At 36.6% G+C, this 72,089-nt stretch overlaps 1 pseudogene; it reads left to right on the top strand.

Annotated features, from left to right (window-relative positions):
- The first annotated feature begins 42,667 nt into the window (after positions 1-42,667).
- LOC145002964 (nuclear transcription factor Y subunit C-3 pseudogene) lies at positions 42,668-43,033 on the top strand (annotated as a pseudogene).
- Positions 43,034-72,089: the final 29,056 nt, after the last annotated feature.

The raw sequence follows: 72,089 nt of genomic DNA, 5'->3' as shown, positions 1-72,089 counted from the left end.
AATAGGGATGAACCTATCATACCTATTGAGGAACCTGAATTGATTCCCGAGCAATCGGAGGAAGGGAACAATAGTCGCATTATGAGTCAAGTTGGGACTCAAGAAGAATGAAGGAACAATCCGGAAAGGAGAAACAACAAGGATGGGCGAATGTACAAGAATTTCTTGGGCGCCAAACCGCCAAGTCTTTCTGTGAGCCCAAAGCCTGTTGAAATAATGGATTGGATCTCTGAAATGGAGATGGTATTTGAAAGTTGCGACTGTAGCAACAAACAGAAGACTGTCTTTGCAGTCATACAACTGAAGACTGGAGTATTAAGTTGGTGGAAGTTGTTGGCAGATACTATGCCACGAGGAGAAGCTTTGAAAATGTCATGGGAGGAGTTCTTGGAACAGTTAAGGGTGCAATATTGTTCAGAGATAGATCTGATTGATCTGAACAATGAGTTCCAAAACTTGAAGAAGGGGAGGATGAGCGTAGACGACTATGCTACGGCATTCACTGAGAAAATGAAATTATTTCCATACCTAGTGCCAACGGAACTCTCCAAGATTGAGAGGTTTGCTAATGGACTGCCTGTCAACTTTGGTCCGATAGTCAAGATGGAAACTACTCTGAAAACGGATGTTCGTGCAGCTAAGAATGTGGAGGCCCAACAGAAGGAAAAGGTTCTGGAAAGGATAGAAGTTGGTGAAAAGAGGAAGTTCGATGGAACTTCAGGGTCCAATAAGAAAAACAAGTTCTCAAAGTCTGGTTCGAGGGGAAGTGGAGGCGAAGCGAAATGGTGTGAAAAATGTAAGAAGAAGCATCACGGAAAATGTGAGGTAGTGGCCACATGCTACAAGTGTGGAAAGCCAGGTCACTATGCTAATGAATGTACCCTCAGTAAGAAAGTTTGTTATGGTTGTGGTGAGGAGGGACACATGTTGAGGGACTGCCCAAAGAAGAAGGAGGCAGCTAGACCCAACATTCGCCAAAGCCAAAGGCGAGAGCATTCCAGATGACACTGGAAGCCGCTAAAGATGAAGCTGATGTCGCTTCAGGTACCTTTCTCATTAATAATTTGCCTGCCCAAATTTTATTTGATTCTGGAGCCAACTACTCCTTTATATCGCATGAATTTGGTAGAAAACTAGCATTGCCTGTTGATAGACTAGATAATGCTTTATTAGTCGAAGTTGGTAGTGGCAAGTTTGTACCTGTTAGTCATCTTATGAAAAACATCTTAATCGACCTTAATGGGAATAAGTTTCACGAAGAATTATTACATATCGAACTTAATGGTTTCGACATCGTGTTAGGAATGGATTGGCTTAGTGCCAATGATGCTGAGATATTGTGCAAGAAGAAGATAGTTAAAGTGAACCCGACTGGGAAGGAATCGTTTATGGTGTATGGGGAAAAACGCCGAGTGAATTCTGGAATCATTTCCCTAATGAAAGCCAGAAAGTGTTTGACCAAGGGATGTACATCATATTTAGCATTCGTGAGTGATGCTAAGAAGGAAAAGAAGGTGATGCAGAGTATTCCTGTGGTGTGTGATTATCCGGGAGTATTTCCCAAAGATCTTCCTGGATTACCACCTGATAGACAAGTAGAGTTTAGAATAGACTTGTTACCAGGAACAACGCCAATTGCAAAAGCACCTTATCGATTAGCACCGACGGAGATGAAGGAGTTGATGATGCAACTTCAGGAGTTATTAGACAAAGGTTTCATTAGACCTAGTTCATCACCCTGGGGAGCTCCGGTGTTATTCGTGAAGAAGAAAGATGGAAGTATGAGAATGTGCATTGATTACCGAGAGCTGAATAAGGCAACAATAAAGAATAGATATCCGTTGCCGAGGATTGATGATCTATTTGATCAATTGCAAGGTTCGAGCTATTTCTTGAAGATCGATCTTAGGTCAGTATATCATCAGCTGAAAGTAAGAGAGCAGGATATAGAGAAGACTGCATTCAGAACCCGATATGGACACTACGAGTTTTTGGTTATGTCGTTTGGACTAACCAATGCTCCAACAACATTCATGGATTTAATGAACAGAGTTTGTAATCCGTTCCTTGATAAATCTATGATAGTGTTCATAGATGACATTTTGATTTATTCGAAAAGCCAAGAGGAGCATGGCAGACACTTGCGAGAAGTGTTAGAAGTCTTGAAGAAGGAGACGCTGTATGCTAAGTTCTCCAAATGTGATTTTTGGATTCGTGAAGTCCAATTCTTGGGTCACGTCGTCAACCAAGAAGGGATAATGGTTGATCCAGCGAAGATTGAAGTTGTAATGAAGTGGGAACAACCGAAAAGTCCCACAGAGATCCGAAGCTTTTTAGGATTAACCGGATATTACCGAAGGTTTATCCAAAGCTTTTCTTCAATTGCTACTCCATTGACAACTTTGACCCACAAAGGAGCTACTTATGCTTGGAATGATAAGCATAAAGAAGCATTCGAGAAGCTAAAGAAGAAACTATGTGAGGCACCGATACTTTCTCTACCCGATGGAGTTGAAGACTTCGTTGTTTATAGCGATGCGTATGGGGTTGGGTTGGGTTGTGTTTTGACCCAAAGAGAAAAGGTGATAGCATATGCGTCTCAACAGCTGAAAGAGCATGAAAAGAACTACCCGACTCATGATTTGGAGTTGGCAGCGGTAGTTTTCGCTCTGAAGATATGGAGGCATTACCTCTATGGCACGAAGTGCAAACTTTTCACTGATCATAAGAGTCTCCAATATCTCTTCAATCAGAAAGAGTTAAATATGAGGCACCAACGCTGGCTAGAATTACTCAAGGACTACGATTGTGAGATACTGTACCATCTTGCTAAAGCTAATGTTGTTGCTGATGCTCTCAGTCAGAAAGTCAATGTTGAGAGAAAAAGGCAAAGAGCGTTGAGAATTGAATATGTCTCGACTATTTTGGAAAGTATAAAGAAAGCTCAAAGTGAAGCTTCTGAGAAGAATGACCGAAAGGAGGAACGTTTGGGCAAAACTTTTGTGTTCAGTGTAAACAGTCATGGACTGAAGGTGTTCCAGGATCGGATTTGGATACCTAAGACAGGAGGAGTCAGAGATCTTCTTATGGAAGAAGCTCACAAAACCATGTACTCGATTCATCCCGGTAGCACTAAAATGTATAGGGACCTGAAACCGTACTACTGGTGGCCGACAATGAAGCTTGATGTTGCAAAGTATGTGGCCGAGTGTGTGACTTGTGCCAGAGTCAAGACACAACACCAGAAACCGTATGAGAGTTTAGAACCTTTACCTGTGCCTATGGGTAAGTGGGAAGACATTGCTATGGATTTTGTCACTAAACTGCCCAGAACAAAGAATGGTCACGACATGATTTGGGTGGTCATCGATCGATTCACTAAGAGTGCGCATTTCATAGAAGCCAGGGAGAAATGGTCTATGGAAAAGCTTGCGAATTCTTATGTGAAGGAAATTGTGAGACTTCACGGTGTTCCGCTAACAATTGTGTCAGATCGTGATAGTCGTTTCACCTCAAGGTTTTGGAAAAGTCTACAAGAGGAAATGGGTACCAAGTTATGTTTAAGTATAGCTTACCGTCCGCAGACTGATGGTCAGAGTGAAAGAACGATACAAACACTTGAAGATATGATGAGAGCATGTACCTTGGAATTCCTAGGTAATTGGGATGAACATTTACCATTGGTAGAATTTTCCTATAACAATAGTTTTCACTCGAGCATTAAGATGGCACCTTACCAAGCTTTGTATGGACAAAAGTGTCATACGCCGTCTTTTTGGCTTGAGGCTGGGGAAAAGCAGTTTATGGGACCGGAGATGGTTCATCAAACTGCTGAAAAGTTGAAAATAATTAGGGAAAGAATGTTAGCAGCTCAGGATCGTCAAAAGAGCTATGCTGACAACAAGCGAAGACCGATGAATTTCGAAGTTGGAGATTCGGTTTTGCTTAAAGTCTCGCCGTGGAAGGGACTTATAAGATTTGGAAAAATGGGAAAATTAAGTCCAAGGTTTATTGGAACGTTTAAAGTTCTTCAGAGAATTGGGAACCAAGCTTACAAGCTCGAACTACCAGAAGAACTGAATGGAATTCATAACACTTTCCATGTGTGTTATTTGAGGAAGTTCACGGGAGAAGTTCCCGACATGATTCCACTTTCGGAGTTGAGAATCGATAAGAACAAAATATTGATTGAAGAACCAGGCAATTGTTGACCGAAAGACTAAGAAGTTGCGATGCAAGATGGTCGAGTTAGTGCTTGTCCGATGGAAACACACGAATGGGCCGAGTCTCACCTGGGAGACGGAGAGTGACATGATGAGTTGCTATCCGCATTTGTTTGTTGATGTGTGATTCTGGGGACGGAATCATTCTAAGGTGGAGAGAATTATAACACCTGTGTTTCTGGGCTTGTCATTAATGTTGATATAATAGTCTAGGTTAACCTTTGTAACCCGTTTTGAAATAATAGAACTGTATTATTTGAGTATTATGTGTTATGTGCTTAATTGTGTGTCTTAATTTAATTAAGAATAAAAATAAGCGTCAAAATGAAATGTTAGACAAAGCCTATATTTATGGATAATGCTTTAGTAGTTGAAACGAGGTTTCCGAATATATAAAGAATGACGAAATCCGAGTTATAACGAAGAAGTTATGACCTGTCAAAGTTTCGCGATAGAACCGGCACGACCCAGCACGATGTAAATAGTGAATTTAAGGACTTAAGGTAGATAGATATCGATTCTTAGTGATCTAAATGAGAATTGAATATCTCATCGATAGTAGTGCAACGACGGAAAGACGAACAGAATCGGAGTTCAGATGAAGGAGTTATGAATTTCGAACAAAGTTTTCCTGTCCCGGCCTACTAAAAATAATATATAAGTAATATAATTATAATATATTAAAAATAAAGTCAAAATTTGCCAATGGAGTCTAAACGATAGTTCTAGAGCATAATCTCACATTCTCGGCGCTATAAAGAACGTCGAAAAGGGAGTTCGTATGCGAAAGTTATGAATTTCTGAAGTTCAGGGTGCGAAACCCCAAAACTGTCAGAGACCACGACGTGGCAAGCAGTGCCACGACGTGGCAAGTGTCCTGACACCTCCGGGAGGCCCCCAGATGCAACTTGGGATGACGCATGCAGTGACGACCAAGCCCAGGACGTAGAAAAAGGTTGCCACGACGTGGCAAGGGCCAAATTTGCCCTATAAATAGATTTGAATGGACAACCATTTAGGGTTGCTATTTTCTCTCTTCTCTCTCCCATTTTACCTCGATTTGCGTGCCAGAAGTACCCCGAAGCCCCGGTAATATCCTCGAGTCCCGAAGCAAGTCCCAAGATCCCGAAGATCCCGAGAAGTGCGGTTTCCGAGCCGAAGCTCTGCCCGCGAGAAGTTCGACTTTTGTAGAGATCTTCCAGATCTACTGAGGATTACTACTTTTGCAAGTCGTAGTGCTGTCCAATCATCTTCTGATCAAGTGAGTGTATACTACCTTTCATAAACACGATAATAATACAAGTATGATTTGAGTGTATTAAGTATATTGTTGTTTATATGTGTGAGTGTGTAGTTACTTTCTTCTAACGCATAATTATGAAGTATTTTATACGAAATACGTGTTATGTGTATAATTTTGTTGTTATGTGCGTGAATGTATATTCACTCTCTTCAATCTCATAGATCTGATTTGTTTTCTATGAAATACGTGTTATGTGGGTATGCCTCATCTGTTATGTGAAGTATGTATTGGATGAAAATGCTATACAGGTTTTAAACTATGTATATAAATATATATTTTTATCTACTAATATGTTGGGTAGAACATGGGTAGATAGTTGGTGTGTAATAAACAGATGAGAGGCCTCGATGTTGTTGTTGTTGACCTAGTTATTCAGCGGAGTATGGATAACGACCATAGACTCCTTCTAGACAGTCTCGTGGAACGCTAGCAGGTTCATAACCTGTAGGTGTTGTAAACGATGTGTTCACCGGTGTACTCTATCCCCCTCATGGTTGCCTTTAGGATATCTATTGTTGAGGAAACCCCTTAGCAGTAATGTCCGTCCCGATGAAAATCCTAGATAAGGTCCCTTGAGATAGATGTTGTTTTAGGGACGTAAAGTGAGGATAACGGGAATGGGTAATCGGGATAGTGATTGGTTGGTGAAATTAAATATAATTTATTTATTGTGGGTTGAAAACCCTATATGCTCACCAGGCTCCCAAGCCTGACCCACTCAGTTTTATTTGTATTACAGGAAGTGGCGCAAGGGCGTAAGATGGATGAACCATCAAGTTGTTTTGTTTACAAGTCTGCATATGTATATATTTGTTGAATGACTTGTAATGTTATTGTTTATGCTTATTGGTCTGTATCGGAACATGACACCCCGAGTTTTGATTATATAATGAAAATACATTTCTTTTATGAAATGCTTTGGTAAACATTGTTTTATCATGTTTTGTTTTTGGGAACAAATTCCGCAACTCTTTCAAATCAAAAGGATTTACTCTGAAATTATTTTAAAAAGCATAAATGAAAATCGGTCTTTTCTGGCCGTGATTTTGGGGATGTCACACAGCTCCTGACATGTTGTATGCTATTATGTATTGTAGGAAGACCCGTGGGTTAGCCCTAGGCATTATGTACGAAAAACCAGGAGGTGGCTCATGGCACACTGTATGTTAATTAGCTAAGTAGAGTAGTATGTATGTTAGTTGTCTTTGTGATACTTTCATGGAAGACTAGGAGGTGACTCTTGGCACTTGTATGTAAGACCGAGGGGTGGCCCCCGACTTTGGCAAGAAAGTCCATGTGGCGGCCCGTGGCATAATGGCAAGACTATGTATTGACACATAGCACATTTATTGATTTTGATATATGTATGGCTCATGGTTATGTATAACGTTATTTGATTTATGTGCTTTTATGCTAGACAATATTTGGTTGAAAGAGACCGAATGGGTAGGCCAACACCCAGATATGCTAGGCAGTATGTTGATATGTATGGTATGTGGTATTTGGGTAACTACTAAGCTTCATGCTTACAGTTTTCAGTTTTGGTTTTAGGTACCTCAAGTTTTCAAGTAAAGGAGCTAGGGACTAAGCTTCCTGCAATGTGTGATTTCTGGGAATAAACTCAGATTAATGTTTTATTTGAAATGCTTTTCTATGTTTAAACAGATTTGCAATAGTGTTTTAGTTATATTAAAAATGAAATTTTTGGTATTGAATTTTGGGATGTTACATATTCAGAAGTTGGAAAGGTTATGATTAGTTGGATTACGAAATGGAGTTGTATTATTAGTGATTCGAAGTGGACTGTCTGCCAGGGAGTCAGGCAGGGTCTTAGGATCTCAGATTTTGGGTTTTGGGTAGGATAATAGCGATTATTCTTCAGGGGTTTGGGAAGAAGTTTTCTAGTCGTCTGGAGTATCGAGGAAATAGTAAGGAATGATTTTCAGGAGAAAATCGGATTTACGTGGGGGAGAGTTGTAACACCCGGTTTCAAATCGTTTCATTATTCGGGGCCATGACCTAATGACCAGTTATCATAAGGCTTCGGGCCTTCAGGGAAGAGGGATTTAGACCGTTCGGGATATAGGTATCATACATTAGGCGATCTGGAAGTTTAGTTCACGCTTTGGAGCCTAAGGGTAAATCTGTAAAGTGACAGTTTAGGCCTTTTATGAAATTTGGATTTTAGTTCGGGAAGTTTTATGGAAAGGATGAGGTAATAGAAGTGTAGAGCTTCTCATTACCTTTCCGCCATTACCCTTCTGTGGATATAAGTATCTTCAGAATCAGACTTAGGACGAAGATGTTATGGCCATTCGAAGTTATCAAGGATTTGGGGCAAAGCCGAGTACGCTAGGTGTACAGGGTGTACGTTGAGCATACAAGGCACAAATGATCGTGGACCACCAGCCTTGTATGCTAAGCATACCATATGTATGTTAGGCGTATGTAAGTCTGATGTAAACCTTAAATTTTAGGGTTTGGACCCTATTTAAGCCTCATAAACTCTTGGAACCCTCCCCATTTGCAGCCTCCATCCCTCTCAACAAATTATATCGAAGCCCTATAGCATTTGGTGTGTTTTGAGCCTAAAAGTGTGTTTTTTGGTTTCTTGAGAAGAAGAGAAGAAGAGGAGGAACACTTGGAGGAGTAGCTTGGGCTTGTAGATCCATGATCACCTTCTCATTTGCAATCTTTTGAGGTAAAAGCTCACACCTTGATGATAATTGATGTTAGATCTACCTTCTGGTGTTTCTTGGGCATTTTTGAGTCCTTTGAAGTAAAGATGAGCTTTTGATATATTCTATAAGCAATGGATGCTAGATCTAAGCTCCATTCAGGCCCTAGGTTCACAAAAATGCAAACTTTATGAATGTTCCTGGTTCATCCAAGTATTAAGACCTTTATTCAGCTCTTTTTGAGCTTTGATTCCCATTAAGCCACACATGAGTGTAAAGTTTCCAAATTTACGTGATAAGTTCCTCTTTAGGACTAAATCTAAGAGTTTGGCTTGAGTTCTCAACCGATTAAGTGCTTAATGGAGTAGGATGGCAAACTGTCGAGTACGCTGGGCGTACCCAGCTGATACATTGTGCGTACTAGCCCAGATGGCGTATATGAAATGCCCATAAATATGGTCACAAAAATTTCCGATTTAATATTAGATAAAATTGTAACTTTTCCATATCATCCAAACATTTGAAATAAAGCAGTCTATCAATTGTCATAATCAGAGTAAAACATCATAACAAAATCCTAATGGTGCGTGCGATGCAGTCATCCCGAGCTCTTCCCTCTGGGACCAGAAGTACCCGAAACATAAACTGAAAACTGTAAGCATGAAACTTAGTGAGTTCACCTAAATTACCACATACACTTCATTTAATAAAAAATAGTGGGCCCTACCCGTCATCGGGCCTCGCTCGGCTTCGGTTCACGTCTTACATCAGGCCCCGCTCGGCATCGAGCTGAGCTCGGTAAAACAGGGCCCGCCAAAGATACAATAATATATATCAAATAAACACATACACATGAAATAATCACAAAGATACATATCATATAGATATCCATTAGGCCCCGCCCAGGATTAGGCCTTGACCGAGAAAAATATATAAACACAACACATGCAAGCGACACGGAGACAACTAGCATACTAACAACATAATGTAAACATGGGCCGACCTTGGTGCCTTTGACCCACTAAACCCGTTAAGGAAACTCACCTCACAAGTTGAATGACACGGATGATCCTCAACTGCTGGTCCTACGATTCCCAAGCTATTAATTAACAAATAAAAACTAATTAAGTTCGAGATCTAAATCACTTAACCACAAGCTCTCTCTCTTAGGCGTAAAAGACCCTTTTACGCCTAATATACCCTTGCCCAAAAAGAAGCTCTAGATTATAACCAATGGCCCAAAAGAGATAATTAATCTCACAAGGCCCAAAATACGGCCCATTTTCTAATTGGACCCAATCCCTTCATTTTGCCCGTAACCTAAGGTCCAAATGCATTTTCCTAACCCAAGAGTCGAATCTCGATTGCCCACTGAGGGCTAATACACAATTCTAAGAAAATATCCCAAACCGAGGCCCAAAAGATAACAACCCAAATCCACTAAGTATGCGGGGCATACTCAGTTGTACACTTAGCGTACAGGCTACATGGCTTGTACGCTGTGCGTACGAGCTTGTATGCCCAACGTACTCCCCTGTTAGGCCAAAACCCCAAAAAGAGCTTAATCCTGTAGCACCTGGTTCTTGGTACGTATTCTCTTATTTATATTTTTGCATTTTGACCTTGGACTCGACGAGTTGAAGGACCAACTCGTCGAGTAGAAGCGTGATGAGGTAAGGGGTTAAGCTGTGGACTCGATGAGTCAGGTCCCAGACTCGGCGAGTAGGCCCTGTCTGGACAAAAACCCTAACTCGAGGGTTTTCACCCTATTTAAACACCTTAACTTGGCCTCCTTCGTCCCATTTTCTCCCAGAAGATCCCCAAAGCAAACCCTAGCCATTATTGAAGCAATCTAAGGCATTTGGAGTGATTTTGATGCTTTTGTGACCCAAGGAAGGAAGGAGAAGCTTGAAGGATCAAGAGGAGGCTAGAAGGATCCAAGTTTGAGCATCATTTGCAGCCTACAGAAGGTATAAAGTCTATACCTTGTTTGTTCTTTTGTTAGATACCATTTTGTGGAGTTTTAGAGCTTTTGTAAGCCATTTAGGTCACCAACCATGATTTCAAGCATGGTTTGGAGTTGGTGTTTTGGATCTAGGTCCTTAGAGAGGTTACAAGGTGGAAAGGAGTGGCTTTTGCACTCAAAGAAGGCCCCATGCATTGTTAGAGCTTGTTTAAGGACCTTTTGAGCTCAAAGTCCCATGAAAGCACGTAAAGGTTGTAACTTTACGTGCTAGATTGATTCTAGAAGAACAGATCTATCTTTGATCAAAGGTTGTACATCAGAAATCGAAGATTTAGTGAGTGGTTATGACCAACTCGACGAGTCCATTCTTGGACTCGGCGAGTCCAAGGTTTTGTCCCATATCAGTTGAGGGTCATAAGGACCCAGTTGAGTATGGAAAGGTTTTAAGGGGGTCCCGAGGAGTGAACCAACGTTTTGGACTAAGCCATTGTTTTGGAAGTTCATGGGACTCGGCGAGTGCATGAGCAGACTCGGCGAGTCCAAGGCAAACATCTTAAGGATGAAGATGAAGTCGACGAATTGTTCATACAACTCGGCGAGTCAAGGACAGGACCTGTATATCTGTTGAGATGAACTCGACGAGTTGTTCATACAACTCGGCGAGTCGGATGAGGATTCAGTTGATGTTCATTTACAAGGAAATCTCGTCGGGTCATCGCCTAACTCGACGAGTAGAGCCGAGTATAAGGACAGATGGAAGGATAGGGACTCGGCGAGTTAGCAAGCCAACTCGGCGAGTCAGGTCACTAGAAGTTGACTTTGACTTTGTTTTGGTCAGGGGTAAAATGGTTATTTTACCCTAAGAACAAGTTAGCAGTGTATGACTAAGTGTTTTGTGGGAATTATAGTCGGAGGATTTTCGGAGCAGCAGTGGCAGCAGTCAGAGGATTCTCGCACAGATCAGCAACTACTACGAGGTGAGTTACCTTCAAGTAGCGGTGTGTCTACAGCCACAATGCCGACCCACTAGTAGGAGTTGTATGATTAGATGATTGTCTTTGTGATAACATCTAGGTTTGCTACAACCTGATATGTTATATTGTTGCATGATATGTTATATGTGATAGTAGTAGAGTTCGGGTGTTAGAACCGAAGGGTAGGTTAGACACCCCAGATACGTCTGATAATATGTGCTGATATGTTATATTCTGGCATGATATGTTATATGTGATAGTAGTAGAGTTTGGTTGTTAGGACCGAAGGGTAGGTCAGACACCCCAGATATGTCTGATAGTATGCTTATGTTATGATATATGTGATAGTAGCAATAAGGGGTGGAATAGTCCCTGAGGGTTGGTTGTTAGGACCGACGGGTAGTTCAGCACCCCAGAATGGCTTGACATGGGTAGGACGGCACCCTAGAATGGCCGCATGGGTAGTACGACACCCCATATTCGCCGCATGGGTAGGTCGGCACCCCAGAATGGTCGTACCGGGTAGGTCGGGCACCCCAGAATTGCCCGACAGTATGTATGCTATGTGTTTGCATGTTAAGTGGTACGATGGGGGAACTCACTAAGCTTTATGCTTACAGTTTACAGTTTTGGTTTCAGGTACCTCTTCAGCAAAGGGGAAGGAGCTGGCACAGTAGCGGCACATCATACACAAACTCTTTGTTTTCTGCATTATGAGATATTCTGGGATTTGTACTCTAACATTATTATGTTTTTACAATTCGATTTTCAGATACGAGACATGTTTTTATTAAATGATATGATCGGATGATATTTTGTTACAAATGTTTTGTAAATCGCTTAATCAAAAATGAATTTTTTTTGGACGTGAAAATTGGGTCGTTACAAATCCCTTAAGATCTAAAGCTCAATACACAAATCTAAGTCCACTGAAGGGTCTTAACCCATAAAATCGATTACTTGGCAACTTGCATGCCCCCAAATTTGAAATATAACAACCTACTCCCTTAAAAATGAACAAAACTCATACATAAATGCTACAAGACTTCCAAGATGGAGACTTTCTGACTTAGGGACCCTCATAACACCAAGGGTGGCAACCCTAAGCTTAGGAAATGATTTTAAACCATAAATCTTCATTATTTGGACCAAAGAGGTCCAAAACTCAACTCAAGAGATCTAAGTATTCATAAGGAAAGTTCAAAACTTTATACCTTGAAAAGGTCTTAAATGACGCAATAATCCCAGATCTACACCTTCTCCCTTGAACTACAACCTTGCTTCACCCTTAAATTCTTTGGAGAATGAATCAAAACACCAAGAATGCTCTCAAGAGGCCTTCCAAACACAAGAACACACAATATATGAATTAGGGTTTTGTGGGAGCTGCTTAAGAGTGAGAGGGAGGCTGGTCTTTAAGACATAATGTTCTTTATATATGGCTCAACCCAAAAATTTAGAGTTTTGGGGATTGCATGCATACATTGAGCGTACTCTTTAGTATGATGCGCGTACATGCATGGCATGCGCGACCATCTGATATCAGTATGCTATGCATACACAGTGGGGTACGCCGCACGTACGGCATCCTTAAGTCCAATTAATAAGGATCCAATGGATCCAAGCCCAAATCAATACAAATAACTAACTCAAAAGAATAAATAATACATTGGTAAAATATCGAGCGTTACAATATACTAAGCGTACGAGCTGAGTACACCCCGCGTACTCAACATATGGGCTTTTGGGTTGTACGTTCTCGGAAGTCAGCCATAGTTGGGTTTGTAAGCTTCGACCTTGTTGGGCCATCAAAATTCTGATTTGGACTTGGGTCTAGCTTGTTCGGCTTCTTATGGATTTAGGCCCATGATGGGTTTTGGGCCCAATTTGGAAGAGTAGGCCATATTTGGGCCCTGGTTTTCCAAGTAGGTTTTGGGCCTCGTTAGTAGATGAGTTGGGACTTGGCCTCGAGCCAAGTTAGATAAAGGGCAAAATGGTCTTTTAACCTAGTTACAGGCTAAGTAGCTTAGAATCTTGGTTATAGGTCGAGATCCAATTAATAATTGGATGTTATTTTGATGATAGTGTGGGGATTTCCAGACCAGCTATCAGATATTCATTTGGGTGGTTCGATAGCTAGAGGTGAGTCTCATCACTATACTATGGGTTGAAGGCACCAATGCTGACCCATTGGCTAATGTTAAAGGAACATCAGAGGGTGACCCTTGGAATTTATATTTAAGACCCAGTGGTGGCTCCTAGAAAATTATATGCAAGAACAGGGATCGGACCCTGGCAGATAAGTAGATAGTTATATGTATGTATGTGTATATATATATATATATATATATATACATATATATATATATATATATATGTATATATATATATGTGTGTGTGTGTGTGTTTGTGTATGTAGATAGTATGCTAGTTGTTTTAATGATAATTGTATGGAAGACCAGAAGGTGGCTCTTGGCACTTATCTGTAAGACTTAGGGTTTTAGCCACGGGCTGGCAAGGAAAGACCATGATATGGCTCGTGGCACAATGACAAGACTATGGTTGGCACATAGCATTCTCTATTGTATGTATGGTATGTGGTATTTTGGGGAACTTACTAAGCTTTGTGCTTATAGTTTTTGGTTTTGTTTCAGGTACTTCCGATTCGAAAGGGAAGGGCCCGACTTGATCGCAATGCATCCAACCATGTTTTCACAACTTTGTGATTGTGGGATTTTACTCTGATAACTGTTTTTACCTTGTTACATTATTTAAATGTTTTGGATATGTTAAAAGGTGTTTATGGTTGAATTCAAAAATGAAATTTTTACCTTGGATTTTTGGGGCATTACAAGTTGATTCGGTGATTGTAGTTTTGAGAGTCCCCAGCTTTGTGGCTCTCGCTAGGAGTTAGGTCTTATAGCTAGGAAGTTGTGGAATAAGCTGATGTTGTTCATATTCGTCTATAATGGTTATCTAGCTGAGGCTTGTAATGGGAGCCGCCTTGTTTTCGGATGAAGGGTTCAGCAACAGTAAATGCTCAGAAGTCATGTTTCCCAGCAGTATTAACAAGGTAAGCCAAGGTCAAAATGGTTCCATTTGGTTCAGATTGTAAAGTGAACTCGAAATAACTGCGTTCTGAGATAGTTTAGATAACTTAAGAGTTAGTTGAGGTATTGGATTTCCAAATTTTAGGAGAATTGCGATGGTTTGCTTCAGTGCTAAAAGTTAGTGGGCCAAGGATTCATTACTAGCTGGGGTGTGTGAGTTTCGTTAAGATTAGGTTAAGGATAGCATGGGAAAGCAATCTCCTGAATGATCTGACTTTTAGTTTGGATTGGGTTCCGGGGAAGACCGTTTGAGTGGCCCGAGGTGGAGATTTAGGAACACTACCCTAGGTTAGTGGCAGCAGCGGACTTCGAGGAAGAAGTCTGATTTAAGTGGAGGAGAATTGTAACATCTTGTTTTGAGATTCTTCCTTTTTTTACCCTTATATTGAGATTTATTGCATTTTGGTCCTTAAATTAAAAGACTTATGGATTGGAGGGGATATTATGGCCACTTTTAGAATCATGGGGCGAAGTCACGTACGCTGGGCGTATATTTGTGTACAATGAGCGTACATGGTGAAGTCCCATACCCTAATATTTAGGGTTTGGACCGTATTTATTCATCATTAACTCTCAAACATGGTTCCCTTCATCAGCCTCCATCCTCTCAAAACGTTTTTGCAAACCCTAATCTTCTTTGTGAGCATTTTTGAGCTGGAGTTTGTGTTTTGTGCCTTTGAAGAAGAAGGAAGAAAGTGGAGACCATCTTGGAGGAGTGAAGCACTTTAGATCCAAAATCACATCATCATTTGGCATCTCTTGGAGGTATAAAGTTCTGAACTTGGTGAAGTTATACTTAAATCTTGTTTTGTGCTTGATTTTATGTTCTTTTGGTCCCCTAAGCTTGTTATTATGAGTAGGAGTTACTATAATCAATTTGAGTTGTCCTTTCAGAGGTTTTGGAGCCTCTTGAGTCATAAAAATGTAATCTTGGACACTAGTTTCTTCCTATGCATGGTCTTAATGGATTAAGAGGTTGGGATATTTGGTGTTGGGCACTTAATGGACATGAAAAGTCATAAAGTTGGAAACTTTATGACTCTTGAGGATAATTTAGCCTTGGATCTGTAATTGGCAGCATTAAGTCGAAGTAATAAGGGATGGATGAGTTAAGAAGAGGGCAGCTGCATACACTGGGCGTACCGCAGGGTACGTTACATGTATGTAAATATGTACCTAATACCTTCGACGCTAGTACTCCTAATGTACCTCCAGAGTACGCACCGCGTACGAGGCCTGAGTCAACTCAGCTGTATTGAATTGTTGACTTTGACTTTGACTTTGACCCATGTTGACTAAGCTGGAGTTAAGGGTATTATGGTTATTTTGGATTGTGTTTGAGAATTGGCCATTTGTATGAACAGGTGATGGTTAGAGCTGAGATTCGGAGTTGGGACCTCATCAACTATTGTTCAGACTGTGAGGTGAGTCTTCCTCGTTGTACTTGTGGGTCGAAGGCACCAAGGTCGACCCAATGGATTGGATATCCTATTATATAATAGTATACGATTATGCTATAGAGAACTGTTAGATTGTTATCCTGGTATATAGGATGTTAGCACGCAGTAGTGATTTGTAGATCTTCTTGTTGTATGTTGACAGATTATATGTTTATCTGTTATGTGTATGTCGACATGGTATGGTTGGTTAGGTTGAGGCAGTCCTACTTTGTGTTGTAGGCCAAGATACCTGGGGTGGTTAGGATATGTTGTAGGCCCTGAGAGTCAGTCTAGTTAGGTCGAAGGCCAGACGAGCGGTCTGAATAGGTTGTAGGCCCTGAGAGGCAGTCCGGTCATTCCGAAGGCTCAGGAGCGGTCTAGATAGGCTCTAGGCCCTACGAGGCAGTCCGGTCAGGCTAAAGGCTCATTTATGCATGTTAGTGTTTGTTGTGTTTATATTGTGGTACTTTGGGGGAACTTGCTAAGCTTTGGCTTACGATTTCGTTTATTGTTTCAGGTACTTATGATGACCTCATGAAGGCGAAGGCGTGGCTATATACACCATCATGGTTTATGGTCTTATGATTTTGGGGATACTCTGATATTGATAAACACTTTGGAAACAATGATTTTGTAAACATTTTATGAATTGGGTTATTTTGAAAAGTTTAAAATTGTTGTGATTTTTGAGGCATTACAATGCCCTCATGAATTCTATTTCTAGAAATTCTTGTCTCAAATCATTCCTTATACGAAAATATGAATATAGACGAAAATTGTGTGTAAATCCGAGTCTATATGCAAAAGTTATGAGAAATACTAAAGTTTAGATTTTGGTCTAGTTTGGCATTCTGCCCCTTAACCCGAGCAACGCCCTTGACCATGTGGGTCCTGTCCTAAGGCAACCCAAACACACCAAAAAACTCACTATTTGAGGTTTACACTTGCTTGGATGGTTTTAGTCTTTTAGGTAACTAACTGTAACAGCTTTAAATGTTTCCAAGCAGTACTAGATGACGTTTTATCATGTCAAAACATTTAACTTAATTCATTAAGTCCTCATTTACAAGATAAGCTCATAATTCTTAAAATTACACAATTTGAAGGATTAAGGGCTTAAGTTGTTCATGTATGCATTTCAACCTTTATGACTCATTACAAATTCATTCAAAACTCCATTGGATGTTGTTAAGTACATAAAACCACAACCAATCTCATTGTAAGTACATAATGTAACTATGAAATCCTCAATTCCATTTTCCATGTTCTCAAATCTCCCTTGGGCCAAAACAATCACTAGAGTTAGAACTTCATGTTCCATTATCATCTCTAGATTGTCAATTCATGTTCATGAATGTCATTTATTTCTTAGATATCAATCATCACATAGTTATCCATAAATTTCCCCAAATCCATCTCAATCCAAGCTTATATATGATTCTACCATTGATGAGTTTGAGCATTCCAATTGGATTTACTGTTTTCAAAAATCATCCAGGTCACTGAATCCATCATAATTTCATGTATAAATACAAGATCTCCAAATTTGAGATTCTAGGGTTCATGATTGTCTGTTTACCCAAGTCATCAAATCCATCAAGGGTTTACAAGTCATCAAATCCATCAAGGGTTTTCCTTGTAATTATTGTGTCTTGCACCTTAGAATCTTGAATAGGATTCTAAATACAATAGCACAATCCTTACTAAATTGGTTGATTCTTGTTTTGCATATTTTTACAGAAACAATTACATTTTTCATGTTGAATACAATATGAAATTCATCTAATATACTACGTCATTTAAATCAAATTATAGGTCCAGTATTTCAATATGTTATTGAACCCGGCTTAAAAAAAATGAAATTTCACACTTTAGATAGCTTATAAAAATATCATACTTTAGTTTGCAATTTCATCAAACAAACTGGACCATCTAAATAAAAATAAATCTAAGTATTTAAATAATATACTTTATTTAATGTGATTTCACACGTTATATAAATTAGAAAAAAATTCATAAAATACATATTAACAACGTAATCCGACTTATTTAAATGGTGTAGGTTATTTAGTGAATTTCATACTTTTTATATAAGTTTAAAAAACTAAAAATACGAAAAAGTAAAGTATATCATTTTTCAGAAACGTAACTTCACTTATTTTCACCCACATAGAAATGTTTCACTATGTTTCACAATTCACATAACTTAGAAAACAATATATGTTTCATTATAATGTATTTCAACCCAAAACTATTCATTACATCGAACATGTGCCAACATAATTACCAAAAAAAATGGATGTCAGCATCAACTGATTATATATGGTGGTGACTTCCTCCCTATGGGCCATAGCCTGGTGGTGCACTCCAACACGCACCATGAATCAAATTAGACACATGGTGGTGTGGACCATTGGCTTAGGGTTCCATGAGTCTTCACAAAACATATATGTGGCTTTCACTGTTTACCACTGTCCACATGATATACCTTCCAATATCTTAACGTGCCTTTGGTAGGGACGTTTGCGATTTACATCTCATATCAAAGACCTCCAGTTATTAAATCATTGTGTTGGCTGAATCATTGAAATTCATTAATGATAATTCGTACAATGAATTGGTTTAGATTTAAATCTCATATGTATCGGTTAAAACGGATAAAATTTAAAATTTTGATTAAAAAGTTTGTGTGTGAAAAAAACATAGCTCTTGCGCTTGCTGACATCATCACATGTTGACTCCATTGACGGCACCAGCATTGGTTTGTGGTGTAGGTGTGGGTACGTTTTCACCTGAATTTTTTTCTTTGCGCTTGACTCCATGGGAAGAATTTTGATATTGGGAATGGCATTAACATAAAAAGAGATGAAGGTATTGTTTGTTTTTTTGAATTAAAAGTTCATAAAGTTTACGGACCACTTCTGCAACCCTCTGCAGTAGAAAAGATGGGTCAAACGGTTGCAGACTGTAATAAGAAACGTGTTTGTTTTTTTTAACATCTGTATACTGCTGCAGATATTAAAAAATTAAAATAAACTGATTTTATAATCCGAAAATAATTTTTTAATACCGAAAATTTAATAATATATAAAATTTCAGCAAAAATTTATGTATTTCGGCAAAAATTTATGTATTTCAGCAAAAATAATGATATTTTAACAAAAAAAATAATGATATTTTAGCATAAAATAATGATATTAATTAACAAATTATTATTATTCAATATTAAAAAAAAAAAAAGAATTTTTTTTAACAAGAACAAACAAAAAAAATGAAATAAGATTTCATAAATATATAATCAATATTTTAGCAAAAAAAAAAGAAGAAGAAGAAGAAGAAGTAGGAAAAGACCAAACAAGTGCTGCACCAAAAAGAACACACGCAAAAGTTTTTTAATCCGAAAGCTTCTGAAAATCAAACAACTGCGAGATGAAAAGTGTTTCGTGTGTGCTGTGCCGCGCAACAATAAAATGTTTGAAAAGATTTTTTCCAAAAAACAAATAACATCTAAGATATGGGAGGTGGTGGCCGATTCTTCATTTTTAGAAAACTCGGTACCAGTTCTAACACATGTTTGGTTCTACAAAACCCGGTTAAAAAACTGGGACCGGACCGGATTTAGTAAAAAATACATGCAAATCTTTTTTAGAAATATTTTTTCATTATCTTAATCTATTCCTAGTTTAAGCCTGCCACCCTAAACAAAAAAGAAAGAAAATCGGCTGCTCAAGGCAATAAAAAGGAGATCAAACGCTGTAGAATTAGAAATCACGATCGAAAAAAGAAACTCTTTGTGTTCGTAGTTGTTAAAATTGGTTAGTTTGAAGTTCATTTTTTCATGACAAGTACACTGATTAACCTACCATTTAAATTGGTTTATTTAATATTATTGTATTAAAAAGTTGTGGTGTAGTGAGGAATCATATATAAATTTGGTGGGGATCAAAACAAATACACTCTACAGTCTCTACTTACTATTACATTATAGCCACTGAAATATATATGTTAATAATGAAAATTGTTATTGATGTTTTAGTTGAATGGAATATTGGTTTGTATAAAAGCGGACGTATCATTTACTTGTAATTTATTACTTTTGACGTAGGTGAAAGTCTATTGATTTTATTGTTGCAAATCACAAAAACCAGTTCTAGTATGAAAATAACAAAAAAAAAAAAAAAAAAAAAAACTAGGAACTATGAAAAAAAAAAAAAAAACCCAGGACTTCACCGGAACCGGCACTGGCACCGGCAATTCGGTTATATCGGTTATTAAAATATAGCAAATTCGGTTCTGATTCTGAACCAGTCTGATTCCAGTCTGGTTTTAAAGCTCATCCTTAATAACCCTAAGGGTAAATTGTTGTAAAAAAAATTCTACTACATATTATATTACAAACTTTCCAAAATATATGGATTCTAGGGCACTTTTGGATGTTATGTGTCAAGCAAGGATCGGATGTTTATTTTGTGATTTGCGAGGAAAAAATCCATCTTGGGTAAGCATTTTATAGCTGTTTGGTTTTTGAAGGTTGAGAATAAGAGTGCATTGGCAAAAGGTTCTGTTCATTGTGGGTTGAAAACTTTCATATCTTTGTGTTTATTGCTAGATTTCATCGTGACCAAGTTAAACAACCATCGAGAGGAGAGCAGGTTCCTAATAACGGTGTTGCAAATAATTCTCGATCAAACTGTTATGTTAACGTCACTACTAGAAAAACAATGATCTAATACTATTAAAAGTTCAAATATAATACATATAATGAACCGTACTAATAGAGGTGAGTATTAGATTAAAATACCATACAGAGTACGACTATTTAACCGTATTCTATATCCCATTATATTTCAATAAAAGTACAATCTATGAAATCTAATACAGTCATATAACCGTACTTGTAACTAATACAAACGTATTATATGTACAGTCATAAAGCAATACAATACATGCATATAACCATACTTGTATCATTAAAACAAACGTACTATACACACACACGCACACACACACATACATATATATATATATATATATATATATATATATATATATATATATATAAAATCCTATTACAATTCCAGCCCATTCCAACCCTAATCAGCAGCCAACCTCCAAGTCATTACACCCTAACCAGTAGCTAACCCGTTATAACCCTAATAAGCAGCCACCCATTCCAGCTTATATGATTACATTCCATCCCTACTATATGCACATAAATATGATTCAATTCCAACCATAAGAAAAATAATATGGGACATATAAAAGAACTATGATCATGTTTTCATCTTTAGAAACATAAAAAAATTACAATGAACCATTCAATACATTAAACATTAAACATTCTTAAATTTGTTGAATATTCTTTTGGCTTTAACCATAATCTTTCTTTTCCTTTTGTGGTTGATTCATTGTATGCCTACAAAAACAAGAAAACTTAGGATTAATACTCTCAAAAATCCCAAATAACTTTTTAGGAAAGTCATTAAAATCTTGTTAACATCATAAAGATAAATAACAAACTATAAGCCTCTTGAAGATCATACCTAAGACTGTGACTGAGACTGAGACATATCTTCCCAATGTTATACTTTATGCTCAATCAGTTCCTAATACTTTAAGAATCATTGATTCATTTTTAATAGGAACAATATGGAAAAAACTCAGATTATAGGACCTTCCTGCCATTAACAACTTCATAAGTATAGAAAAGATATGCTTGTGTGAGACATATAATATCTAAATTCCATGAATATGAACCCAATTATAAGACAATTTAATGATATGAATAAAGCAAGTGAAAAAGAAAAAGTCAAAAAAACTCATTTTCAATTTACCACCATGCAAGAAATGACAAGAACTCATTTTTAATTCACCACCATTCTTAAAGAAACATTCATGTATAGCAATGCAAGGGTACAAACTTCTCCGTAACATAAAAGCAATACCATGAAAACATATAAGCAAATACAACTAACTCAAAATACCACAACATGAAATATAGGGGGATATGTGTGTATCTTCTTAAAAAATCATTCACAAAACTTTTATGCAAAGCCTCCATAACAGTAACCTCCACCAGGACCCTGAAATCTGCAAACTTGCATCATAAAACACAAAATATAGCATCCTACTTCTATATATCTCATTTTCCATAAACAAAACTTTCAAATATCTTTCTTTTATGTTTGTATTATTTGTTGTTTTCTAGTAGTGAATGTTGTAAAAATAAGATATGAAAGTACAATTCTTTAATAAACAAAAAAATTATCCCACAATCACATGAAGTTCATCATGTACTCTGTTGATCTGTTTTTGTCAATCTAACAACAGTCTTGAAGGAAGAAATCACAATAGTTTGAATTGTGCCTCTTAGATGATACTAGCATTTAACTAGAGTAATTAATCAATTTATAATACATGTTAATCCTAAGAAAGATAGTGACAAAACTTGTTAAATTTCCATCATTATTTTACATTGTCTAAAATTTCTATTAAGACCATGGGACATTTTAAAATATTACTAATACTATCATGGTAGTTTCCGAAAGTTCAAATTTTCTAAGTAGCATGATGGTCTATACCACATATCTTAGAATTTAAATCATTCTTTACATGTAGTAAACCCTACATATAATATCATTAAACAAAATATACCAAGAGGAGGGATGTTAATGCAACATCAAATGCATAATTAACTGATCAAGATCGACTTGAAAGAGGATCTTGATTAGCAAAAAGCTCTTGCATAAAAGGAATACTCATCTATCTGCTAGCAATGTTTAGTTTCCAAAAGATGAAAGAATTCAATGAAGATACAGATCTGCAAACACAACCACAAATATAAGTTAATGATGCGCATACGCACACAAACATACAAGAAATGTGCATAAAATAGCAAGCTTTCAAATAACAGACGTGAGGATTTAATATTGAAGTGTCAAATCCATAGATCAGTCGGCATAGAAGATAAAAAGAGTCCTCATTCTCTAGAACTCTATTGATTGAAATTTATCGTCCCTAAGTAGCAACCACCAACTAAGGAATATAAAGGATCATCAGTTACAATCAGTTTGTGCATATGTTGAAACATTAGGTTAATAAATGCATATATTCAATTTTAACCAATATGTGTTCAATCTTACAAAAAATTCAAAGATTTCTCTGTATCCAACACTAATAAAAATCTGTTATGAATATAAGTAAAGTGTTGCTGAACAAGTGAAAGTTACCGTTTCAAGCACGAAAGGCTTTTGTGACGTTTTAAATCATCAAAGTAGTAATAAATTAGAGAAGCGATAAAACAGAGAAACTCGAGTCGTTTGAAGGGATGAAGTTAGTGTTGTCGTTAGGATCTAAGCAAATTATGGCTTTGGGAAACCGAAGTGTCAACGATAGAGTAATTGATTTTCGTGTGTTGCTCGCATGAATGTTTTGGGAAGACAATATGGAAATAACAGTGGATGACCTAGAATATGGGAAGATGAAAAATAGCGGGTTAATTACTTCATTCCCGCCTAATTGAAGCAAGAACAAAATTGCTATCGAAACCAATAAACAAATACACAATGCCTGATAATAAAGTGATATTAATAGAGTAAACGATAATAAAGTGCTTTTAATGAGTAAATGAGTTGTATTTACTGTTTATATAATACGATTTTCTATACAACCGTATTATATTTTAGTGTATTCTATTTGTTGTTTTCTAGTAGTGTTATCTGGACTTCAGGGTATTGAAACAATCCATGTGGATACAGAAGATGGGAGATTAACTGTTACTGGGGATGTTGATCCTAAGGTTGTTCCTATATGTATGAGGAAGATTGAGATGGCAGATCTCATAAGTGTTGCACGTGCAACATAATATATAAACTGAGAGATTCCATGTTGTCATTCTGATCGATTATATCTTGCTGCCGCTCTTTTCAACAATTACGATACATACATATATAAAGTTCCTCTATAATTTTCATTGTATCTGGTTTGCATCAGAAGAGATATATGTTCATGACTGTGAGTCAATTTCTTGTGTATCCGTACAAGTCCATTACCGTTTATTCATTATATTTCTTTTTTGGACTAATGGATGTTAACTTTAGGGACCAAAACCATTTCAAATGGCTTTCTTTGGATGGGATGGGACTTAGGGGTGAGCCTAAGTGGGTATCCACCCTATTTTTCTAGAATTGAAAATTCTTGGAATGTAGGATACGGAACCAGAACGGTTTATAATGGTGTTGTATATGCATGGAATATGCAGAATCAAACGTAGGATAAGGTATTATTCTGAATGATGTTTAATGAACTAACTGATTTGATTCTAATCATCAGGTGTGATGATAAGATTTCTCATTAATTAGCATTTTCTTTTGCCTATTTTAGATAGGGGAAGTAACTGATGGGCCTGATGTTGGCAATGACATGAAGCGCCCAGTTCTTTATGGGGTACAATATAATTATGGTGAGCCTTTTGACTTTTGACTTTATTTCCTATGCTTCTTTTTTTATTATTCTTTTCTACTGATACCACAAAAACTTGTAAATCAGTGTTTGATGTGGATATTGGAGATGATGAACCTATTCTTAAATTGCCATATAACAGATCAGGTACTTTTTTTATTTCCTATGCTTGTTTTTTTATTCTTTTGACTTTATTTCCTATGGTTATAACTTATATGTTATGTATTATCTCATTTTCAACCAGTGGTTATGTGCCAGGGCAACCTTCCAGGTCTGGGCGTATGTTTTGTGTTGATTTGTATAATATGTGAATTCAATGTATAGTTTTAACTCTACTTCTAATTAGTATTTTTGTATAATTTTAGAAAGTGGAAGTAGCCCTATCAAGGGCGATGTTCTAGTGGTTGCAGGGGCTACCCTTTATGCTGTCAACAATGTTAATTACTGAGGTAATCTTCTTGTCTTTTAACATTTTTGGTCAAAGGGCAATTTTGTTATTTTGCTTAATGGATGAATAAAGTATGATGCAAAAATATGAATAAAAAATAATTGATCAAAATGCCAATAGAGTTGCTGGTTCACTCTGCTTAGCCACTAGAGTTGGTGAGGATATGATTGTTAACAGGTTAGACAAGTAATAATAATGATTAATGAGTTTTGTTTTGACTACTTTTTTAAACCTCAAAGGATGGAAGTGAAATATTCTGATTTAACTTTTTTCTTTTTGGAAATTGTGAAGTATGAAAGAGTATGAAAAGAGGGCAATGTATCTTGCTTTAAACCGTTTGACACTTGAAGAGTTGAAGGAACTCAATTCCATTCATTTTTTCTTTGTTATTATTAAAAGACCATAATACACTCATAGATTATGAAAATTAAAAACAATTTAATTAAATGGATGGAATTCTTCAAATTTGATGTTTGAAGGATTTTACCATATTCCTAGTGAAGGGTGGAAGGAATTGAATTCCATTCATTTTTTTTTATCAAAGACCAAAATACCCTTATTTCTATATAATAAAAGAAAAACAACCCTTCATCATATATGATAAAAAAACAAAATACTTTAGTGAATATATACTTTGATATAAAATTTTAAATATTTGAATTTCATTTCATTATGATTTGATTCCTTAGAATAATAACAACCAAACAGTGAACCTTAGAATAATAGCAACCAAACTGTACATTACAGGGAAGAATTATTAGGGGATCAAACAAGACAACACTTGCTTTGAATGTATCAAGGAAGCTCAAAAGCTTGGAGGTGCGCTCCAATGTTCTTTAATTCCACATATAAACAATGTTGGTGTTTGAAATTTTATGATGATTAGAAGTTATTTTTGGTAGGTTTTAGGTAGTCTTTATTGATTTTTAACTAAAATATATTACAAATAATTTCGAGTAGTTCAGGTGGTAATCTAGAGTGACTTCTCATTATCTTGCATATGCTCTCATACCTTCTCATCCATCAGGTGGATTTTTTTCAGCTATGTATTTTGATTTAAGGGTTTATGTCACATTTGATATTCACCAATTAAGTTTTTATTGAGGGAGTAGAAAAAGGGGAACTTTTCTCCTTCAAAATTACCCATGGTAAGTTTTTAAGTGTGACATCCCCAAAATCACGGCCAGAAAAGACCGATTTTTATTTATGCTTTATAAAAATCAGAGTACTTCATTTTATAAAAAGGTTGCGGAATTTGTTCCCAGAAAAACATGGTAAATACGTTATTAAAACATTTTCGAAGAAACGTATTTATTTCATTTTAAAATGTTTGGGATGTCATCGTTAATACCGACACATAAGCATAAACAGAACTTACAATGATTTACACTAGTGATCTACATCTCTTTTAAATCTCTCAGTGTAATGTCACTTCACTTCGTCACCTGTGATATACATAAACTGAGTGGGTCAGGTTGGGAAACCTGGTGAGTACATAGGGTTTTCAACCCACAATAATATAATTACTATGTTCAATCAAACAATCAACCCAATTACCCATCCCCATTATCTTCTTTACTCTTTAAGGATTTAACCTAAGAGTCATCTATCCTACATTCGTTTATTCCGAAGTCCCTTACCTCCAGGGTTATAGGACTGACACTAAATCCATAGCTGCCAATGTTCGTTCATAAAGCACTAATTCCATAGCTGCTATGGTCTATTCATCAGGTACTAAATCCATAGCTACCAGTCTTTATCTAATAGGTACTAAGTCCATAGCTACCAATGTTCAACAGGTACTAAGTCCATAGCTACCAATTCCCAACAGGTACTAAATCCATAGCTACCAACGTTTAACAGGTACTAAGTCCATAGCTACCGGTGTTTGTCCCATAGGCACTAAGTCTATAGCTGCCAACGTATACTCACGTCATCTTCTATCTCTCATCATTCATCTACCCATCATCATACCCAACATATTCGTATATATAAAATACGTATACAGTTTAAATCCTTTAAAACATGTATAAAACGTTCATCCAGCATAGACAGCAAGTATTCAGATAATATGCACACATAGCACGTAGTTTATATAAAATACTTCATATCTATGTGTAAGATGAAAGGGACTATGCACTCACCTGAGAAGGTGGTGACTCGGTACTCGGACAGCGCTTCGTTTACTTTAAAATAATTTCCTTTGACGAAACTTTCAAGGGGATTTTAGCTAGGAATTGGGCTCTGCAGGGGCAGAACTTCGTTGCTGAATCTTTCTAAGAAAGATTCGTGCAGCGCTTCAGCGCTCACCTTACTATACTAAAACTACAGAAAGAGAAGTCGAATCACGAGGGACCGAAATGCTCGGGGGATAAGGAGAGAAAGACTCTTGAATCAAGAGAATGGTGCAAGAAATATGAGAGCCCAAGGCTCTTATTTATACTAATTGAATTTTCAAAAACTACCCTCCATAATTACTTAATGACCTTTTAGTTATATAAACAACTAAACACCCCTCTATAATACTATTTTAAATGGATTTAATGATATTTGTACTAAACTAATGTCGAAAGAACTCAACATTAGTCTTATAATGACCGCATCGTCGATACCTTTCTAATGATATATACATATGTATATATATGTGTACGTATACATGATTTATACTTTATTTTAATACGTAAATATGCTATTATAATTTGTAACTCGTTCATACGAACTCCGTTTTTGACGTTATTTATATCCACGCGTAGGTGGAGACGTACTCTACAACTTTCGTTTAGACTCCGTCGGCTAATTTTGACTTTATTTATAAAGTTATATTTTTAACAGGCCGGGACAGGATTGGTCCGTTAAAATCTCATAACTTCTTTATCCGATGTCCATTTTCGTCTGTCTTTTTATCGTTACGCTACTAACAACGAGATCTTCGATTCTTGTTTAGGTTGTGTCGGCTAAAAATCAATCGATCTAAAATTCGAATTTCGGGCTGTACACCGCTAATCCGAAACTTCAAAAAATCATAACTTCTTCATACGAAGTCAGATTTGGGCGTTCTTTTTATCGATGTTCTTAGTTTAACATATTCTACGACTTTCGTTTAGAGCGCTAAGGCTAAATCTCTCTCTATCATAAATTTACTATTTTACGCTTCCCGACGCCGTGCCGGTTCCGACGAAACCTTGTGACATATTCTACAACTTGGTTAAGATTATTTATTCTAAATAATCTTTTTGTAGAAAAGTCGTTTTCGACCCCTATTGCCTCTAAATTGACTAGCACGGATCTGCGGGCGTTACAATTATCTCCCCCATAGGATGATTACGTCCCGGAATCATCAACGAAACAGGGCTCGTATAATGACTCCATACGCCATCTCTTCATCCTAGGTAATAATTATAACTTCTATATTCCTTCAAGTCTATCTCTTAGACTCATTGACTGTAAGCAGTACTCGATCGTGCACCTGCTCTCTACCTCACGCTAGACTTCAAATTATGACCTATCATCATGTGACGCACGTTTATACTTAGGTCTCTTAGAGTTAAATTCTAAAATAGACTATGCCTTCCTTCATGTTCTAATGTGATATAATCACACTTTAACATGTAGCGTTTCTGGCTACCAACTTCTTTAACAACGAACGAGATACTTCTATTGATCGCTTTGGTTTCAATTGTTTGGTTAAAGTCGGACGCTACATTGAACTTGGTTCCCTGAACCACGCAACATACTCATCGTAGTCGGACTCAATTTGGTATGACCACTAGGATCGGAAATCAACAATCTTTTTAGTCATTATCGAAATGATGGTAATGACATACTTGAAAAAAATGAAATCAATTACTAGCTTCTTGGTAACCTTGTGACTTTCCCCGATCCAAGTGTGAGTCCTGTGCTTCCGGTAGTATAGGCCTCTACTACCATTCACACCTACTCATACTCGTCCCAAGTATTGTCTCGCAGTTTCCCAAGTCACCATGCAGCAATTCATACAATCATTCAACACATCAGATAACAAAACGAAGGTTTTATATCATTTATTGAAACGATTACATAGGTGTTCAAGTTCACCCTAGACTACGCCTCTACTAGGCTACATCATACGAAACTATGACTACTGCATAATCCGATCCTCGGGTAAGAAGTCCTCATTCTTGATTCCTCGCATGGTTCTCTGCTTCGTCGAGGATCATGTGAAATTCCCTTGGCCTTGGTGGCGTTTCTGGTCTTGCTGCTTTATTTTTCCTTAGGCAGTCTCTGGACATGTGCCCCTTGCCTCCACATCTATAGCATACTTTGTCATTATGCGTGCAGTCTTTGGAATAGTGACCAGTCCTCCCACACTTGTAAAAAGTCACTTCTTCGTTGCACTTTCCACCATGCTTCTTCTTGCATCTATCACACCATCTTGCTTCACCTCCATTTGCTCCTCCAAGCTTTGAGAATTTGCTTTCCTTGTTCGGCCTCGAAGATCCTTCAAACTTCCGCTTCTCTCCTACCTTATCTTTTTCTAGACCCTTTTCTCTTATCTGGGCCTCTACGTTCTTAGCTGCCCTAACAACTGCTTTCAAAGTAGTTGCCATTTTGACCATTGGGCCAAAGTCAGTGGGCAATCCATTAGCAAACCTATCAATCTTGTAGAGTTCGGTAGGCACCAAGTAGGGAAATAGCTTCATCCTCTCAGTGAATGCGGTGGCATACTCATCAACACTCATTTTCCCTTTCCTCAGGTTCTGAAACTCGTTGTTTAAGTCTATCAGATCTATCTCCGAGCAGTATTGCATTTTCAACTATTCCAAAAACTCTTCCCACGACATCCTTAAGGCTTCTCCTTGTGGCATCGTATCTGCCAATAGCTTCCACCATCTCAAGACTCCAGTTTTCAGCTGTCTTACTGCGAAGACAGTCTTCTGTTTCTCGTTACAGCTGCAGCTCTCAAACACCATCTCCATCTCAGGGATCCAATCCATAATCTCAACCGGCTTCGGGCTTCCTGAGAGGCTTGGTGGTTTCACACCCAAGAAATTCTTGTACATCCGCCCATCCTTGTTGTTTATCCTTTCTGGGCCATCCCTTTGCTCACCTTGAGTCCCTACTTGACTCAATTGGCGGCTGTAGTTCCCTTCCTCAGATTGCTCGGGAACTGGCTCCGTCGGTTCAACATGTACGGTAGGTTCGTCCCTATTCAACATCTATCTCATTTCTTCCCTTTGTTCAGCTAACATAGCCCGAATCATGGCTTGAACTCCAGCCATGGTGACTGGCTCAGGCGCAACTTCTTCAACAACATGTATTTGCTGAACCACTGGGGGTTGGTTTCGGTTCCCATTCGCATTTACGTTTCCGCTACGGGTTCTTGCCATCTTGATCTCTACACCGATTATGGTGAATCTAGATCTTTACTTAGGATTGACGTTTAAATCATCCTTATCACTCCGAAACGTTTATATGCTAGTTCTAATATCGTAGTTAAACGCTTAGAATCCTAAACACACTTTAGGTTTCCAGATCCGGTCGGCAACAGACCATAGATCCGAACAAATAACAGCATATCAGGCACAAGTATTTAGCACATAAAAGCATTTTAGGCACAATTCCTAAAATAATCTAGTGCTCACACCTCACAATCATCGCTTAGCATTCTAAGTTTAAGTCTAGAAATAAATCCATATTCCTAGTTCGCTTAAACTAATGCTCTGATACCAACTGTGACATCCCCAAAATCACGGCCAGAAAAGACCGATTTTTATTTATGCTTTATAAAAATCAGAGTACTTCATTTTATAAAAAGGTTGCGGAATTTGTTCCCAGAAAAACATGGTAAATACGTTATTAAAACATTTTCGAAGAAACGTATTTATTTCATTTTAAAATGTTTGGGATGTCATCGTTAATACCGACACATAAGCATAAACAGAACTTACAATGATTTACACTAGTGATCTACATCTCTTTTAAATCTCTCAGTGTAATGTCACTTCACTTCGTCACCTGTGATATACATAAACTGAGTGGGTCAGGTTGGGAAACCTGGTGAGTACATAGGGTTTTCAACCCACAATAATATAATTACTATGTTCAATCAAACAATCAACCCAATTACCCATCCCCATTATCTTCTTTACTCTTTAAGGATTTAACCTAAGAGTCATCTATCCTACATTCGTTTATTCCGAAGTCCCTTACCTCCAGGGTTATAGGACTGACACTAAATCCATAGCTGCCAATGTTCGTTCATAAAGCACTAATTCCATAGCTGCTATGGTCTATTCATCAGGTACTAAATCCATAGCTACCAATCTTTATCTAATAGGTACTAAGTCCATAGCTACCAATGTTCAACAGGTACTAAGTCCATAGCTACCAATTCCCAACAGGTACTAAATCCATAGCTACCAACGTTTAACAGGTACTAAGTCCATAGCTACCGGTGTTTGTCCCATAGGCACTAAGTCTATAGCTGCCAACGTATACTCACGTCATCTTCTATCTCTCATCATTCATCTACCCATCATCATACCCAACATATTCGTATATATAAAATACGTATACAGTTTAAATCCTTTAAAACATGTATAAAACGTTCATCCAGCATAGACAGCAAGTATTCAGATAATATGCACACATAGCACGTAGTTTATATAAAATACTTCATATCTATGTGTAAGATGAAAGGGACTATGCACTCACCTGAGAAGGTGGTGACTCGGTACTCGGACAGCGCTTCGTTTACTTTAAAATAATTTCCTTTGACGAAACTTTCAAGGGGATTTTAGCTAGGAATTGGGCTCTGCAGGGGCAGAACTTCGTTGCTGAATCTTTCTAAGAAAGATTCGTGCAGCGCTTCAGCGCTCACCTTACTATACTAAAACTACAGAAAGAGAAGTCGAATCACGAGGGACCGAAATGCTCGGGGGATAAGGAGAGAAAGACTCTTGAATCAAGAGAATGGTGCAAGAAATATGAGAGCCCAAGGCTCTTATTTATACTAATTGAATTTTCAAAAACTACCCTCCATAATTACTTAATGACCTTTTAGTTATATAAACAACTAAACACCCCTCTATAATACTATTTTAAATGGATTTAATGATATTTGTACTAAACTAATGTCGAAAGAACTCAACATTAGTCTTATAATGACCGCATCGTCGATACCTTTCTAATGATATATACATATGTATATATATGTGTACGTATACATGATTTATACTTTATTTTAATACGTAAATATGCTATTATAATTTGTAACTCGTTCATACGAACTCCGTTTTTGACGTTATTTATATCCACGCGTAGGTGGAGACGTACTCTACAACTTTCGTTTAGACTCCGTCGGCTAATTTTGACTTTATTTATAAAGTTATATTTTTAACAGGCCGGGACAGGATTGGTCCGTTAAAATCTCATAACTTCTTTATCCGATGTCCATTTTCGTCTGTCTTTTTATCGTTACGCTACTAACAACGAGATCTTCGATTCTTGTTTAGGTTGTGTCGGCTAAAAATCAATCGATCTAAAATTCGAATTTCGGGCTGTACACCGCTAATCCGAAACTTCAAAAAATCATAACTTCTTCATACGAAGTCAGATTTGGGCGTTCTTTTTATCGATGTTCTTAGTTTAACATATTCTACGACTTTCGTTTAGAGCGCTAAGGCTAAATCTCTCTCTATCATAAATTTACTATTTTACGCTTCCCGACGCCGTGCCGGTTCCGACGCGAAACTTCGACGGGTCATAACTTCTTCGTTATAACTCGGATTTCGGCGTTCTTTATATGTACGGAAACCTTGTGACATATTCTACAACTTGGTTAACATTATTTATTCTAAATAATCTTTTTGTAGAAAAGTCGTTTTCGACCCCTATTGCCTATAAATTGACTAGCACGGATCTGCGGGCGTTACATTAAGTACTTTTAATCAATATTTTATGTCCATAAAGTCAACATATTGACAACACTTGTTGTATCTAAATCAGGTTATAGTTGAAGAAGCATCTGAAGGACTTTCTATTTTTGATAAATTGAAATTAGCTCATTACTAAATAATCTTCAATTTCCTCTTATTTAATCAGTGCATATTATAACTTTATAAGTTGCTTGTATATGAGGATCTCATCTTTTGGTAATATTTACAACTGTGTATTATTAATTAGTTGATATTAATATTATACAATTGACATTTTGGTAATATTTATAACTATGTATTATTAATTAGTTGATATTGATATTATACAATTGACATGATTATTTCTGTGTTGTTCTTGATCAAGAGTTGGGATTGATATTGAAGCTAAGAGACATGATGATTGGTTGGATACATGAAGGGTTTTAGAGCTTCTTCAGACAACTTAATGACGAGTTACTGAAACAAGAAGGCACCCCTTTATAGCAATGTAGTATTAGGTTATATAGTTAGGGAAAACCTTTTAATAACAATGTACAATCAAATCCCTTTAATATCAATGTATTACATTTTTTGACATGATGTTATTGGATGAAATTGATTATTTTGGTATATCTTTGTTTACATATTTTTGTATTATGCGTAAATGAGTATCATAAAGACGTGTCGTAAATGCATATCAAAAATGGTTACTGAAGTTTATGACACGCAAATGCGTGTCATCTTCATTTATGACAGGGGCTTCCTTGATACGCATTGCGTGTCATAAACACACGCGTTGTAAGGTTAGGACACGCAAATGCGTGTCATCTTCCTTTATGACAGAGCCTTCCTTGATACGCATTGTGTATCATAACAGCGTGTTGTAAATAGACAACGCACAAAAGCGTGTCTTCTCTCGTTATAACAAGGCCTTCCTTGACACGCATTTGCGCGTTGTCTGAGCGTTTTACAACACACATTGCGCGTCCTAAAAGACTGTTTTTCTAGTAGTGATATCTCCAATAGAAAGTTTCGTTTCACCACTAAATCCTATTAGTATTGAGGATATTTTGATTATCTCGGATTCTGGAATGTTCATCCTGGTCAGAGCATCTAAGATTATGATGTTCATTGAGGATCCTCCGTCCACCAGGATCCTTTTGACAAAGTGATGTAGAGAGTTATCACCAATCCTTCATGACGAGGATCCTGAATATTTTCTTTATCTTGTTCATCGAAGGTGATTTCTTTCATTCCTGTGTTCTTCCGGGGTCATTCTTTTTTCTCCGCCTAGCATTTGTTTTTGCTGCAGAGTAAGAAGTTCTATAATTGTCAAAACTCCTATAAATAACGTTAATCATATTGGCGTATGAAGGAGGGGGTCCTGTTTTTTCAAGGATCTTTTCATGATCTGGCTCCTTTTCTTTGGATCTTTCTTTTTGTCTTCATAGGATCTCTTTAAGATATCCTTTGCTTAGGATATAGCTAATCTCATTTTGAGGGCTATGCAATCCTTAGTGATGTGGCCAAAATCATTGTGTTATGTACACCATTTAGAATTGTATTTCAAGCCACTCAATTTGTCTCATTTACTTCGATACCCTGCCTTTTCTCCAAGATCCTACATAGCAAAGATTAATCCTGAAACATCCATAGAAAAACAATAGTCAATGATCCTAGGGAATCCATATTCTTCTCCTTCATCTTCCAGGACATTAACTCTATGATGATCAGGTTTGGAACATGGTTTTGATTTATATGATCTTAAAAGCCTCCACGACAGTGGTCATGTCGATATTAGGAATGTTTAGCGCTTCCTTGCCAAACTGGTTTACAGAATCTCTAAGGGATTCCTTAGGATCCTGGAGTAATCGATAAAAATCACTAATGATCCTTTCGAATGTCACGCTACAAGAAAATTGGTTATTAAAAAGATTAAATAAATGAGAAAGATAAGTAATGAAATAAGGAGGAAAATTACAAAGCCATATTAACGTTGGTCCTGTGAGAGTCGATCTGAATCCTTTACATAAATAGGCTTCTTTTAAGTGTAGTGGAATGGGAATGATCTCCATTCTCTCTATATATTTTGTGATATGTTCTTTAGGATCTGTGGTTTCATCGTATAGCTGGATGGGGGGATATTCCTGGTACACTCGAAATCATCTGTCTCAGTTGTTGAAGTTCCCTAAACATGATAGGACTTATGCATGCATCAAGATCCTTAGAGTTAGTATTAAATGCATTATTATTTAGTAAGTTACTAGTGTCTTGGTTTCATGCGGTTTGTGGATCTCTGTTCTTATTCTTTCCATTTCTTTGAGTAATGTTCTGTTATTCTCCTGTTATTGATTCTTTTTTTTTTTCTTACCACCTTCACCATAGAGAAGGGTTCGTTGTTAAAGATCAGAACAGGAGGATCATGGAATCCCAGGGATCCTGGATTCCCATGGCTAATGATCAGAGATGTATTCTTTTTAGAGGTATCCGAAGTTTTCCTCTAACAGGGAGGCCTGCTTGGATGTGGTGGAAGATTCTTTGAGGAAATGGGGGGAGTAGAGGAAAAGGTCAAAGTTGATTATGTAGACATGATTTTTGAGAATTATGAACACAACAGCCCCACGGTGGGCGCCAAATTTTTTTGGTGAAAAATCGACTAAGTGGATATCAACCATGATGTATGAGAGGCTGTGGTGTTGTGAATAATGCGAGTACTAAATTGAGATAAAAATAACACGAGTGGTTTACAAGGAAAGTCATTGATATTTGCTAAGATCTCCAACATAAAACCTTAGGAGATGATAATGATTATCCTTGTATGATCTTATTGATTTGAATGTAAATTACAGAGATGATGATAAAAATACGATTACAAGTGTTTGCCTAGCTCTAGGTCTGTAAGGTGTCAAAAGATTGTGCCCATTGTGTGTCTTTTACAAGTGTATTTATAGTCTAGGCTAAGTAACTATAAGTCTGATATTTTCAGGATCCTGCTGAGTTGGTATTTACACGTGCTTTGACTTGATATTTCCAGTTCTTAAGCTTGGTTGGAACCTTTCTTCGCTGAGAATTGAACAATTTTGTAAATGTGAGAAATAAACAAAAAATATAGTCGTTAAACTTGTTAGAAAATAATAATAGCGATGTTCAGGATCCTGATGTATGTTCGGGATCCTGAGACTCCTTTAAGATCCGGGATCCTGGATAGGTTTAAGGATCCTTAGATATCTTTGACATCCAAGATCCTAGATGGGATTGAGAATCATGACCCTAACAACCCCTTACATTACCTTTTTGCCTCTTGATCTAAAATCAATTTTAAAGAGAAAATAGTAAATTGCACCAAATGTTGCATGAATTGTTCCAACCTCTTAATGATTAAGAGAATGTTAGAATACTTAGGTTCTGTTTATTTTTTAAAAAACCCTCTTCTAACCACTTAGTGTTGCGCCGCGCAACACACGAGCAACACTTGGCTCTTCGCAGTTGTTTGTTTTTCAAAAGACTTTTGATTTAAAATTGTTGCTCGTGTACTGTGTGGCGTAGCACTTGACCTTCTGCTTCAAAATCAAACATCTTCACACGTTACTTTAACTTATTGCAGTACTCTGCAGAAGTTTAAAAAAAAAAAAAAAAAAAAAAAAAAAACTTTTTATTACATGTTGCAGCCGTTTAGTCCATCTCTTCTGCTAGAGAAGGTTATAAAGGTGATCCGCAAACTTTAAACATTTTCATTTCAAAAAAACAAACGACATTTGTTCAAAGGTCGTTTAGAGGCCGAAATGAGCTTATGGAATGCTAGCATAGTCACCTGCACAAAGGTCGTTCCAACCTCTTAATGATCAAACATCCACATAGATTAAATTTTGTCTTTTAGATCTAAAATTAAAATTAAAAGAGAAAATGGCCATTTTTATCTATTTTAACTTTATTTTATTTTATTAGACTTGACGTAAATGACAATGCTTACAAAGTTGGATCATATTTTCATTTATATTAATTTACCGATATAAATAAAGTTTTTAAAAATAATTAGATAGTATCTAACTCTACATAGACATTTTTCTTTTTAATAAACTATGAAAACTTTTATTAATTTTGTGGATACTAAAATTGGGATGTAATTGCCCTTTGAAGGGGTGGATGCGACATATGCGGTGATATGCCTTCCAAAAATGGAATATCCCCCCAGGTACGCTGTATCATTTTAATATTTCCACTTTTTAACAAAAAAGATTATAATTTTGTCATTAAGAACTTTGACTACTAGATTTTGTTGATTATATTTAATTAAACTCCCCATAGAAAAATACAAACTTTAAACATATCATAAAAAAATATCATTATATTTTTAAATTATATAAACTAATTGGCCTACCGATTAAAATACAAAATATATAGTATTAAACTATCATATATAAACCAAAAAGTGAACATCAAATTTAATATTTAGAGTTGGTCAAATTCAATGTTTAATCGGCAGGTGACTTCGGTTGTGGGAGATGATTTTGATGTTTGTTTACTTTTGTTTTCTTCTTTAACTTTTTTTTTTTTATATTAAATTTATATTTATCTTCAAATAGAATTTAAATTTTGTTAGCTTGTAATGATTTTGATAAGACAATGATTATGCTTTATGATTTCATATTTGAATATTATTGTTGTAAGTCGGACTTGTGTTGATAGACGAGAATGAATAAAAAATAGATCTAATTTTCGAAGGGGAGAAGATACACCAACTTACCCATTTGAAAGAAACAAGTGAACAAACAATTATAATTTGACAGCTTGAATCAAGTTTTGTTACCATGAAACCCAATTGACTTTAATATTTATATTTTTATGAATAAACCATTTAAACAAGAAAGCAACAATCTTCTCAAAATTAGAATATCTACGAAACTTGTTGCACCTGAAAACCAGAGCATTGCGATAGGTCAAAGTATCCAAATGGTCACCATGAAAACTGCATCAAAATCCAGATTTTTTATAGTATGCACGATTCAAGAATCTACCCACATAAACATGTTTTTTGGGAGTCAAGTCCGGAAATATAAGATATAACACCATCGACAAACACGAACCCAAATTTGACCAGCCACCTCACAACTGATGTAGAGACGATGAACCTCTTTATTGTGGTAACTACAACAAAGACATCGAGTCGAATCCAAGTCAATAAAATAAACATGTTTAATAATGGATATGATTAGGTCATTAAATAACTACTTTTGCATTATTTGGAAAATAGTTTTTGTTATTTTATTTGTATTAAATCTCAAGAAAGAATCTTCCTTCGTCATTGGCTTTGGGCATAAGCAATGTTTGGAAAATGATAAATTTCAAATATCAATTAAATTATTATATCTATTATTAAATAATTAAGTTTTAAAATATATGAACATCAAGACGTTGAAAACATTACTCAGTAATAGTAGAGAAAAAGATACAATATAAAATAATTTAATGATATTTTTTTACGCAATACATTATCAAACTTGTTGTCTGTATTTATCATAACCCTTTTGATCGAGTATGACAGGTAATAGCCGGTCAAAACGGTTATGATAAATACAAACAACAATTATGATGGTATATTTCGTAAAAATAAAAGAGATCAACATGAACAAAATGAATAGTTGCTCTCTTTTAATAAACAAATACTTTATGCATATATATTTTTTAAAAGATGGCCCTTGTATCTATTAGGTTTATACCAATATACATAATAAATTTTTATTACAATAACTCATATCTTGTTAATAATATATTTTTTTTTATCAAATTGTCAGTATTATATATTTTCATTAGATGTATTGAGCTTTAACTTATTATAAAAATAATAATTTTAATTCGGTACTAGTTTGAAACAAAAAAATGAATTTAATATATAATAGATTAATATTAATATAATTTAAATTATAATATTATTAAAAGTAACCGATACTACATATAAATATCATTAAGCATAACAAATTAAAAATGTATCAAATTGAAAGTTGAAGAACCAAATTATATTTAATACCATATAAATAAATAAATAAACTAATGTTTGGTAACTACAATTGTCATATGAAATTCTATTAGTTGTGGAATACATGTTAACTTCTTTAAGATAATTTCTTTTAAAAGTTACCCTTTACACACAACTACTAAAAAAATTGTTTTTTCTAATGTTCTTTTAACTATTTAAAAAGGTTTTGAAAAAGTTATTATTTTGTATAACGAAATCTAATTTACTTTTAAATCTATTTATTTTTTAAACAAGACTTGAAACATTGACATTTAAAAAAACAATAGCTGATACAATTGAGCAATAAAAGTTTTTGTTTTAAGATATTCTAATTCTATCTACTTATTAATTTCTAAAATTTTGAATTTTTAATCATGTTTTGTTTATTTTAGTCGTTACGTTTATAATCTTTTTATTTTTCATATATATTTAGATAATAATTTTTTGTTATTTTTATTATTTAATCTATTTAACTAAATATGAAAAGTAGATTTAATTATATTTTATAAAAACTTATGTCATAAATAATTAATTGTTAAAATGATACAAATACTAAATATTACAAAATATTTTTGTAACATATTATTTTATTGTTTTTATTTATTAAAAGACTAATATCAACTAATATATATTTTTTTAAATATGGTATATACTTAAAATCTAAAATTTTATATAAAAACAATTTATATAATATATGAGAAAGATAGTTAATTTCTAGATAAAACTTTTGAGAATGTTAATAGTTACATATGGTTTATAACAATAGTCTTTTCTTATATAAATAAACGTTGGTAGCAATTTGGTATGTTCGAAATAATAAATCTTTAAAATGTTAACTATTGAAGATGTCGTAAACATTATAAATACTAAAAACTATAAAACAACATTTATCTTATTATCCTTTTAATATTTATCCGAAGTTACTTATTGTGATTTTTCTTTATAACTTTTATTACATAATATTCGGTATAAATTAAAATATATTATTGATCTCGTCTCAATTTCATCTATACAATGATATAACTTTATTTCACTACAACATATATTAGAAATGATATATTTTCGGTCTGAAAGATTTTTTTTTTTTTTATATCGTCATAAACAATATTTTTTCCTTTATATCGTTATAACGTATATTTTTTATACATCATATTGTTGAAATATAAAGTTTTACGGAAGTTTGAATCACTTATGAATTTAATAATGGTATGGTATGCTATTTCCATTGAATGTAGTTCATAAATCATCGAATTTAATAATAAATTTTTTTGTAATTTACTTCAATACAAAATGTTACAAAATACATAATTCAATCAATTTCTTATTCATCTAGATAGAATATTAAACGATTTTACATGGACTAATAAACTTATTGTAGAGAAAGTTTCTGACTCTAACTAATATTTTAATCAAGCTTTCATATTATCAGTAATTATCAATATTTTCTAAATTTTCCGTTATCACAAACAGCCAAAAATTATAGTTCTGTGTTCTAATTAGGTTTGATGTTGAAAAGAAATGTTTCATTTATACTTTTCATCTACAAATCTCAACATTGGATTAATTTAACCTTAATACACGGTGTATTTTGGTCAAGAATATAAATTTTCCATTTTTGGGCTACTTATCAATGGATAGACAGATAAAACTACAAAAATAGTTCATATGGTCCTTATCTAAAATATTTTGAACTAAAAACTACAAAAATAGTTCATGTGGTCCTTATCTAAAATATTTTGAACTAAAAACAGAGGTTAACTTTTTATTTAGTTGTAATTTTGATCCAATTTGATTTGAACTATTTTATAATGACAATTTTGACTATATATTTTTATTTTTTAAGTTTTTTTTATTAATTTTGTTAATTTTTTGATTGAATAAATAAAAAAACTAAAGAAAAAGCCACCTAACCCCACACCATCTCTCTCTCTCTCTCTCTACACCTAACCCCACCCGAGCTAAACCTTTTATCTTTAAAACACAAAAACTTCTCTTTCCTATCTCATCGGACACCGCCAAAAACCACCGAACCGACAAAAATCACCACTATTCTCGTTAGGAACCAATGCCAACATCTAAAACCACTGTCATAAAGTGATCAAGGGATAACGTCGTCGGATGTGGAATATCAACAAATCGTCGTCAGCTTCTTAGTTCATCATCTCCACAACAACCATTTTCGAAAGAGACCATCACCAACTTCGCCACCACAGTTCAACGTTTCCTCCACCACCTTTATCACTTTCCTTATTCGATGAGCCGTTAGAGATTAGGGTTTTTAGCAGATTCTCGGTGACGCTAGGTTTGTTGTGACGAACATGATGATGTTAGGTTTTGTGAGGAAGATGATCAAAGAGAAAGAGAGAATGAGACATCGAAAGATAGCAACCATCTAAGTTGAGAAGACTGAGAAAGAGCTTCGTAAGGAGATTGAAGAGCTCCATCATCAACATTGAGCACACCGTATGCTTGATAAATTGCTTTGTTTAAAGATTATAGAGCGGTTTCATTACCCTAGAGGTATCCGCCATGGATTTTGTTTGACCAACTCATTAGTAGTGTGATTTTGTTTGACATGTAATTATCTCATCCATTCTACACTTTATCTAATTGTTCTTTTTACAAATTTGATTGTTCTTAGGGGTTTAAAAATATGGTTGTTCTTGATTTTGAGGTTGTAGATCAAGGAAATTTTAATATTCTATTTTTCTAGATCTAGAAAAAATATGTTTGAATTCATCAGATGAGGGTGGTAGTGGTGGTTCTTGAGTTTCAATTTGGAACTGTAGATATGAAATCATGAGTGTTTTGTTATTAAGATATGGAAATTTTATGTTACGTTGGTGTCGGTGGTGATTGACAGTGGCGGTGACGGTTGTTGGTGACCAACGACAGGGATGGTTTTAAGGGTTTTCCGATGTTGCACCGGCAACCCCTAACTTTTCTGGTCGCAGTGTTAAAATTTTCGATTTTTCGATTTTTTTAATTATATTTCATGTATCGGCAACACCTATTCATCCCAGCAACAACTACTATATATTTCTGCGTCCGTCCCTGACCAACGGTGGTGGTATTGGTGGCGGTAGTGACTGACGTTCGTGTTGGTGATTGAGGGTGGTGGTGGTGGTGACAATGAGAGAGAGAGAGAGAGAGAGGGGGGGGGGGGAGGAGTGGGGTAGGGTAGGGATACCATTTTATTTTATTTTTTAATATTGTTGTAATAAAAACAAAATTAAATGGCAAATTCATCATTTTAAAAAATCAATTCAAATTGGATCAAACTCGCAACAAATCAAAGTTTTAGATCGATGGTGCAAGGCTCAAAACTTATTGGATCACAATGATAATTTTGGACTATTTTTAGAGTTTTGTCTATTAGATATTTCATTTTTTTTTTCATATGAATTGGAAAGAAATATGAGACAAGATCAGGCAAAAATATACTTAAATGATTCTAAAGATATGCTTAAATTTTAGATTTACATAAACAAAAAGTCCAGAATTGGCTAGATCCATGTAACTTTTGGGTATTTTCTTTCTAACTATCACAAAAAACTAATTTTAACTAGTTTTGGTTTATTCCAAAAGTTTAATACGTCAAAAGATTTCCCTTTTTCAATTTGAATATGTTCGAAAGTAATTAATCATTAATCCACATACGTTCTTTCTCGATATTTCTATCTCTCACAATTGGAGTTCAACAAAATAAGAAAAATAAAATAATATTCCCACAAAATAATAATAATATGGAAAAAAACGTGTAGTGATTAAATTGATTCGGTTTAGTGACACAGCCGGCCAAGACTATAACTCTATAAGCATGCAAGTTGGCGAACCCGGCCGGCAACTCTCAAACCCTACTTTTTAATAATAATTTTTCCATATATTAATTGTATGTATAAATAACAAAACTTTGGTGTATAATCTCATAATATAATCTTTCATCATATCATCTTTTTCTTTCGTCAAAATTTCTATTATATTATTTTAATTTCCACTTTGACCATATGTGTTTGGTTTGTTCATAAACTAATCTCGACACTCATAACCTTAGACACAAAAGCAAGAAACCCTTATACAAAGAATCATTCCACATCTCTATTGATTCATCTAAACAAGATCTTATTTCGTATTTACCATTGAGCCATTTTGTTTGAGATGAGGCAAGCTGGTGCATATTCTGGGATTTTATCAGGAGGAGGGATATCAGGGCGAACTGGGCCCCATTTGTTACCATTAGCAAGAATCAAGAAGATCATGAAGAAATCAAGTGTAGACGTGAAGATGATTTCAGGAGAGGCGCCACTTGTGTTTTCAAAAGCTTGTGAGCTTTTCATCGAAGAATTGACTAAAAGATCTTGGAATATGACCATTCAAGGAAAGAGAAGAACCCTACACAAAGAAGATGTTGTATCTGCGGTGATGACCACTGATGTGTTTGATTTTCTTATCGATCTTGTTCATCCTAATGCTTCTGATGATGTCGATTTGGATGAAGAACATGACCTTGAAAAGAAGCAATAGAAGGTGATCATGCATGACGACTCAGTTTGACTTGTGATCAGGTGATTAATTAAGTCTTAATTAATTACTTAAGATAAAGCTCGTAAGTTTATACTTATATATGATCAGTGAATAACTATATATATATATATATATATATATATATATATATATATATATATATATATATATATATATATATATATATATCGTAAATGGATGGGTGGTATACGTTGCATCCCCTTGTTTTGGTTTCTTGTAAATGAAAAATGTCGATATGTCATACTATAAAAGAAAGAGGGTTATTTTCCTTTTCTTCTTTTTTCTTAGTCATGACATTGTAATATTGTTTTACTAATGATATTATAGATATATCATATATAGATACAAAATAGTAAGGATGTAATAATTATTAATTTGTTATAATTAGATTTTATTTGCAAAGAGAGAAATCAAATATAATGTCGCGTATGGTTTTAAATTTAATAAATTAATTTACAATGGTACAATTACTGATTTTTATCCAGCTTATAGAACGGATAATTTATTTAAATTTTGAAAAAAAGAAAAAAAAGACTAACACTAAATCAATGAATTACTCAGGAAGATTTAATATGATCGATTATATTATAACAAAAACAAGCGATTATATAACTTTTTTTTTCATAATTTCGATACACGATACTACATTCTCATATACTATACTAAACTTACAAAATCTCGTTACTACATTCTCATATACCATAATATCTACTCACAAAAAAGTTTGTTCGATTTGATCATCAAGGCGAAAAACAAAAATGAAAAACTGGATTTTCACCAAATCCATACTCGTTTTGATGAACCTTAAGCGCATGTGATGGGGAGTGGCTTTTTCTTGTCATCTTTTCGCCATTGTTGTTGTTATTGCTGGCATTCATTGATCCACCCTTGCCAGAAGCAGCAGCCTTCTTCTCCATTCGTCGTTTCACCATGTATTCTTCTGGGATAAACACGTCCATTTTTTGCTCTTAAAAGCTTGACAAAATTGGAAATGTTGGTGAGGTTTAATTATGAAAAAATAACTTGTAGTGCATGTGTAAGTGTTTAAAAAGGGTAAAGTGTCGTGGGATTCTATGGGTGCGGTATAAGGTATAAAGTATAAACCCCATAGTTTGTTAACCAAAACAAGCAGCTGGTTGGATGGTGCCTGCATTTCGTATACATTGGGTTCCTGAATCTTGTTTTTGAAACTTTTGAGTAACTCCATGTTCAACGCAATTGTAAATTCTCTTTTTTCTTTTGGAATCTCCGGTGTTTAGTTTGATAAATAATTTAGAAAGACTGATATTGGATGTTTTCTATTCAAGATTGAAGGCAGAAAAATAGACTGTTTTTCGATTTAGTGGTTTGCCTCAAAATCAATTATATTGATATGGCCCGGGGCAATTGATCATAAACTTTTTTTTTGGATTTTTCTTTTTAATTTTTTAATTTGATTTCCAAATATAATTACAAAAACTATATCATTGCGGTTATAATTTAATTTTTGAACAAAATGATTTAGGATGTTGGATAAGTAAATATGTTTTGATGATTTACGATCAGTTAAAAATAAATTATAATTCAAATTAAGTTAGACCGACGATTGTCATTTTGACACAAGTCAAAAATAAAAATAGTTAACCTACATGCAAACTTAACTATTTGGATTAATAAGTGAAGAACATATAACAGTTAGGGTTTCTTATTATTATCAACGAAAAGTATAAATAAAATGAAAGGGAAAGACATAATATATAGAAAAACTAATTAGAGTTTCCTAGCAAAAAGAACCAAACATAAAACCCAATATAAAATAAAGCCCAAAATCTTATTAAGCTAACATCCCCCTCTCAAACTCACAATGCAACAACAATAAGCATTGAGAGTTTGTCAGAAAGAAAATGGAATCGAGGAGCAGTCAACGGCTTCGTAAGAATATCAACAATCTGCAAAGAGGAAGGAATATAAGGAAGGGAGATGACGCCCTTTTGGAGATGATGACGTGTGAAATGACAGTCAATCTCAATGTGCTTTGTGCGCTCATGAAACACCTAATTCTTGGCAATCATTATCGCACTCTCGTTATCACAATACAAAGGGGTAGGCTAAGAGATGTGAACGCTCATATCTGCAAGAAGCTATCTCAACCAAACAATCTCACAAGTGCGCAATAGTCATGGCTCGATACTCAGATTTTGTAGAAGATCGAGAAACAACATCTTGTTTCTTGCTTTTCCACGATATCAATGAATCTCCAAGAAAACACAATACCGAGTAGTAGACTTACGATCATAAATATCACTATCCCAATTTGCATCACTATAGGCACGCAACTAAAGAGATGATGAAGATGGTAACATAAGAGTGTGGAACTGAGTACCATGTAAATATCTCAAAATACAAAGAACAGCTCTCCAATGAATAGTAGTAGGAGCAGTGACAAACTGGCTAACCACATGAGCTGCATGAGCAATATCCGGTCTAGTAACAGTCAGGTAAACCAAACTCCCAACAATGGTACGGTAAAGGCTTGGATCTGATAATGGGTCACCATAAGTTGGAGAGTACTTTGCATTACTCTCTATAAGCGTGTCAACTGTTCGATTATCCATGAGTCATGCACGTTCAAACAAATCTGAAATATACTTCGTTTGAGATAAAAGATAACCCTTTGGAGATTGAGCAGCTTTAATCCCCAAGAAATAACGAAGCAATCCCAAGTCTTTCATAGCAAAATAGTGAGCCAAATCATGATTTAAAGACTCTATACCATCATGATGATCACCAGCAATAACTATGTTATCTACATATCAGGAAAGAATAATCCGACCTGCATTCGTACATCGAATAAAAAGAGTCGAGTCATGGTTACTTGGTTGAAAACCAAGATAAGTAATCATCGTAGAAAATTTCTCAAACTATGCACGAGGGGCTTGTTTGAGGCCATATAGAGCCTTCCGAAGTCGACAAACTTCAACTGGTTGGTGAGCAATACCAGGGGGAGGAAATATGTATAATTCCTCATGAAGATCACCATTCAAGAAAGGATTCTTGACATCCATCTGATAAATGCTTTTATTATTTTAGGGAATCCAAAGGGTCAAAATTGTCATAAAGGACAAATCTTGCTTGTGCACATTAGACACATGATCCGTGTGTCACGTATAGATAGCAGATCAGTATTCAAGTCGATTTTTGGCTTCATTCGAACATTCCTTCTATCTTTATCTCCTTGTCGCTATCGGGGTCCACACGCATGACGCACAATTTGCACGTCTGCTTCTTTTCATCGATTTCTTCACTTCATTTGATCACTCTAGTACTATGTAATCTCTATGCTAAACCCTAACCCAAATTGTGGCCTAAATTTCCAATTTTTAAAGGTTTTTAGAGGATTTTATCAATTTGCGAATTTCGGTTTTATTTTGTGAAAATGATGAGTAATATAGCATCCTATACTACCGATTTTACTTAATATATACTCAATTTAGGGTTTAATTCATCTATTGATTCTCATTTTAAAGTTTTAAATTTTGAATATTTTGAACTAAACAATTAGAATTTGGTGTTGTTCCGGACGAAATGAGAAGCCTATACGTGTTCTAGAGGAATAACCAAACATCCCTAATTGATTTTTAGGTTGAAAATTGGATGATAAAGCACGTTGCCATGTCTGCTGTTCTTCATGTTCTTGGGGAGCGTCGCACAAATGCGTTGCGCAGCATGCACTCGCATGCAACGTGCATCTGGCGCGTCTTCCTTATCTTAATCCCATTTTCATTTTAAGTTATCCTAATTCTAACTGTTTTCTTGCCTTATTTTGCTATAGATATGTCGAGACGAGGTTGAAAGGTTGCAGGTCAGTTACCTCCTAACTAGCCAACGCTTCCTTTCTTACAGTTCCTCGATGACCTTCCTGATCGGGGTACTTTCATTTCTCACTTCATTGCCCTTGTGTCCAAGAAGGTTAGCATTCCATGGGCTCTTTCTGGGAGTGTGGTGGATAGCACTGTCATGTATGCTTAGCCACCATCATTCCTCACCCGATCACTTCGGGATGATAGCGGTCTCGAGATTTTCGTTTGCCATAGATGGTGGTGGTTATTGGGATTTGGAAGATGATCTACTAGGAGTTCTTGGGAGTTTTTTTCGACATTCAACTTTGACAAAAAGTCGAGGCTCTAGGCTGATCGATCAATGTTTTCTTTTTTCCTAGGAGGCATATCCTGCTCTAGCAGCCTCATTGAGCTGGGGAGGCATCTAGGGATTTACACTGCTAAGGAAACTATGAGTCTCTTTTTTATGCATTTTTGGATAGCTGTATCACTGCTAATCCGTAGGAGTATAGCTTTATGTAGGTTTGGGCCCATGCTCAGGGGACCTATGTCCCCCGGGTGTCCAAGGAGAGCGCCTTCCACTCTCCTATCTATTGTTTGCTTCACCGACTGTTCGCATCCACCAATTGTCATAGACAGGAGTGTAACAAGATTCCTTCTAGCAACTTTTACTACATGTGGTGCCTCACTCAAATAGAGGTTCATCTTCACCTTCCTTTCACCCTTGCTCTTTACTTGTCTGGTATCGCTCTAGGTACCACATTCTCGAACAGGATTTGTTGGGTTCATTGGGCCTCTCCTATGGGGTTGAATCTAGTAGGATGGTTTCTTTACCTATCCAGGAGCAGAATACTACCGCTCTCGGAAAGATGCGGGTTTTGACTAGGGAGGCGAGGTAGCCTTGGAGGATACCGGACAATGACATCATTTAGTTGATTCGATGGGTGGAGCCTACCTTTGTGAGATATAAGAGACCCAGGCATGCAGATCCTGATCATCCAGAGCCTACTCTATTAGGATGGTTCCTATACCACGCGCTTTGTAGATGCTACCGGCTCCGTAAGTCCCCATGTCCGACTCTGATTCCGACCGACTTATGCTTTTGAATTTCTCCTTTTTTTGTTTTTTTAATCTGTACTGGAAACGCCAAATTTATGATGCATAAAATGACTAATCAAATGTTGAATAATGCGTTGGATCTTGAGAGAAAATAGCGGGCAACTATTTTTCTAATATAAGGGATAGAGATGCTACATTTCCACATTATAATTCCATATTAAAACGACTAATCAACTGTCAAATGGATTGAAAATTTGAAACACATAGAATCTTGATGATATGTTGCTTTGAATCTAATATTCTTCTGTTTTGATCTTCCATGATACAGTTAATAGCTAAAAATCCCTCTGGGAGTTCAGTCCAAACTACCAAAACATTGTAAATTGAACCTACCATAACTCAAGTAATTCCTTCAAAACCTCCCAAGAAAACAGGGTGTTTAGAATATTTTTGTTGGATTCATGAGGATCTAAGGCCATGAAAAGAGACTGTAATCACAAAAGATATGTTGGAAAGGGAAAAAAAAGACTACAAATTTTTGTCTAGTGATATCAAATGGAAGGGCTTATGTTGAACCACATCAGGAGTCATTTCAATCTAGATATGTTTTCACACTTTGGGGGATCATGCAACTATTACGAAAATACCCTCAAAAGGTCTCGGATTTGGATCTCATGTTTGACTGCGTTGAGTGGCCAGTCATCATGAAAAAGTACTATCGTGGCCCTAATGCAATTACTCGATTGTACATCCTAATCTACCAGGAAATTAATACTTTCCCTCTTCGAATTTGATTATTTGAATACTATTATGCTCTTGTAATAATCATAACATGTTTTTTTTAGTTGTAGTGTGAGAATGGGCACATAACATGTTCCCCGTGTTACAAGAAATTGAACCTCAAGTGTCCTTTTTTGCAATGGAGACATACAATGGCACTGGTGACCAGAAAAGTTTATTATATCATCTCTCAATTGCAATAGTTAGAAAGCACAAGAGATGTTTCATGCCAAATTCTCACTAATTGACTAATTCCAAATTTAAAACATAGTTTCTAGTAATTTTTACAATTAGCATGTTTGTGAAATATTTGACCAGTTGTGTCTGTGGTAAGGATGAAATTTCCAAGAAAATATTGCTAACACACCCATCTATTCTACCATAAATATTATGTATTCTACCAAAATATATATCAAGATTTTGAAGAATCTATGCATTATTAAACTTGTAAGTCTCAATAGGATACCATTAATGTTTGTTTTTTACTTCTTCTCTCTTACAATGTATAAAAAACCTAATTTGTGTTGTTTTTAGAAAAAATTAGTTTATTATGATGTGAAAGTTGAGTATGAGGTGTGAATGGAATTGTATGTATTCTGTCAGAATTTATTTTTATAAATCCATTCTTTTAGAATGTTTGTATTCTAGCAGAATGTAGTTTATGTATTCTGCCAAATTTATAAAGCAAATCTTATCAATAATATTATTTTAGAATAGATTAGTGTTTTTGTTAGATTTTAATAGGTTTTTTTCTTTTTAGGTTTTGAAGAGTTTATCATTCATGTGGAAAAGAAAGAAAATACGGAGAACAAGAGTGTCTTATAGTAGAATGTATTCCGCCATAAGGTATAAAATGAATCTTAGCAACATTATTCTTTCAGAATGAATTATTATACATATTATTAGTTCAAGAATCAATTTTGTATATTGTTTCATAATGTACTTATTCATGTTTTCTTCTTATTTATGTATTCTTAAAGGATGTCATAAACTGTTATTCTAACAAAGTGTCATTATAACAAAATTTCATTATAATAGAATCGCATTCTGACAGAATAAAATAAGTTATAATCGGTTATGATTATAAATTAAATTAGAATTGAAATTAAATAATTTTTTAAAATCAGAATCACCCCTTTAATTTCGAAAATTTCCTTTTTTAAATATAGTTAGTTGTCTAAAATACTTTTTTAATTAAATTTGAGTTATTATATGATATATGTTACCCTATTGTATTATCGTAGACCCTCAGATCATGACCATTGATTTTATTCATCTATTGGTCCAGAATTATGCTTACGGGAACACAATGGATGTAAGAAACAAAATAACCTAGCTATATATATATATATATATATATATATATATATATATATATAGAGAGAGAGAGAGAGAGTGTGTGTGTGTGTGTGTGTGTGTAAGGATCATTTGAGAACTCAAAGTTGCCGGAGAACTCGATAACTAAACAATGGTCATTAGATTAAAATAATAGAGGGTTAGGATGCTTTGTGGTATTTTTGTAAATACGTGAAAACAAACATGGACAGGGGCATCTAATTGAAAAGACTCAGGGGTATTTTAGGAATAGTGTAATTTATTCCCCCTTATCAGATTTAATCACGTCAACTCTGCCTCGATCTCTCTCTATCTCTCTCTCACTCTCCACCCTACCTCTCTCTCTCTCTCTTTCTCGACACCTTCATCACGCCAACTTCACCGTTGATTGTTGGATGAAACCACCGTCTGAAATCCATGGCCGCCTCCGTTAATTGTCACCCCCATCAATTGATCGCCTTCCTCGTCGTCTCCCCCTCTCTTTCTCCCTCACATACACAAACACACACACATGACCTTACGCCTTCGAGACGACGATTCATTTGATCAGGATAACATCGGTGAGAATCGATTCCGCCGATCATCCCAAAAAACATCACCACCATCGTCATAAGCCAAACAATAATCCCAACGGACAAAAACTATATGTTGAAGATAAATCCACGGACTATAATTGTTGTTTACTCTAAATCTAAAAGCCTTCTAATCTAGACCCTCGCTCTTGTGTAGTCGGATCTATGTCTTCTTACCACCGCCGACAAGTGTCTCTACCATCATCTGCAGCTCCGTCGTCTTGTTCTACCGGTAAATATTTACGTTTCCCTTAGAGTTATTAATAGAGGATTAATCTGCCAAAAGTTTAATAATTCAATTCGGTTACCAGGGATTATTGAAACTCATACAACGATTACTTCTTCTATCAGTTGGGAACATTGCAAATTTTGATTATTACCAAATGATCATTACACTTTTTCTTATCGATAGATTCATCATCTATTAGTTTAATAATTTAATTGATTGTTCCACTTCAGGTGCAAAGTTTTGTCGCCATGGCTGAGAATATGGTAACACATGAACACGATGAACACATTGAAGCTCTCAACGATCTATTTACTAATGTTTCCACCATGATTCATTCAGGTATCGATTCATCATAAAGTAAAGATCTATTTTTGAATTCTTATATCATTGACGATTGGAATATATAGTTTATACTTTTGATGCTAGTGTTATTATGAATTGAGGTTGGTCTGATTTCTTACTTTTATTCTACATTCGAAAGCCACAACTACTTGTTTGCTGCTACTTATTTGTTGTTCATATATAAAAAATTATAAAAAAGGGAATGTGTTTATTGACCATGTGTGATATCTAATTGTGTAAATTATTCTGTAGCATGAATTAGATGTTTGAACTTGTGTTCTTAAGGCTCATATGTGTGATGTTTTTTTTGTCTTTTGATCTGATTTGGGATGGTTGGCCTTGCAAACAAGTTGTTTGATCAAATGTCTTAGAGGAATGTATGTAGTACTTTCATAAGATGCATGTTTTCACTGCTCAATTCTAATATACATGATTTAACAAAATTGTTTCGTGTTTTTTATAGTATCAATATCTGAAACTTGCATGGTGGGCTTGTGTAACATCCCAAAAATACAGGCCAAAAAATTCATTTGTAATTAAGTTATTACATAAAACCATCAGTATAAAAACATTCATAATAATATCTCATGTCAAAACCAAAGTGTCAATAATCAAAACATAATATCATAAACCATATCAGAGTGTAACCCAAAGATCTTGTGTGCGGAAAACCTGGTGTAATGCGCTACGATCAAGCTGACTCCTTTCCTTTGAAAACAAAGTATCTGAAAACCGTAAGCACAAAGCTTAGTGAGTTCCCCCATCATACTACATACCATACAATCACATATTGCTAGGCATATCTGGGTGCCCGACCTAGCCTACTGAGCATACCGGGGTGCTCAACCTACCACACCGTCAGGCATACCGGGGTGCCCGACCTACCCCATGCCACACATATCTGTGTGCCCGACCTACCCTTTTGGTATCTTTCAACCGGTAACTGGGAGCTTGCCTCCCCTTCGGTATCTTTCAACCGGTAACCGAGGACTATTTCACCCCCTATTACTACCACATAACAGCATAGCATAAACATAATCACATACTGCCTAGCATATATGGGTGCTTGATGTGTATAAAAATGCACGAGTTTTAGTCCTACTTTTAAGACAAAATTTAAACACACAAAGGCAGTGAACCTGTCTATTAGTGATATAGTTGAATAAGTGGGGTATCGAACTCAAGGAACATAAATTAAACTAATAGCTAGAATTAACTAAGCAAGTAATAAAAGTAAAAGGTTTTCTCTAGTTTTTCAAGAGTATAAACTTTAACACACTAACTAACACGCAGTTTAAATAACTAACAGCTAAAAAACAAGTAAAAATCAATTAAATTCAGTAATAAAAAGGTTTCTATTTAAATTCGATTCATTTGCTCCTATGGTTGATTTTATGGCAGTGCAATGGATTAATTGTTATTGGTTACTGACTAAGGTGATTAGATTCACATTCGCTATTACCAATCCTTACAAAATATATCAAGTGATTAAACTAATAAATTCCCTAGTTTATTTATTCGGGTTAAATAAGACTTGTAACTAGTTAATCAAATTAATAATTCAATTAACCTCTTGTTGATGGTTTATCACACAAGCTCACACATTAATTTACCCATTCTCTAGTTAACCTTAGTTTCACATTCACTATTCCTAGGCATATAACAATGTTTTCACATAAATCATATGAGGTAAGCAATTAAGAGATGTTCATGCAACTTAATTACTTGTTAATTAAAAGAAAATAGTTATGGTTAATGCATAAGGCTCTTTAACAAGCTTAATTTAACAACATTCACCAATAAACAATCAATCTAAATATAAATCAATCCATGGGAGCAAAACTATCTACCCTAAACAGAAACTAAAGGAATCAGTTCATAATTACAGCAGATAAAAACCTAAAAACAAATTCTAACAATCCCAACATAGTTCTATCCAAAGATAAAGTAGAAAAGTAAGCTTATGTTGCCTTAAATCTTCTTAGAATTGAAGATTGGGGTTCTCACACGATTTCCAAAGCTCCAGATGTCTTATTGGTCAAAAAGTAATTCCACATGGATTCCAGAGAAAACCTAAATTCGGGAATGTGGCTTCTATTTAGAGTTTTCACAAAACATGGTCTACTCCTCGAGTAGATAACCGACTCGCCGAGTCCCCTTTATAGAATTTGCGTACGGAAAGGACTTTACATATTTCTTCGTGAACCTTCGTGGGTACTTGTCGAGTAGACGTTCCTAGTCACCGAGTAGCTTCAGGATTTGGCTCTTTTTCTTCTCTCTTCAGTTTCCGAGCTTCCGATCGCCTCTCCTGCTTCCTTTTTTTCGAGCGTATCTTTTGGACTGAAAATACAATTGAACACTATTAAGTACCTTTTGTCCATAATTCGGAAATAATTAGCTAATAAATAATAAAAATCTATACTAAAAATATAGCAAAATATGCACATATCAAAATACTCCACACTTGACTTTTGTATCATATAAAACAATCCCAGTTGAACCCAGCCATTATGCCAAAACCGCAACGCATGCATTTATGTCTAAATTTTTCCTAAGGACCTCCCTTAATTCTAAATACTTACAATCCTCATAAACACTCACGCACATCTTTTGAACAATGCTCATTTTATGTATCCCTCCGAATCCATCCCCAGAAAACTTTCTTAACCTCAAGGTATTTTTGGTCAAGCAACCCAAGCATACACAATCTAGAAAATTACAACTTTTTGATAACACTATGGAGCTATTGGAATTCTTCACTTCTTTGATAATTTGATCTTGATTTCTTAGAATTCACCACCTTTTTTAATTTTTGGTATCTTCAACTTTGTAAATCTTCGGAATTTTCATCTTTTGATCTTCACTTTGATTGATCCAAAACTCTTACAACTTTTCTTGTAATTCTCTTTTTTTTCACATGTAACTCACTTTTTTTTCACTCAAAACCTACATTCTTAAGCAAGGACACTTGACTTCAACCTTTATTGGTTAAAGAATTAATTTTCCTGGATATATTTCAAGTACACGATGCTAAACATATTGCATCCCTCAAACTAAGCAATGTGGTGTTTTTGTCCCATGATTTCACTAGAATAAGGGAGGCCACAACTGCATTAGAATGTATATGAGCTCAACTAAACATTTGGGTCCTAATGCAATCATCAAAAATAACACTAGCATGGAATCCTAATTGCTTTACCAAATTTTCTAAATTAATCTAGTAATTTTTAATGCAAAATTTTTTAATTTTAACTAGTGTAGTGTAACCAACCCCTACCCCACACTTAATTTATGCAATGTCCCCATTGCATGTTATGCATGATAAAGAAAAATAAAGAGGGAATTGGAACAAACTCCCCTAGGATAGTAGTGGCGAGGTTGATATGTCTTCATGAATATCTCCATCTTTAATTGACTTTAGGCGTGGGAACAGATCATCCATGCCTTGTGTGTCAAATCTTGTGTGGTACGGCTCCAAATATGCAGGAAAATGGTCTCGAAAATCATAAGGAATTAATCTTCAAAGAATATGAGTAAGGCCCATATCAAATGTAGTTAAAATGTAAGCCTTGAGGATAGAATAGTGAATGACTCGTCAAGTAAATATGACAACTCGGCGAGTAGAAGTTTTTCTATCAGAAAAGTTGCAGAATTGCAAAGGGACTCGTTGAGTCCAAAATATGCACTCAGCGAGTACAATGCTGATTGGAAAATAAATCTTCTACTTTGAATCCATTTCTGATGTGTTTGGTAATGACAATTAATTATCCATCTTTCATTTTTCTTCAATAAGTAACACTCTTTAACCCTCTTTACTAAGGGACTCGACCTTAAACTCAAAACTTGCACATCCTCATCTAGACCCGACCCTTACTTTAGCTTTGACATTTGAGACTCTTGCATGCATCCTAGCTTCAATCTGAAAAGATAAGAACAACCACAAGTGATAATAAACAAACTCTTACTTTAACCTAGTACCAAAAGTTCAAAACACACAAAACAAATAAACAAAATTTAAAACAACCAAACAAATAAAACCATAAAAATATCAATCTTCATCTTCCTCCGCATCTCCTCTAGCTCCACTTCCACCAGCTTGGTTCCTTCTTTGATTTACTCTCTCTTCCCAACTCGGAACATAGGGATATCCGGATTATAATAATCACTACCACCTCGGAAGGAGATGGTATAGTGAATAAATCGTCGAGTAAATATGACAACTCGGCGAGTAGAAGTGTTTCTAGCAGAAAAGTTGTAGAATTGCAAAGGGACTCGTCGAGTCCAAAATATGCACTCGGCGAGTACAACGTTGATTGGAAAATAAATCTTTTGCTTTGAATCCGTTTCTAATGCGTTTGGTAATGGAAATTGAGTATCCCTCCTTCATTTTTCTTCAATAAGTAACACTCTTTAACCCTGTTTACTAACGGACTCGACCTTAAACTCAAAACTTGCACATCCTCATCTAGACCCGACCCTTACTTTAGCTTTGACATTTGAGACCCTTGCATGCATCCTAGATTTAATCCGAAAAGATAAGAACAACCATAAGTGATAATAAACAAACTCCTACTTTAACCTTTTACTAAAAGTTCAAAACACACAAAACAAATAATAATTTGTTTCAAATAACCAAACAAATAAAACCATAAAAATATCAATATTTATCTTCCTCCTCATCTCCTCTAGCTCCACTTCCACCAGCTTGGTTCCTTCTTTGATTTACTCTCTATTCCCAACTCGGAACATAGGGATATCCAGATTATAATAATCACTACCAACTCGGAAGGAGATGGTAGAAAAGAACTCCCAACATAGTTCTTGGTAAACTGGCTCTTGAATCTTGAACAATCGACTCCAGTCGTCACAAATTATTGTCATTCCATCATATTCGAAAGACTTGACCAAATAAGGAGTCAACTCTTCCTCCAATCCAGTTTGATCCATCCAATGCCAGTCAATTTCGTTGGGAACATATACTTCTTTGTGTCTTAATGCTTCCAACTTGTTTTCTCATGAGCGAGTGAAGATTTGGAAGTTATTTGTGGAAAAGTTAGCCATGGGAGGTCCCTATAGCCACCTCCCCTTGAACTCTGTTCACGCTTACAAATATTTCTTGCAAAACAAAACCAAGAACACCACAAACAAAACACAGAGAAATTAAAAATATCAAAATTTTGAGCATTTGCAACCTAGACTCGTCGAGTCCATGCACCGACTCAGCGAGTAGTATGAACTGCGCGAGTCCATTCTGATTCGGGAGAAATCAACCGTACAAATCTAAAAATTAATCCATGGGTTTGTCTTCGTATGTCTATTAAGCATAAATCTACAATAAATTACGTCCAAAACATCCTAAATCGACCTAAAGAGCAAAACCCTAGGATTGGGGTAAACCCCAAACCCGGTTTTTCATGGATTACAGCCACAAATCTGCCCAAGACATGAACTTTATCAATATTTTGTAGATAAGACGTTACCTTTTTGGTTGAAGATGCAAGAATTAGCAAGAATTTGAAGATGAAGGCTTGAGAGAAGAAGATGCTCGACGAGCGGCTAGTGGTTGCGTATGAAGTTGTGATTTACCAATTAGGATTAAAAACCCTTATTTACAGAATGTGAAAATATTTTTTTTCAGTTAAATACGTGGACTCGTCGAGTAGAAGTGCCTACTCGCCAAATAGATACACGAATTCACGATTTTTCATGATTTCCAAAATGGACTCGCCGAGTAGATACATAGACTCGACAAGTTTTACGTTCTGTTTGGTAAAAGATTTAGTTCTTAAATTTTATGCGACCAACCCCACACTTGAGCATTGCTTGCCCTCAAGCAATCATTTTAAGCACAAAGAAAGATTGATAAAGCAGATTCTAACAAAAAAACGAAAGGTAAAAGAAAGCAAACTCTAAACTCGGATTGCCTCCCGGAAGCGATTCTTTTTAAGGAGTCGTTAGTTGGACTCCTTCCCGCCTTACGTTTCTATAGTTTCTTCCAAATGCATCCCTTCTTCAAGTCCTTCATGTTTTGGAATTCCCTCTTCATATTTCTTTACTCTATGACCATTAATTTTGAAAGGAGTCCTATCCTTTGATATAAGTTCAACTACTCCATGTGTAAAAACTTGTTTCACCACAAAAGGACCATCCTACTGTGTTTTCAGCTTGCCCGGAAAAAGGTTTAACCTTGAATAGAAGAGTAACACCTTTTGTCCTTCTTTAAAGTCCTTATTACCCTTTAGTCTTTTGTCATGCCAATTCTTGGTCTTTTCTTTGTAAATCATGGAGCTAGTGTAGGCCTCATTTCTAAGTGCTTCAAAGGCATTCATTTGCATCAATCGGTTGGTTCAAAGTTCAGCCAAATCAAAATTACACATCTTTAAAGCCCAAAAAGCTTTGTGCTCTATTTCAACCGGTAAATGACAATTCTTTCCATAGATTAGCCTATATGGAGTTGTACCAATAGGTGTTTTAAAAGTCGTTTGAAAGGCCCAAAGTGCTTCATCAAGTTTATCCGACCATTCTTTTCGATTTCCTCCAACCGATCTCTCCAAAATCCTTTTCAATGCCCTATTTGTCACTTCAGTTTGCCCACTAGTTTGTGGATGATAGGATGTGGAGAATCTATGGAGTACCCCATACTTTTTTTAATACTTTGGCTAATTGATCATTTGCAAAGTGAGTGCCCCGGTCACTAATAAGAGCTTTAGGAACTCCAAATCTTGAGAATAGCTTTTTCAGAAATCGCAACACCACCCAAGCATCATTAGTGGGTAATGTTTGTGCCTCCTCCCACTTAGATACGTAGTCGATCGCCACCAAGATATATTTATTCCCTCTTGACATTGGTAAAGGTCCCATAAAGTCAATCCCCCAAACATCAAATATTTCACAAACTTGAATATTATGTTTGAGCATCTCATTTCGGGATGATATGTTCCCCACTCGTTGGCATGAAACACATTCCTTGACATATTGAGCAACATATTTCAAAATTATGGGCCAATAAAACCCAATATCAAAAATCTTCTTAGTCGTGTAATGTGCTCCATGATGTCCCCCAGCGGGCCCGCTATGGCAGTGTTCCAATATTTCCCGACATTCTTTCCCAAATACACATCTTCGTATCATTCAATCTGCACAACTTCAGAAAAGATATGGCTTATCCCAAAAATAGTACTTGATTTCTGAAAAGAATTTCTTCTTTTGTTGGTGTGTTAAGTCTTTTGGAATGTATTCGGTTGCTAAGTAGTAAGTTATATCTGCAAACCATGGCACCTATCCTGCTATTACTAAAAGATACTCATCGGGAAAATCATCTCCAATCTTGTCTTCTTCTAACTCCGCCAAACGCGGGTTTTCTAATCTTGACAAATGGTCGGTAGCTACATTTTCCATTCCCTTCTTATCTTTTATTTCAACATCAAATTTTTGTAAAAGTAAGACCCGACGTATCGATAGGGGATTAGCATCTTGTTTAGAAAAAATTAATTTTAGGGCAGAATAGTCGGTAAAAACTATGGTCTTGCATAATACCAAATAAGGTTGGAACTTATCAAAAGTGTATACCACTACTAGCAGCTCCTTCTCGGTAGTAGTGTAGTTCTCTTGAGTTGGGATCAAAGTTTTGATTGCATAATAAATAGGTTGAAAATGTTAATCAACCCTTTTCCCTAAAACAGCACCCACGGGATAATCACTAGCATCACACATTAGCTCGAAAGGAAGATTCCAATTTGGTGCTATCATGATAGGAGTAGTGGTAAATCTTTCCTTTAATAAATGAAATGCCTCATGACATTCTTAAGAGAAATCGAATGGAGCATCCTTCAAGAGTATTTGAGTCAAAGGTCTAGTGATCTTCGAGAAGTCTTTAATGAAGCGACGATAAAATCCCATATGTCCAAGAAAACTCCTTACCCATTTTACATTTGTTAAAGGGGGTAACTTAGCTATAGTGTCTACGTTTGCTTAATCCACTTCTATCCCCTTTCTTGAAACTTTGTGTCCCAACATAATTCCTTCTTTTACCATGAAGTGGCACTTTTCCCAATTAAGGACAATGTTGGTGTTCTCACATCTTGCTAGCATCAAATCCAAGTTGGATAAACAATCTTTAAAGGATGAACCGAACACCGAGAAGTCATCCATAAAGACCTCCATAAATTTCTCAATCATATCGTGAAAAATGGCCATCATGCACCTTTGGAAAGTAGATGGTGCATTACATAACCCAAAAGGCATGCGTCTATATGTTAATGTTCCACGTGGCCATGTAAAGGTGGTCTTCTCTTGGTCTTGTGGGTCGATTAGAATTTGAAAATAACCCGAAAAACCATCAAGAAAACAATGATATAAATGACCAGAGAGCCTTTCGAGCATTCGATCGATAAATGGAAACGGAAAGTGATCCTTGCATGTGGCATCATTTAGTTTTCTGTAGTCGATGCGAACGCGCCACACGGTTACTGTTCTTGTTGGAATTAACTCGTTATTTTCATTGATCACCATCATCATTCCTCCTTTTTTCGGTACCACTTGCACCGGACTTACCCATGGGATATCGGAGATTGAGTAAATGATTCCAGCATCTAATAGTTTAACCACCTCCTTTTTCACAACTTCTTGCATATTTAGGTTAAGTCTTCTTTGACGTTAAACTAAAAGTTTAGCACCCTCTTCTAAATTAATATTATGAGAACAATAAGTCGGACTAATTCCCTTGATATCATTTATCTTCCATGCTATAGCACCTTTCCTCTTCCGTAGTTCACCAACAAGACTTTCTTTTTCATGTTTGGCCAAATCAGCAGCTATAATTACTGGTTTTTGTTGGCCATCTTCAAGAAATGAATACTCCAAGTGATCTGGTAGTGCTTTAAGTTTAGTTTTTGTGTCCTAAATGTTGAACACATCGAGTCTAGTGAGGGGACTCGTCGAGTGATGGGTAAAATTCACGACAAAACGATTTTCTTCGAATGGACTCGTCAAGTCGGTCGTGGCTACTCGGCGAGTCGAGTGTTCTGCACTTTAGATCAGATCATTATATTTAGCTTCCTCAAGTAGTCTCTCTATTTCCACCAGGTCTCTTTCAGCATCAAATTCTTCTTTAAGGGTGATGGTGGACTTGTTGGGCTTATCTTCATTCCATTCCTCCATTAACTCTTCCAACATATCAACCGAGAATGTCGTGTCATCACTATTCCTTGGATGCCTCATGGCTTGATCAACCCCAAAAGTAACTGATTCGTCTCCCACCCGAAGAGTGAGTTTAGAATCTCACATGTCAACTGTAGCACTCGCAGTGTTTAGGAAAGGTCTTCCAAGTATGATCGGGACTTGAGGATCCGCTTCTATGTCTAATATTATGAAGTCTGCGGGGAATATGAACTTATCAACTTTCACCAATATATCTCCGCATATTCCCCTCGGGAATGTGACCATTTTATTTGCTAGGTGAATTGCCATTCGAATTGGCCTTGGCTCTGGAAGATCGAGTTTCTTAAAGAATGAGTATGACATGAGATTTACACTTTCCCCCAAATCACCCAATGCATAAATGGTAGCTAAGTTTCCTAATTGACAGGGTAATGTTAAGCTTCCTGGATCACCCTTTTTCTTAGGTAGTTTTGTTCAACATGGCGGCTGAACAGTTCTCGTTTAGGACCACTTTCTTCACCTCTTCCATCTTCTTTCTATTAGTTAGAAGCTCCTTGAGGAATTTGGCATATTCAGGCATTTGTGCAACCGCCTCTATGAATGGCATATTAATTTGAAGAGCCTTTATGTGTTCCAGAAACTTCTAGTAGTTAACATCATTCTTTTCTTGTCTAGCTCGAGCTGGAAATGGAAGTGGTGACTGATATGGCTTAATAGGAGGCTTGTTTTTCTGTTCAGGTGGGGGACTTGTCGAGTCCGTAACCTCGACTCGGCGAGTCGGGTCAAGAATTTGTGATTCTCCATGTTCTGCTTCTTCCTCTTGCACCATCTATGGATCTTCTTGTTGAATAGAGGCAAGAGGAGTCATAATCTTCCCACTCCTAGTTGTCACGATATTTATATGTGCATCTTTTGGGTTACTTTCGGTATTACTAGGAAGTCCACCCGGTCGTCTCTCGTTCACTTGTTGTGCAAGTTGGCCCAACTTTTTTTCTATGTTGAGAATGGACGCTTGTTGATTCCTTAGCAGAGCTTGTTGATCTTTCATCATAATTTGGTGTTCTCTTAACATATTTTGTTGATCTTTGATTGCAGCATCGGTATCACTATATCTTTTCTCCGACGCAACCACGAATCTTGTAAGCATGTCTTCCAAATCTGATTTCTTTTCATGCACTGGTTCCTCCTTTTGATAAAAGCCTTTATCTTTTTGCTTATATTTTCCTCCCTTGTCTTTTTGTACTCATCATATGGTAGCCATTCTTTCTTTGGTTTTTCCCAATTATCATCATACCTATCTCCACTTAAATAGCACACTTGTACTTTCTGGTTCCCGTTCTTGTCAAGGTCGCAATCTTTAGTAAGGTGAGTCCCTCTACAGTTTTTGCATCCCACTCTAATGGCATGGATGGATTGGTCCATCCTAGTCATCCTTCGATCCATGCTTTCCAATTTTGCCATCATTGTTTCCATGTCATCAGTAATAGAGTTCACCACCCCTCGAGTTAAGTCATTTCTTGGGTTATGATATTCTCTAGAGTGTTTAGAGAATTCTTCAATTAGTTCTTTGATCACAGGGGGTGGCTTCTTTGTGAGAGGTCCTTGCGAATCAAGGAGCTACCCTGTTGTTACATTGACTCCATCATAGAAAATGGAAACTTCTTGTTGACAATTTAGATCATGATGTGGGCAGTTCCTTAATAGGCCCTTGTATCTCCCCACGCCTAATAAAGTGACTCTCCAGCTTGTTGTTCAAAGTTGGCTATGGCTTTCTTCAACTTGGTTATCTTTGAAGGAGGGCAACATTGGTCTATAAATTCTTCTTTCATTTTAGCCCATGTAGTGATGGATTCTGGAAGGAGTGATTTCAGCCAATCTTCTGTAGCTCCCTTGAATATGACTGGAAGCATACGAAGCAAAACGGTTTCGCGAGGTACATTAGGAACATTGAAGTAGTCAGCTACGCCGTTAACTTCGCCCAAATGTTTGTAAGCATCTTTGTTATCTTTCCCGTAGAAGGGGATTCCCTTAAGTTGAGCAAGTATGTGGCCTTTTAGTTGGAAAGTGGCAGTCACAGGAATCACGAGTTGCACGAGTCACGAGTCGGTATCGTCACGTATCCTTTTCTTCTATTCACCCATGGGAACTTCGTCGATTTTATCCATGGTGTTAGCGGGTTCACCTTCAAAGTCGCATTCTTCTTCGGATTCGGAATCCGTATCGGTTTCTTTTCGAATTGGAATTCCTTCAAAATGTTCAAACTTGCTTTCCTCGCTCTTTTGACTGTTGGTTTCGCCTATTTTCTTGCTCTTCTTCTTCCCAAAGACTGACTTAAGTTCTTTGAAAGGTGATTTTCTTGACGAGTTAGTGTCTTCAACGACCTTGTCTTTGTTTTTTCTAAGAGCGGATTTCGGATTTTCATATGGAGGAACTAGGGGTGTATTGGATCCTCGAGTTATATAAAACCTAAAATCAAAACAAGAAACACGCGTAAAAAGAACAAAAAAAAATAGAAACGAAACTAAAATTCAGCTGTGGACTCGCCGAGTAGCTTTGATTGCACTCGGCGAGTTCAAGGCTAAAACAGAAAAAAAAATTAAACAAAAAAAATTCTAAAAAACAGATAAAATTAAAACTTAACCTAATAACTAAACTACTAAAGCAGTAACTTTTTGCAAGATAGATCTCACACAAATGATCGATAATACTAGAAATTAGAATTAATTTTTTGAATTGTTCCTCGTAAACGGCGCCAAAAACTTGATGTGTATAAAAATGCACAGGTTTTAGGCCTACTTTTAAGACAAAATTTAAACACACAAAGGCACTGAACCTGTCTATTAGTGATATAGTTGAATAAGTAGGGTGTCAAACTCAAGGAACGGAAATTAAACTAATAACTAGAATTAACTAAGCAAGTAATAAAAGTAAAAGATTTTCTCTAGTTTTGCAAGACTAGAAACTTTAACACACTAACTAACACACAGTTTAAATAACTAACAGCTAAAAAACAAATACAAAATCAACTAAATTCAGTAATAAAAAGGTTTCTATTTAGGTTCGATTCATTTGTTCCTATGGTTAATTTTATGGCAGTGCAATGGATTAATTATTATTGGTTGCTGACTAAGGTGATTAGATTCACATTCGCTATTACTAATCATTAGAAAATATATCAAGTGATTAAACTAATAAATTCCCTAGTTTACTTATTCGGGTTAAATAAGACTTGTAACTAGTTAATCAAATTAATAATTCAATTAACCTCTTATTGATGGTTTATCACACAAGCTCACACATTAATTTACCCATTCTCTAGTTAACCCTAGTTTCACATTCACAATTCCTAGGCATATAACAATGTTTTCACATAAATCTGTAACAACCCAATTTTCACGTCCGAAAATTTCGTTTTAAAACATTACGTTAGAAAACATTAACAATTAAAAACATTGTTTGATCACACAATAACACAACGTAAACCATGTTTAAAAAGCCAAACCATACAACCCATCAAAATATCAGAGTACAAAATCCCAGTGAATCTCGTAAATGCGTAAACCAGAGTGTGTGCATGATGTGCCGCTACCGCGCCAGCTCCTTCCCCTTCGAAGAAGAGGTACCTCAAACCAAAATTGTAAAACATAAGCACAAAGCTTAGTGAGTTCCCCCACAGTACCACATACCACATAATCACATAACATACGTAAATTTGTCAGGCATATCTGGGTGCCCGACCTACCCCTTCGGTCCTCTCGACCGGATACTGCCTAGCATATCTGGGTGCTGGCCTCCCCTTCGGTCCTCTCAACCGGATACTGCCTAGCATATCTGGGTGTTGGCCTCCCCTTCGGTCCTCTCGACCGGATACTGGGGACTATTTCACCCCCTACTACTACCACATAACACATATATCACAGTCTATCTAGCATGGTTGGGCATGACCGCCCCTTCGGCCCTATCGACCGGTATTCTGGGGGACTATCTCCCCCTACTGTCACTAACACACAACATAACACAGTAGCAGTAACCCTAGATGAATATCACAAAGACAATCATCTAATCACACATCTCCTACTGGTGGGCCGGCATTGTGGCCTTAGACCCACCACTACTGGAAGGTAACTCACCTCAAAGTAGCTGTTGAACTGATCGGGAACTGGCTGACTGCTGTTGTTGCTCCGGAAATCCTCCGACTGCAATTCTCACAACATACTCAATCACACACTGCTAACTGTCCTTTGGGTAAAATGTCCATTTTACCCCTGGTCAAGCCCTAAGTCAAAGTCAGAGTCAACTTTCAGTTGACCCGACTCGTCGAGTTGGCTTTCCAACTCGCCAGGTTCCTATCCAGACGATTGTCCTGAGTCCCTGATTCTACTCGTCGAGTTAGGCTATGACTCGACGAGTTCTTCTTCTAAACTGACATTGAAGTTCTTCGTCCTACTCACCGAGTTGTATGAACAACTCGTCGAGTTCATCTTTATCCAATGAACACTCATGCTTAGACTCGCCGAGTTGTATGAACAACTCGCCGAGTCTGTTCTTGATCTATGAAGATTGCCTTAGACTCGCCGAGCCAGGCCATGACTCGCCAAGTCCTACCATGGGTGAGTTCAGCTTCCAACTCACCGAGTCACACCCTGTGACTCACTGCTCAAACTCGATACAGCAAAAAGGGACAAATTCGGTGACTCGCGAGCAGACTCGCCAAGTCACATGAACGACTCGTCGAGTCGTTTCCATGCATCCATTAAGTACACCGATTTGTTCGATTCCAGTCCATGCCATTCATAGATTTAGGCTTCTAAGACATGAATCATACGTAAAGTTTCCAACTTTACGTGTAGATATTCACCAATATGGATTTTAGGGTTCAAAATGCCTCAAAAGGGTATATCTAGGGTGAACAAGCCACATGGGTCCATAAAGCTAACAGATCTGAGCTCCTGGAGCTTAATCTTGCCTAGATCTAGAGGCCAATCAACTTATTACGAAACATTATGCACATACTAGCTTGGGGGATGGCTCAAGAATGTCTTAAATGAAACCTTAAGCATAGATACAGGGGGGAAATGGGATATACCTCAATGAAACTGCTGAAAAACACAATGATGCTTGGATGGCTCTCCTTCCTCTTGATCTACTTCCCCTTCTTGCCTCAAAACCTTCAAGAACACACACAATAGCCTCAAACTCTCAAGGAACAAGCTTAGAACGAGGGTTGGGAGCTCTGGGGGTGAATGGGGGCTGGCAAGGGGCGGATATGAGGTTTAAATAGGGTGCAAACCCCTGAAACTTAGTGTTTCATCCAACAGTAGTGACTCGCCGAGTCGCCAACTTAAACGTGTCCTAGGTCCCGTCCCTACTCGGCGAGTCGGACCTATGACTCGCCGAGTCCAAGGCTAAAAATGGAAAATACTTAAATAAGATTTACATACCAGGAACCAGGTGCTACAAAATCATATGAGGTAAGCAATTAAGAGATGTTCATGCAACTTAATTACTTGTCAATCAACAGAAAATAGTTATGGTTAATGCATAAGGTTCTTTAACAAGCTTACTTTAACAAGATTCACCAATAAACAATCAATCTAAATATAAATCAATCCATAGGAGCAAACTTATCTACCCTACACAGAGACTAAAGGCATCAGTTCATAATTACAGCAGATAAAAACCTAAAAACAAATTGTAACAATCCCAATATAGTTCTATCTAAAGATAAAGTAGAAAAGTAACCTTATGTTGCCTTGAATCTTCTTAGAATTGAAGATTGGGGTTCTCACACAATTTCCAAAGCTCCAGATGTCTTCTTGGTCGCAAATTAATTCCACAAGGATTCCAGAGAAAACTTAAATTCGAGAATATGGCTTCTGTTTATAGTTTTCACACAACAGGGTTTACTCGTCGAGTAGATAACCGACTCGCTGAGTCCCCTATGTAGAATCTGTGTACGAAAAGGACGTTATATATTTCTTCGCGAACCTTCATGGGTACTCATCGAGTAGACATTCCTACTCGCCTAGTAGCTTCAGGATTTGGCTCTTTTTCTTCTCTCTTCAGTTCCCGAGCTTCCGATCGCCTCTCTTGCTTCCTTTTGCTTCCAAGCATATCTTTTGGACTAAAAATACAATTTAAACACTATTAAGTAACTTTTGTCCATAATTTGAAAATAATTAGCTAATAAATAATAAAAATATATACTAAAAATATAGCTAAATATGTACATATCAGTGCTCGTCTACCCCTTCGGTCCTATCGACCGGTAACCGAGGACTATTTCACCGGCTACCACCACTATCACATAACATCATATCATACTAGCACATAAACATAACAGGTAGTAGAAAACATAGACAATTATCACAAAGACAATCATCTAACAACAACTCCTACTGGTGGGTCGGCATTAGTGCCGAAGACCCACTTCTATTGGAAGGTAACTCACCTCACAATGTTGAAGTCCCGTAGACACAATCCCAGTTGTTGGATGACAGATTCCCGAACAGTCAGTATCAAAACATCACCCAATTAATAATTGGGTTCCAACACAACAATCATAAGTCCAAGCTTGGGGTACAAGACTGCTTTACCCCTATCTTAGATTGATTTAACTTGAGGCCCAATCCAAAGGCCCAAAAGTTAAAATATGAATCAAAGCTCAACATATGGGCCAATTTTCCAATTTGGGCCCAAACCTATACATGGTCTCACTCTAAGGCCCAACCATTTATTCAAGTCCACATTTGACATTCTAATGGCCCAATACCATATAATCATTAAGGCCTAAACTATGGCCCATCTATGACCTAATTTTCCAAATTGGGTCCAACTCCTCATATGGGCCTTACCCTAAGCCCATCAACATATTCTAGTCCATATGATTATTCTTGGATGGCCCACTAATAATCCAATTACCAAAGACCAATGGAAAGGCCCAAATGAAATTAAGGTTCTCACATAAAATGATGATTAGGGTTAAGTTTTCCTACTTAACCCATTAAGGACTTAATCTATTAAGTCCCACATAGCCTTAAGTTAATTTGCAATAATTATTAATTAATATTTTAAGTTCACTAAATAATTCTAAACCGGTCTTGATAAGTTCGAAATTAGGGTTTCCTGGCATTATGGTTCTCCAAACCCTAATTAGGGTTTCCAACCCATCTTAGCCCAATAGGCAGTCCTTTGACCAATTAGGGTTCATTAGACCTATTATGATTTCACTAGGCCCATTAGATTTTCACTAAGACCATTAGGGATTCATTGGGCCCATTAGGGTTTCAAGCATCCCAACTGAATCAAACATGACAAGGCAAATCACACAGCCACCAGACACGGTGGCTGGTGGTAGTAGGAGGCGGCAGCCACCACCTCACGGTGGTGGTTTTGAGTTTCTTTCCATTATTCCATTTTTTTACAATTTAGAATGCATATTTCCAAAATAAACGTACACTAAAAATTATAAACACACACACAGCCACCTTGTGGTGGTCGGTGGTGGTAGATGGTGGCAACCACCACCTTACAGTGGTGGTGGTGGCTTTTCCAACTAAACAACCCGCAACAACCTAATGAAAACCGAACGCAACAGATCTGTTCTATTAGACACCTAAACATAACTCGTAGCAATGGCTGGTGGTGTCAAGATCCAGCAGAAGGCAGTAGAAGGGAGATATATGGCGGCAACAGCAATAGTTTGCGATAACAACCACCACCGCACGGTGGTGGCGATAGTTTCTCTTGGTCTTTTGCCCCGCGATAGATCAATACACACGAGTGCATGTCGGACTGCGTCTAACCACCTCCACCCTTGCGGTGGCAGGCGGCGGGATAAATAGAAGAGGAAGACGAAGGGTAGCGATTTAGAACAAATATAACTATCGTGGTGGTTGATTCATGACCTCCTTACCAGTGGCGGTGCCACCAGAGATCGAAGACACGGAGGTGGCGGCAGCACACTTGAAGAAACAACCGCATAGCGGCGGCTACAACGTCGAGACCCAACTGCAGCCCTCCAACGATCCTTCCCAAAAACAGCATCGGTCTCATAGGTTCTTCCCGGCAAGACCGGCGTCTGGCTACGGTGGAGATTGTGGCGACTGGACGACCTCCGGTGATGGCGGCTGCACTCAATAGTTAGGGTTAGGGTTGGACTGGGGGGTGACGGGTTATATACCCTGAACCCCCGTGAACTTAATTCCATAACAACATATTCGGTCCCCCATTCCCTCTTTTCTTCCAAAAAAAAAAAAAATCCACAAGTTATCCTTTTAACCCCAGCCATCTAAAATCTCTTCAAATGCAATCAAACATTTTACCAAGTAGCCCCTCCCTAAATAATTTTTTTCAAACCAAGTCAAAAATTTACTCCTTAACCCCTTTTTCCATAAATCTTTTCATAATAAGTCCCAAAACTTACTAAATAGCCCCTGTCCTCGGAAAACTTTACAAATTGAATCTGGAATTTACCATTTAGCCCTTGTATCCCAAAATCTATTCAAATTAAATCTCGATAATTTATTAAGCAGGCCCTGTCTTCATAATTAATTACGAAACCAATCCTAAACTTACACTTTTAACACCTATCTCTAAAATCATGACAGTTAACTCCTTGAGACCAACACCTTACTATATATATTATAAATTTTAGGGCTACTACACATTCATTAATTTGATTATTTATTTATTAAATAAACGGGGTGTTACAAATCTCCCTCACTTAAATTAGATTTCGTCCTCGAAATCATCCCTTATCATTCCTTACACACCCAACCACTCTAGTGACATGGTCACCATCTTGGTCACACCCTAGCCTTCCCCGGGTAGCCGTGACCAATCTTTGCAAAGCCTTAAAATTCGCAGATGAACGAATTCCTCGCAACAAGATCACATCTACTCCGTCTGAAATTTGTTGTCTCGAGATGGTCTAAATCCCTGACGGACCACTCATACTGAATCATCATCGACGAATCCAGTCCGTTTATCCCTCAACTGTCTACTCAACTTCTGATAGCTCAAGGTTCCCACTATAAAACGGGATCATAGGCCTACTTATCCCTGCAGATCACTTATATTTGGCCAAGGTGTTGGATTAGATTTCTAAGCCCATAACTATTATTAGTATGTATTCGACCCGAGAGTAACATGGTCAATTTGGGTTGCACATCACCGGAACAATTTATATGGATAATCTTTTGAGAATAGTATGTTTATGATTTATATTAATATATTATAAGTTCTAATATATTAATATGGAATCATATTATTTAATTAGTATTGATCAAGAATTAATTTAGTGATCAGAAGTTAACTAATTAAATATGGACTCTTATATTTATATGGAGTGGGCTAAGTTCATTTAGGTTGGGCTAAGCTTGCATGGATAGTCCATGGAGTTTTTAACCCATGTATCCTATGTAAATGAAGGGTCACGGGTATTAGGGTTTACATGAATGTAACCGTAATCCACCACACTATATAAAGTAGTCCTTGGCACATGAAATGGCACTGTGTGTGTAAACAAGAGTGGGTCATTTACAGTATGCTTACTATGCTCTCAAGTTTCTAAGGTGTTTTTGGTGGTTTGTGTTTCACTTGAGGCTTCCACACTATTGGGGCTAAGCTTTTAAAGTTCAAGACTTCAAGCTCATCAAAAGGTATGTCATCTAACTAGGCTTTGTAGTATAGTTGCTTCATATTATGCTAGTTAGGATTAAAACCTTGGAATATCAAATATTTTCATGTATAATAGAGAAAACATAGATCCAAGATTTATAGGGTTGCATGTACACCATAGGAGTGTTAGAATGCTCAAAACCCATCACAAGGCTTAGTTGATCCTGCTGTAACTGACTTGTCACTCCCCAGTCAACCAGCTTTTCCATTCGAACTTGCAACCAAAAACATAAATATTAACACTGCCCAAACGCTGAAATTGCTCGAACACTGAACTGCCTAAAGTAGTATGTTGCCACACGACTAATTTCTAAAATCTATCGAGGCCTACCTGGTCTCAATTCGTTCGACAATCATCTGAAATATCGGGTACCGGCCTGGCTGCAGAGCCAAAGGACTCCCTACTTGGTCGCCTCACACGACTACTGAACGAAATCCTTCTCTGGAACTAGTTGCCACTAGTTATCATGCCACTGTGGCTCTAACAACCTTCTGATCTAACCGATCGGGTCCATGCATCGAATCCTATCATCATCAAACCAAGGCTAAACCTGATTGCCACCTAACCAATGGTAGCCTTATATCACAAGAAATCTTATACAATCCATTGCTTTCCTAATCCCCTAACTGTAGTGGCGATCCTACAGTCTTATCACGGGCTCAACCAGATCTAATCCATCTGGGTAATTCTGAAATCCAATATGTGGATTTCCATATCCTCACTGTTGCACCTGAACTGGTGGGTACTAGTGTTCCTTCTGCGTTCTAACACGCTCATGCCATTTACCAACCTAGTGAATGCCACGGCTACACTCGCAGCCTTACAACACTCTATCACTATCTACCATCCTCATGAATGCTACGGCTACATTCGTAGACTTACAACATCCTAGCATTATCTGCCTATTAACGAATGATACGGCTACCCCCGTAGTCTTACAACACTTTACATCCCATCTGACCGTTAGTGAATGTTACAGCTACTCCCGTAGTCTTACAACACTTTCCATACTGGGTCGAACACGCACTCGACCTAACACACAACTGAACTTGAGTCCTACTGGAGCTCTACCCTGGTTCCCGAAACCTACTGTCTGAGAGTCTCGAAGGTTGTCTACTGCTCAGGCCCCCAACGAAAGGCCACCTACTTATTGGTCAGTCGAGTCAAGGGAACTGCAATCTCGGAGAAGTCTCATATAATTCTTTGGTGATAACTTGCTAGACCCAAGAAACTCCGAATCTCAGTTGGAGACCTCGGAATCTCTCACTGCATCACGGACTATATCTTGGCCGGATCGACCAGAATACCCTTCTGGTTGACAAGGTGCCCAAATGATTGCACCTCGCGCAACCAGAACTCACATTTGGAGAACTTTATAAAAAGTCTCTCCCTCACTTAGACTCGACTAAGTCTTCACGGACGCGAGAATTGAAGGATTCCTAATCCTTCTCACTTTCTAGTATCCCATCGATGACAACCTGTTCCTACCAATGCTAGCGATTAGTCACCGATTAAACCTTAAGATTGCCCTTCCTCATAAATCTTGATGAGTACAGTTGAAATCGGGTCCAGTCTGCCACCTCAATCCACCTCCCATGTTGACGACTACAGGCCTTAATCTTTACTCTAGCTGACGAGTCCTCATTCCCACTTCCAATCTCGTAGCACTAATGAACTCTAACTAAGCACAATCCATGCAAAAATGCAATTCTCTTGAACATTCAATGATCGAACACCCATGCATCAAATACCTGTAACTAACACTACCCTCTTCATGTTACCAGTTCTGTCCTAGCAACGGTAGTGCCTTGAGCTCCAAAGTTCATACATAGACAATTATCGACCACACCTGAACAACGGAACCCCTGAACGCTGACTTCACTGGAGAACTATCACTCTAACCCAGACCGAGGATCTTCCAAAAAATACTCCTACATAAATCTCGACAAAGATCCGGAATGATAACGGTACACGCGGAACCCGCTTTGCAAGGTACGTCCCTTTGTGGATTCATCAAGGACCTTTTAGCATGCAGGATGGCATATATGATCCTTGATAA

The sequence above is a fragment of the Lactuca saligna genome, chromosome 6 (genome assembly GCF_052625555.1).
Source record: "Lactuca saligna cultivar CGN05327 chromosome 6, ASM5262555v1, whole genome shotgun sequence".
In the NCBI taxonomy this organism is placed as follows: Eukaryota; Viridiplantae; Streptophyta; class Magnoliopsida; order Asterales; family Asteraceae; genus Lactuca; species Lactuca saligna.
Note: the sequence above shows the minus strand (reverse complement) of the source record. Positions and strands in the feature narration are given on the sequence as shown.